The following is a 72089-nucleotide window of genomic DNA, read 5'->3' as shown; positions in this document are numbered from 1 at the left end:
ATATCTGGGACCAGGCTAGGTCAGACCAGTAACACACTAAATAAGATGTACAAATACGCTGAGGTCAGAGTATCATGTTCTGAATAACACATATAAACACATTGAGGGTGAAAGGTCCTAGTTTGGTCTCACAACTGCCCAGGCCATGACCTCAACCCCATTTAACTACAAACATCCCAGGGGGTTTCTGACGGGGAACGTGTTCATATGATCCGTGCATATAAATGGTAACCTTGGATGCATTGGGCAGCAAGGATACATTAATTGTGTGCATCTCAAATGGTACCCTATCCCCTATAAAGTGCACTACTTTTTACCAGGCCTATGGACCCTGGTCCAAAAGTAGTATACTACATAGGCAATGGGCTGCCATTTGGGACGTACACATTGGCTGGACTGTAACAACACAAAAAAAAACCCCACATATTTTCTTTCTCTGTTGCACTCCACAGTAAACAGCAATAAAAAACTTCTGCTGAAACTGAGGTTGTCCTAATATGGACACCATGCAGATGTCTGTTCTCCAAATGAGTGTGTGACACCACTATGTTAAATTATATACGATTGGCCAGTATTGTAGTACTCGAGACTGGTTTCGGTTTCGAGACCACATATTGAGTTTCTCTGTCTTTTCTCGGTGTCGGATACATTTGTACTAGGTCTTGAGTCGGTCTCGGACAGTGAGTACTCTTCATTTCTTCCCGAGACCTGTGGAGTAAAAAACGTATTCAGTCAGCACATAAAACCGCTTCGCCAGGCCAAATATATATACACTCCTTTCTTGAAACATTACTATCTTAACAGCCTTTATATCTACGTACTATAGACGTTTGCGCAGTGGCAAACCTATAGGCCTTCAGTGTTTGACAGGTTGGTGATTCTGAAAGAACAGCAACCGTAATACCAGCGCACTCATATAGGAGAGTGCACTTTTTGTAAAACACAAATGGCCAGCTTGTAGTGGAGGGTATAAGCAGGTATAAGCTGTATCCCTACTGATGCGTATCATAGTACTGTAGTGGAGGTATATAACTTATCAATTATGTAGTACAATTGAGAAATCATGCACAAAGTAGACTACACAATCGCAAAGCACGTGAAATATATTCACGTGCGCGCCGCACACAGCCTAGTTTCAGCGGAATAGCATCTGCAGGCAGTAATTTCATTTGATTTGAGTGTACAGCCAGTGTTGCCAACTCCTCAGTAAGGAAAGTAGCTATTGGCTGTCCTAAAAGTCGCTAAATGACGGCATCACCAAATTTGCATAATTGGCCATGTGCATGTAATTGTGATGGATGCTGTAGGAGAGAGGAATAACGTCGTGGGAGAGACAAAAAGTGAGTAAAAACACTCTAAATATGTTTAGAACTACAAATGAACTGTCTTCTGTCAATTCTTGTTTTAAAAATATTTTACATTTACATGCCAGCGGCGGCTTCCCGCATGCGCGATTCATTTGCAGTCTGGACACGGAGGGGTGAACATCTCCTGCTCTGACTGCAGCTGGGAGGGACTGCTGCGCGAGGACTGGGCCGCCTGTGAGTGCTTTGGGACGGGGGTGGGGCCCACGGCAGCGCTCGTTGAGAAGAGTAAGAACGAGACGTGCTTTCACGTCAGAGTCTCCAAAAGTCTCCAATAACACCAGAAAAAGTCGCTAGATTTGTCACTAGTCGCTTTTTTGAAAATGTGTCGCTAGAGGGGTCTGAATACTCGCTAAATATAGCGACAAAGTCGCTAAGTTGGCAACACTGTGTACAGCTCTCAACTGGTTTTGGCATGGAACAGCTCACAGAAGAATGACATGGGTAGGGTAGGAGAGACGTTTCTACTTATGATATCTACCAGTAACAGACATGGATGGGCCTGGGTGGACAGAGGCCCACACACTGGGGAGCAAGGCCCTGATAGGCCCACCCAATCAGATTGATAGGGTTTAAGCATTGTAGATGGATGCAGTTCAATGCATGATTAATATAATTCACCAATACATTTCTTGGTAGTCCAAAAAATATTTCTATCACGTTGTAAATCACAGCTGGCCTGGTACATTGTTTGCTGGCTCCATTCGATATGCACTGTTTCAATTTCAATGACTCAATATTCTGGACAAAAACGGATGAATATAACTAAGGCTGGGAATGTCAATACAATCAAACTGGCAAGGGCAATAATCACAAGTCAGTCATAACGTGGCTAATAGGCTAGCGTATCTATTTATGTAGCAAGCTAAAAACACGGAGCCTAACGTTAGCTAGATAGCTAGCTAGCTAGCTAGCTAGCTGTTAGGAGGATGTCATGTAATGCCATTGGAGGAGTGGGTGAGTGACTGACTTGTTCCCCTCATATCGTTTTTTCGGTGGCTATACACAGCTAAAGATGCAGGTGTCATTTGGTTAGCTAGCAAGAACTTGAACGACTGTTATACATTTAGCATATCTCTTGCATTCACCTGATTAATTTACGAATGCGCAACACCTGCTGAATATGACCGGTGTCATTAAACTTAGGCAAAAAAAGTAATAGTTAGTCAAGAACGCTCTTGATAACATGTAAACAGCCTAACGAGCTCTGCTACGGCGAGTTAAATGGTCAGAGTGAGGTGTTCTCTCATTTGTGTCTGGAAGTAGCTAGCTTGCAAGCTAGCCAACTTTACCTAGTGTCAAATTGCGTCAATTCAAATCTGGTATAGGAACAAAAAGAGGTCAAGACACGTCTTCTAAAATAGACTAGTATTTTAATTAATGCAAACACTTGAATGGTAAATATGATGTTCGTATATACAGGCCCACTGAAACACCACGCAGGGCAGTCAGAGTACTAACTTTTTCAACCCAAGGTTCTTCTTTAATACTCTGACAGAGATAGTTCCTGCTCCAGGCTGGGCCTGTCAGAGTAGAGGCTGGGTGTGGTTTAAACTTACCCAACCTATCGATGGCACACAGGCTGGTCCCAGTCCCTTGGCGCATCCCTGTTGCCAGGTGTTAGTTGTTTCTGTTGCAGTACACATGTCCTTGAGCGGTTTAACAAAGAGGCAGTGTGTGTGTGAATCACAAGTCTATCTCAGCCTACCCCCTAACGGTTCCTCACATTAATCACAGCTTGTTATGTTAAACAATCTATATCAGTACAGCACAAACCTATTATGTTTAATCATTAATGTATTCTTTCTAAGCTAGGCATCACATCTAGTTGTAAGAGAATAGATTCCCACACTAGTTAGCTTGGGTTTTTGGTTGGGACAAGCATGCATTGGCAGGTAAGCTTCAGAAGACGAGGAGGCTACAATTCCTCATCGTTTATCAGTGCAATTTTGAAGGCCAACTAGCTGAAAAAATTTGAGTGGGTTTATCTAATGTTTCTTCTTTAGAATTTAGCTCATCTTGCTCTGGCTAGCATTAACTGTTGATCTTGTTGCTGTTGATGTGCATAACTGAGGAATAGAGAACCTACCTTTTCATGGTTGTTTGATCAATAGGACTGTAAAGTTCCCAAATGTAAGAGGACTCCCGTGGTGTTTACATATTTGCAGAAATCCATTCAGGTTTATTTTGTGGCTTTTGGCGAATGCGTTCTAATGATCTAAAGTCACGCTGTTGCAACTGCCTGTAAATGCACAGTCCAGTTCAAAGTCAATGATGGCAGGCCCGTGTGCAAATGGTCTACTGTAGCTCTGATTTGGCTATAGCATACCGGTCTGTGTAGACTTCGGTCCTGGACTAGACAGATGTTTTTATTTGGTTTTATTTACTGCAGTGTCTATTAATTGTCCAAACGCACGGCCGATTTCCCACTCCATATTGCTATAGAATGTTCACAAATGCCTTAGTATACGTAATTCCCAAACATTCTAAGAATTTATGACAACGTGAAAATGACCATATCTAAGTGGTAGCTTTTCAGATTTTTTTTTTTACAGGGTCATTCTTCCTGGGGTTGTATATGTACAGATTTTAATGAGATTTAATGTTGATAAGATGCTGTCAGTTCCACTTTAAATGCAACAATGTTTCACACACAAGTTATTTTCAAAGAGATGGCTTGGTAAAATAGCCCTTACACAGCCTGGAGGTGTGTTGGGTCATTGTCCTGTTGAAAAACAAATTATAGTCCCACTAAGCCCAAACCAGATGGGATGGTGTATTGCTGCAGAATGCTGTGGTAGCCATGCTGGTTATGTGTGCCTTGAATTCTAAATAAATCACAGACAGTGTCACCAGCAAAGCACCCCCACACCATAACACCACCTCCATGCTTTACGGTGGGAACTACACATGCGGAGATCATCCGTTCACCCACACCGCGTCTCACAAAGACACGGCGGTTGGAACCAAGAATCTCCAATTTGGACTCCAGACCAAAGGACACATTTCCACCTGTCTAATGTCCATTGCTCGTGTTTCTTGGCCCAAGCAAGTCTCTTCTTATTATTGGTGTCCTTTAGTAGTGGTTTCTTTGCAGCAATTCAACCATGAAGGCCTGATTCACACAGCCCCCTCTGAACAGTTGATGTTGAGATGTGTCTGTGACTTGAACTCTGTGAAGCATTTATTTGGGCAGCAATTTCTGAGGCTGGTAACTCTATTGAACTTATCCTCTGCAGCAGAGGTAACTCTGGGTCTTCCATTCCTGTGGCGGTCCTCATGAGGGCCAGTTTCATCATAGCGCTTGATGGTTTGAAATGTTCCATATTGACTGACCTTAATGTTTTAAAGTAATGATGGACTGTCGTTTCCCTTTGCTTATTTGAGCTGTTCTTGCCATAATATGGACTTGGTCTTTTACCAAATAGGGCTATCTTCTGTATTCCCCCTTACCTTGTCACAACACAACTAATTGGCTCAAACGCATTAAGGAAATAAATTCCACAAATGAACTTTTAAGAAGGCACACCTGTTAATTGAAATGCATTCCAGTTGACTACCTCATGAAGCTGGTTGAGAGAATGCCAAGAGTGTGCAAAGCTGTCATCAAGGCAAAGGGTGGCTACTTTGAAGAATCTCAAATAGAAAATATATTTTGATTTGTTTAACACTTGTTTGGTTACTACATGATTCCATATGTGTTATTTCATAGTTTTGATGTCTTCACTATTATTCTACAATGTAAAAAATAGTAAAAATAAAGAAAAACCCTTGAATGAGTAGGTGTGTCCAAACTTGCCCTAAAGATGAATAGCTGATGCCTTTATCTAGCTTCTGATGGCCTAGCCAATAGCTGATTTAGCTAGCTAGATTTATTTCCCCAGAGACCAGCAGAGATTAAATCAGAACATAATTGAAAATAACAACATAATTATCATTATTATAATAATTATTTTATAAATCCTTAGCCCTTCTCTGAAGGTGTAGAAGGCCCATTGTCCCCCACTGTGTTTGGGTTAGTAATCATTTGTAGAGTGGCTCTATTTTCCCTCAGCATACATTTCTTCACTATTCTGAATGTCTAAAGAATCCATATGTTTGTTTGAAATATTAACACAGAAATACTGGACATTTTGAACTCTTATTATGGTAGTGATTTGACAAAATTACAATCATGGTCTTGAATTTGACATTTTTCTGGTCTCAGTTTTGACTTGGTCTCGGACCCCTTGTCCCCCTCCCGGTCTCGGTCTTGACTCGGTCGACCCCCTCCGGTCTTGACTTGGACTCGATTTGCTCCGGTCTTGGTCTTGAATCGGTCTCGCTTTAGGTGGTCTCAAACACAACACTGCAATTGGCTAATCATTTTGAAAGCTTTGCACTGTTGGTGTTCTATTATGAACTTACAGTGCTCATGTAATAAAATGCCAATTGCAGATGGCCTAATGGTCATATACTATACATTGTATTATGTGTCATTGCTTTGTCCACAGTCATTTGGAGTCTTTGTTTTTAATCTGATGGTGATGTATTGTGAAGTTGTGCACCTATCATGTTACCACAAGAGAATGATCTCACAATATCACTACGCACTGAAAATATGAGTTTACTTACAGTTGGTAAAAACTGTAGAGGAGCAGGCCTATCTAATGGATTCATATACACTGAAAAAAATATATAAACATGTGTTGGTCCCATGTTTCATGAGCGGAAATAAAATATTCCAGACATTTTCCATACGCACAAAAAGCTTATTTCTCTCAAATTTGGTGCAGAAATGTGTTTACATCCCTGTTAGTGAGCATTTCTCCTTTGCCAAAATAATCCATCCACCTGATAGGTGTGGCATATCAAGAAGCTGATTAAACAGCATGATCATTACACAGGTGCATCTTCTGCTGGGGACAATAAAAGGCCACTCTAAAATGTGCAGTTTTGTCACACGACACAATGCCACAGATGTTTTGAGGGAGCGTGCAATTGGCATGCTGACTGCAAGAAGGTTCACCAGAGATGTTGCCAGAGAATTTAATGTTTATTTCTCTACTATAAGCCGCCTCCAACGTCGTTTTAGAGAATTTGTCAGGACATCCAACTGGCCTCACAACCGCAGACCACGTGCAACCACGCCAGCCCAGGACCTCCACATCCGGCTTCTTCACCTGTGTGATCATCTGAGACCAGCCACCCGGACAGCTGATGAAACTGTGGGTTTGCACAACCAAATAATTTCTGCCCAAACTGTCATAAACCGTCTCGGGGAAGCTCATGTGCGTGCTCGTCGTCCTCACCAGGGTCTTGACCTGACTGCAGTTCGGAGTCGTAACCAACTTCAGTGGGCAAATGCTCACCTTCGATGGCCACTGGCATGCTGGAGAAGTGTGCTTTTCACAGATGAATCCTGCTTTCAACTGTACCGGGCAGATGGCATTGTGTTGGCCAGCAGTTTGCTGATATCAACGTTGTGAACAGAGTGCCCTATGGTGTCGGTGGGGTTATGGTATGGGCAGGCATAAGCTACGGACAACGAACACAATTGCATTTTATCGATGGCAATTTGAATGCACAGAGATACCGTGACGAGATCCTGAGGCCCATTGTCGTGCCATTCATCCGCCACCATCACCTATTGTTTCAGCATGATGATGCACGGCCCCATTTCGCAAGGATCTGTACACAATTCATGTAAACTGAAAATGTCCCAGTTCTTCCATGGCCTGCATACTCACCAGACATGCCACCCATTGAGCATGTTTGGGATGCTCTGGATCTACAGCGTGTTCCAGTTCTTGCCAATATCCAGCAACTTTGCACAGCCGTTGAAGAGGAGTGGGACAACATTCCACAGGCCTCAATCAACAGCCTGATCAACGCTATGCGAAGGAGATGTACTGAGCTGCATGATACAAATGGTGGTCACTTCAGATACTAACTGGTTTTCTGATCCACACCCCTATCTTTTTTTTAAGGTATCTGTGACCAACAGATGCATATCTGTATTCCTAGTCATGTGAAATCCATAGATGAGGGCCTAATTTATTTATTTCAAGAGACTGATTTCCTTATATGAACTCTAATCCAGTAAAATCTTTGGAATTGTTGCATGTTGTGTTTTATATTTTTGTTCAGTGTATAAACAAGCTACATTCCTAACTGCAATGTGGTAGACCTACCACACGCTTACGGGTGGTAATGACATGGGTTTAGAATTGGATTGGGAGTTCTCAGATTGTGACAGCAATGAGTAATAATCTCATTAACCAAGTCCAGTCTGAGGACTCCTTAGGGAGAGCAGATGCACACATGCAGGCACGCACACACACACAGCTTCGGACCCAGACCGAGACACACGGTACAACCACAGACCACACAGTGAGACACGGCTGTGTGTGTGTGTGCGTGTGTATGTGTCTGCACTCTGTCATCTGCTCATTCCCACCATGCAACAGCAGTTTATCATTAGGCCCATAATCACTGTTCTCCATCATTTAATAGCAGGACTCTAACTGCAGGGCAAGATCAGAGATTTAGTGAGGAAGGAGGGGGCATAAATTGGCTGGAGGAGGCTGTGGTGCAACGTGCAAAACAAATATAGCATATGCAGGTGTAATACAGATCTCATATGCTTCTTTTATTATTCTAGATCTTTTACAAATTCTCCAAACTCTTGAAAGTTTCCTAAACTACCGGTAAATTGTAAAAGGTACTGGGAAAATGCCCTCCCTTTCCAACACTACACATGCTATAATGAGATTATTATTTTTTTGATTCATCTGGAAAGGGGTACCATGCGAAAGCAGTACATCTTAATGTACTCTCACTTATCAAAAGTATCACTTGAAACACAGGCATGTGGCTGTGTGGTGACGTATAGATACAGTTCTTGGTGTGGTTGATGGCTGCTTTTTTGAGGAACGTTTTACTTTCAATGACTGTGATATACATTTACATTTTAGTCATTTAGCAGAGGCTCTTATCCAGAGCGACTTACAGTTAGGGAGTGCATACATTTTTCATACTTATGATATGTGGTTGTCTTACCTTGTTGAATGCACCGATTATAAGTCACTCTGGATAAGAACATCTGCCAAATTAGCAAAATTTTTATATAGTGTGTGGCTTACAGTGAGCAGACTGGCTGTCTGGGTATGTTTTCTACCACAGGGCACAGTTTTGTTCAATCTGTTCAGTTGTAGATCAGGGTTCAGACCTCACACTTGAATGAGGCTTTACTGCCACCTTGTGACAAAGTCATGTCAGCATCCGCATGCCACACACTCATACATTTCAAATCAAATCAAAATGTATTTGTCACATGCTTCGTAAACAACAGGTGTAGACTAACAGTGAAATGCTTACTTACGGGCCCTTTACCAACAATGCAGAGAGAACAAAAGAGAAATAATATAAAATAATAACATGAGGAATAAATACACAAGTAACGATAACTTGGATATATACACAGGGTACCAGTACTGAGTCTGTGCAGGGGTACATATAGGTAGGGATAAAGTGACTAGGCAACAGGATAGATAATAAACAGTAGCAGCAGCATATGTGATGAATCAAAAGAGTTAGTGCAAAAAGATTCAATGCAGATAGTCCGAGTAGCTATTGGTTAACTATTTAACTAACTATTTAGCAGTCTATGGCTTGGGGGTAGAAGCTGTTCAGGGTCCTGTTGGTTCCAGACTTGCTGCATCGGTACTGCTTGCCGTACGGTAGCAGAGAGAACTTGGGTGGCTGGAGTATTTTAGGTTCTTCCTCTGACACCGCCTGGTATAGAGGTCCTGGGTGGCAGGGAGTTCGGCCCAGTGATGTACTGGGCCGTACGCACAACTCTCTGTAGCGCCTTATGGTCAGATGCCAAGCAGTTGCCATACCAAGCAGTGAGGCAGCCAGTCAATATGTTCTCAATGGTGCAGCTGTATAACCTTTTGAGTATCTGAGGGCCCATACCAAATCTTTTAAGCCTCCTGAGGGGGAAGAGGCATTGTCGTACCTTCTTCACGACTGTGTTGGTGTGTGTGGACCATGTTAATTCCTTAGTGATGTGGACACTGAGGAACATGAAGCTCTCGACCCGTTCCACTACAGCCCCGTCGATGTGGATGGGGCGTGCTCTGCCCTCCGCTTCCTGTAGTCCACGATCAGCTCCTTTGTCTTGCTGACGTTGAGGGAGAGGTTGTTGTCCTGGCACCACACTGCCAGGTCTCTGACCTCCTCCCTATAGGCTGTCTCATCGTCATCTGTGATCAGGCCTACCACCGTTGTGTTGTCAGCAAACCTAATGATGGTGTTGGAGTCGTGCACGGCCACGCAGTCGTGGGTGAACAGGGAGTACAGGAGGAGACTAAGCATGCAACCCTGAGGGGCCCCCGTGTTGAGGGTCAGCGTGGCGGATGTGTTGTTGCCTACCCTCACCACCTGGGGGGCGGCCCGTCAGGACGTCCAGGATCCAGTTGCAGAGGGAGGTGTTCAGTCCCAGGGTCCTTAGCTTAGTGATGAGCTTGGAGGACACTATGGTGTTAAAAGCTGAGCTGAATCAAGCGCCCATGAAGCCCAAATGTTCCCGTTAGACTTTGAGGGTGTCCTGTGTGCGTGCTTGGATTCCCCTTCTTTCCGTAAGGAGCCCTCAGTGTACTCTGGGTATTGAGAATATGGCTCATTGCTGTCACAATCACAATCCGGGTACTCCCAGTCTCAGTCCAAATCTAAACCCATGTCATCACCACCCATAAGTGTACACAGTACAGTTAAGAGTGTACGCCTGTTTATACATGAATCTATTAGGTAGGTCTCCTCCTCTAGAGTTTTTACCAACTCTGAGTGTAAGCAATAATAATACAAGTATTTGAGATTTTCAATATCAGTCTGTTAGCGATATAGTGAGTTATTCAACTGTCTGTCTTTCTCTCTGTGTGTGTATGTATGTATGTGTGTGTGTGTATTGTATTGTATTGTTATACTTGACTTTTTCAATTGTGATAGAACGTCATTGCCGCCTTGTGGAAAAGAGAGGTGAAAGAAACGCCTTGGGATTTTGTATGATGGGCAATTGCAGTAGCAGACGAATGTGAATGTTTTTGGTAGTTGGTTTACACTCTTATGCACATAATGCTTTATCAGTTTTAAAGGGATTGTTCACCCAAATTACAAAATGAGACACTTGTTTCCTTACATTGGGCACAGATAAAGTGCAATCCATCACTTGGTTTAGTTTTCCATTCCATTTTTTAAATGCTAGTTTCAGGTACATTGACTTCCATTGGTTTTAGTTAGAAAATGCTAAAGTTAGCGGTTTGTGATAGTGATTAGATGAAGAAACCCAAAGCATGGATTGCAGTCTCTCTTTGTCAATAGACTACTATCAGGGTAAGGAAACAACTATATGCAGGTTGTGTGTGTGTGTGTGTGTGTGTGTGTGTGTGTGTGTGTGTGTGTGTGTGTTCAAGTGTGGATATGACAAGAGGAGTTTACAGAAACAATTCAAAATAATATAATTTAACATTTTTATTTGGTTATATTTTTATTGCCAATAAGCATTTGAAATAAATACATCCCTGAACACTTTTTTAATGTCTCACTTCTGGGAATGTCATTGTGCAGTGGTAACAAAAAAGCAATGAAATTATACAACTAATTTAACTAAACATTAAAATCATAAACCAGAAGTTGGATCACCTATTCCTATTCTTAAATCATGTCCTCTACAATCTTCCAATATGATTTTACATTTAACATTTAAGTCATTTAGCAGACGCTCTTATCCAGAGCGACTTACAAATTGGTGCATTCAATTTAGGATAGCCAGTGGGACAACCACTCCCTTTTTTTATGAGGGGGTGGGGGAGGGGGGTAGAAGGATTACTGTTATACTATTTCAGGTATTCCTTAAAGAGGTAGGGTTTCAAGTGTCTCCGGAAGGTGGTCAGTGAATCCGCTGTCCTGGCGTCGTGGGGGAGCTTGTTCCACCATTGGGGTGCCAGAGTAGCGAATAGCTTTAACTGGGCTGAGTGGGAACTGTGCTTCCGTAGAGGTAGGGGGGCTAGCAGGCCAGAGGTGGATGAATGTAGTGCCCTCGTTTGGGTGTAGGATCAGAGCCTGAAGGTAAGGAGGTGCCATTCCCCTCACAGCTCCGTAGGCAAGCACCATGGTTTTGTAGTAGATGCAAGCTTCAACTGGAAGCCAGTGGAGTGTGCGGAGGAGCGGGGTGACATGAGAGAACTTGGGAAGGTTGAACACCAGACGGGCTGCAGCGTTCTGGATAAGTTGTAGGGGTTTAATGGCACAGTCAGGGAGCCCAGCCAACAGCGAGTTGTAGTAATCCAGACGGGAGATGACAAGTGCCTGGATTAGGACCTATGCCGCTTTCTGTGTAAGGTAGGGTCGTACTCTGCGAATGTTGTAGAGCATGAACCTGCAGGATCGGGTCACTGCTTTGATGTTAGCGGAGAACGACAGGGTGTTGTCCAGGGTCACGCCAAGGTTCTTTGCACTCTGGGAGAAGGACACAATGGAGTTGTCAACTGTGATGGCGAGATCATGGAGCGGGAAGTCCTTCCCCGGGAGGAAGAGCAGCTCCGTCTTGCCGAGGTTCAGCTTGAGGTGGTGATTCGACATCCACACTGATATGTCTGCCAGACATGCAGAGATGCGATTCGCCACCTGGTTATCAGAAGGGGGAAAGGAGAAAATTAATTGTGTGTCGTCTGCGTAGCAATGATAGGAGAGACCATGTGAGGATATGACAGAGCCAAGTGACTTGGTGTATAGAGAGAATAGGAGGGCCTAGAACTGAGCCCTGGGGGACACCAGTGGTGAGAGCACGTGGTGCGGAGACAGATTCTCGCCACACCACCTGGTAGGAGCGACCTGTCAGGTAGGACGCAATCCATAACCTGCAATCATCATTTAACATCCTACCTGCTTGTCAAACCAACTACACATCTATATTCAGTGGTGCAACTTTCACTGGGAACGAGGACGGGGACATGACCCCCCACATGCTAAAATTGCATTTTTGTCCACCCCAGTTTTATCATTGCACTGTGGTACAAAATAAGCGGCATTGGTGTGCTTTAGGACCACGAGGATGCCTCAGGGTGGTCGGGTAGGCTGTTTGGCGGTCTCAGGCGGCTGGATTTAGGACTGTGCAGACGCCACAGAGTTGTAAAATCAAGCGGAGCAGAGACTGGCTACTCTTTATTTGACTGATGTAGCTGGCAAGTTAACTGCTGTTTGACTTAACAGAAAAAAGTATTTATTTCCAGTGCTGAGCTAGCAGTGTAACCAGTGTTGTAGTTCTCGAGGCCAGTCTAGGTCTCGAGTCCAGTCTCGAGACCACATATTGAGTGTCTCGGTCTTGTCTCGGTATTGGATACATTTGTACTCGGTCTTGACTAGGTCTCGGACAGTGAGGACGCGTAATTTTTCCCGGGACCAGCGCAGTAAAAAAATAATAATTATCGTCTTCCATTCAGTCGCCGCATAGAACCGCTTCGCCAGGCCAAATATATACACTATTTTCTTGAAACATTAATATCTTAACAGCCTTTATATCTATTATAGACATGTTTGCGCAGTGGCGAACCTACAGGCCTTCAGTGTGTGACAGGTTCGTGATTCTAAAAGGACAGCAATCGTAATACCAGCGTACTCATGTAGGAGAGTGCACTTTTTGTAAAACACAAAGGGCCAGTGGTGGAGGGTATATACGCAGGCATAAGCTGTATAAAACGGCGCCGGAGAAGATGGCTGCCGTTTTACAGCCCTCTAACCAATTGTACTATTATGTGTGTTTTTCCGCGTTATTTGTAGTTTATTTTGTACATAATGTTTCTGCCATCGTCTCTTATAACCAAAAAGAGCTTCTGGATATCAGGACAGCGATTACTCACCTCGTATTGGACGAAGATTTTTTCTTCAACGAGGCGGCCGCGAAGGATATCCTACAGACACCCGACAAGGCCCAAATCTCCGTCATTCGCATGAGGAAGAGACAGAGATATCGTGGACATAGGTCGGGGTGCCTTGTAAGGATCCGACGGCGAGCGAGTAAACTGCCGCTCCCATCAATCCTATTAGCCAATCTTCAATCATTGGAGAACAAATTGGATGACCTAAGATTACGGTTATCCTACCAATGGGACATTAAAAACTGTAATATCTTATGTTTCACCGAGTCGTGGCTGAACGACGACATGGATAACATACAGCTAGCGGGCTATACGCTACATCGGTAGGATAGAACGGCTGACTCCGGTAAGACAAGGGGTGGCGGTCTGTGTATATTTGTAAACAACAGCTGGTGCACAAAATCAAATACTAAGGAAGTCTCGAGGTTTTGCTCGCCTGAGGTAGAGTATCTTATGATAAGCTGTAGACCACACTATTTACCAAGAGAGTTTTCATCTATATTTTTCATAGCTGTCTATTTACCACCACAAACCAATGCTGGCATTAAGATTGCACTGAATGAGCTGTATAAGGCCATAAATCAACAGGAAAACGCTCATCCAGATGCAGCGCTCCAAGTGGCCGGGGACTTTAATGCAGGGAAACTTAAATCCGTTCTACCTAATTTCTACCAGCATGTTAAATGTGCAACCAGAGGGAAAAAAACTCTAGACCACCTTTAATCCACACACAGAGACGCATACAAAGCTCTCCCTCGCCCTCCATTTGGCAAATCTGACCATAACTCTATCCTCCTGATTCCTGCTTATAAGCAAAAACTAAAGCAGGAAGCACCAGTGACTCGGTTAATAAAAAAGTGGTCAGATGACGCAGATGCTAAGCTACAGGACTGTTTTGCTAGCACAGACTGGAACATGTTCCGGGATTCTTCAGATAGCATTTAGGGGTACACCACATCAGTCACTGGCTTCATCAATAAGTGCATCGATGATGTCGTCCCCACAGTGACCGTACGTACATACCCCAACCAGAAGCCGTGGATTACAGGAAACATCCGCACTGAGCTAAAGGGTAGAGCTGCCGCTTTCAAGGAGCGGGACTCTAACACGGACGCTTATAAGAAATCCCGCTATGCCCTCCGACGAACCATCAAACAGGCAAAGAGTCAATACAGGACTAAGATTGAATCGTACTACACTGGCTCTGACGCTCGTCGGATGTGGCAGGGCTTGAAAACTATTACAGACTACAAAGGGAAGCACAGCCGCGAGCTGCCCAGTGACACAAGACTTCCAGACGAAGCTAAACCACTTCTATGCTCAGCCCGAGGCAAGCAACACTGAAGCATGCATGAGAGCACCAGCTGTTCCGGAGGACTATGTGATCACGCTCTCGTAGCCGATGTGAGTAAGACTTTTAAGCAGGTCAACATTCACAAGGCCGCAGGGCCAGACGGATTACCAGGACGTGTACTCCGAGCATGTGCTGACCAACTGGCAAGTGTCTTCACTGACATTTTCAACATGTCCCTGACTGAGTCTGTAATACCAACATGTTTCAAGCAGACCACCATAGTCCCCGTGCCCAAGGACTCTAAGATAACCTGCCTAAATGACTACCGACCCGTAGCACTGACGTCTGTAGCCATGAAGTGCTTTGAAAGTCATGGCTCACATCAACAGCATTATCCCAGAAACCCTAGACCCACTCCAATTTGCATACCGCCCCAACAGATCCACAGATGATGCAATCTCTATTGCACTCCACACTGCCCTTTCCCACCTGGACAAGAGGAACACCTACGTGAGAATGCTATTCATTGACTACAGCTGAGCATTCAACACCATAGTGCCCTCAAAGCTCATCACTAAGCTAAGGATCCTGGGACTAAACACCTCCCTCTGCAACTGGATCCTGGACTTCCTGACGGGCCGCCCCCAGGTGGTAAGGGTAGGTAACAACACATCTGCCACACTGAACCTCAACACGGGGGCCCCTCAGGGGTGCGTGCTCAGTCCCCTCCTGTACTCCCTGTTCACCCATGACTGCATGGCCAGGCACGACTCCAACACCATCATTAAGTTTGCCGACGACACAACAGTGGTAGGCCTGATCACCGACAACGATGAGACAGCCTATAGGGAGGAGGTCAGAGACCTGGCCGTGTGGTGCCAGGATAACAACCTCTCCCTCAACGTGACCAAGACAAAGGAGATGATTGTGGACTACAGGAAAAAAAAAGAGGACTGAGCACGCCCCCATTCTCATCGACGGGGCTGTAGTGGAACAGGTTGAGAGCTTCAAGTTCATTGGTGTCCACATCACCAACGAACTATCATGGTCCAAACACACCAAGACAGTCGTGAAGAGGGCACGACAAAGCCTATTCCCCCTCAGGAGACTGAAAAGATTTGGCATGGGTCCTCAGATCCTCAAAAAATTCTACAGCTGCACCATCGAGAGCATCCTGACTGGTTGCATCACCGCCTGGTATGGCAACTGCTTGGCCTCCGACCGCAAGGCACTACAGAGAGTAGTGCGTACGGCCCAGTACATCACTGGGGCCAAGCTTCCTGCCATCCAGGACCTCTATACCAGGCAGTGTCAGAGGAAGGCCCTCAAAATTGTCAAAGACTCCAGCCACCCTAGTCATAGACTGTTCTCTCTGCTACCGCACGGCAAGTCTAGGTCCAAAAGACTTCTCAACAGCTTCTACCCCCAAGCCATAAGACTCCTGAACAGCTAATCATGGCTACCCGGACTATTTGCACTGCCCCACCACCCCATCCTTTTACGCTGCTGCTACTCTATTAATTATTTATGCATAGTCACTTTAACTTTACCCACATGTACATATTACTTCAACTACCTCAACTAGCCGGTGCCCCTGCACATTGACTCTGCACCGGTACCCCCCTGTATATATAGCCTCCCTACTGTTATTTTATTTTACTTCTGCTCTTTTTTTCTCAACACTTTTTTTGTTGTTGTTTTATTTTTACTTTTTTGTTAAAAATAAATGCACTGTTGGTTAAGGGCTGTAAGTAAGCATTTCACTGTAATGTCTGCACCTGTTGTATTCGGCGCATGTGGCCAATAAAATTTGATTTGATTTGATTTTATACCCACTTTTTTTCAGTGGGCATTGCTTATACTCACTTCTTAATCCCTACTGATGCGTATCAAAGCAGTGTTGTGGAGGTATACAACTTATCAATTATGTAGTACAATTGAGAAATCATGCACAAAGTAGACTACACAATCGCAAAGCACGTGAAATATATTATAATATATAATAATAATATAAATAATATAATATGCCATTTAGCAGACGCTTTTATCCAAAGCGACTTACAGTCATGCCTGCATAATTTTTTTTTGTGTATGGGTGGTCCCGGGGATCGAACCCACTACCTTGGCGTTACAAGCGCCGTGCTCTACCAGCAGAGCTACAGAGGACCACATGTGCGCTGCACATACAGTGAGGGAAAAAAGTATTTGATCCCCTGCTGATTTTGTACGTTTGCCCACTGACAAAGACATGATCAGTCTATAATTTTAATGGTAGGTTTATTTGAACAGTGAGAGACAGAATAACAACAAAAAAATCCAGAAAAATGCATGTAAAAAGTTGTATAAATTGATTTGCATTTTAATGAGGGAAATAAGTATTTGACCCCTCTGCAAAACATGACTTAGTACTTGGTGGCAAAACCCTTGTTGGCAATCACAGAGGTCAGACGTTTCTTGTAGTTGGCCACCAGGTTTGCACACATCTCAGGAGGGATTTTGTTCCACTCCTCTTTGCAGATCTTCTCCAAGTCATTAAGGTTTCGAGGCTGACGTTTGGCAACTCGAACCTTCAGCTCCCTCCACAGATTTTCTATGGGATTAAGGTCTGGAGACTGGCTAGGCCACTCCAGGACCTTAATGTGCTTCTTCTTGAGCCACTCCTTTGTTGCCTTGGCCATGTGTTTTGGGTCATTGTCATGCTGGAATACCCATCCACGACCCATTTTCAATGCCCTGGCTGAGGAAAGGAGGTTCTCATCCAAGATTTGACGGTACATGGCCCCGTCCATCGTCCCTTTGATGCGGTGAAGTTGTCCTGTCCCCTTAGCAGAAAAACACCCCCAAAGCATAATGTTTCCACCTCCATGTCTGAAGGTGGGAATGGTGTTCTTGGGGTCATAGGCAGCATTCCTCCTCCTCCAAACACGGCGAGTTGAGTTGATGCCAAAGAGCTTGATTTTGGTCTCATCTGACCACAACACTTTCACCCAGTTCTCCTCTGAATCATTCAGATGTTCATTGGCAAACTTTAGACGGCCCTGTATATGTGCTTTCTTGAGCAGGGGGACCTTGCGGGCACTGCAGGATTTCAGTCCTTCACGGCGTAATGTGTTACCAATTGTTTTCTTGGTGACTATGGTCCCATTTGCCTTGAGATCATTGACAAGATCCTCCCGTGTAGTTCTGGGCTGATTCCTCACCGTTCTCATGATCATTGCAACTCCACGAGGTGAGATCTTACATGGAGCCCCAGGCCGAGGGAGATTGACAGTTCTTTTGTGTTTCTTCCATTTGCGAATAATCGCACCAACTGTTGTCACCTTCTCACCAAGCTGCTTGGCGATGGTCTTGTAGCCCATTCCAGCCTTGTGTAGGTCTACAATCTTGTCCCTGACATCATTGGAGAGCTCTTTGGTCTTAGCCATGGTGGAGAGTTTGGAATCTGATTGATTGATTGCTTCTGTGGACAGGTGTCTTTTATACAGGTAACAAGCTGAGATTAGGAGCACTCCCTTTAAGAGTGTGCTCCTAATCTCAGCTCGTTACCTGTATAAAAGACACCTGGGAGCCAGAAATCTTTCTGATTGAGAGGGGGTCAAAAACGTATTTCCCTCATTAAAATGCTAAATCAATTTATAACATTTCTGACATGCGTTTTTCTGGATTTTTTTGTTGTTATTCTGTCTCTCACTGTTCAAATAAACCTACCATTAAAATGTTAGACTGATCATTTCTTTGTCAGTGGGCAAACGTACAAAATCAGCAGGGGATCAAATACTTTTTTCCCTCACTGTATAGCCTAGTTTCAGTGCAATATCATCTGCAGCCAGCAAGTGTGCAGCTCTTCACTGGTTTTGGCATGGAGCAGCTCACAGAAGAATGACATCGGTAGATGGTAGGGTAGGAAAGACGTTTCAACTTATGATATCTACCAGTAAATGCTAACTAAGGCAACAATGGGCATGCAAACCAGGTATTGAAAAAGTTTAGTCCGAAGTGTTGGTTAGTAGGCTATTTGTGATACGCAATATTGTCGTCATGTGATGTTTGCATCAGGGGCGTAGACATGGATGGTCCTGGGTGGACAGAGGCCCACCCACTGGGGAACCTGGCCCTGACAAGCCCACCCAATCAGATTGATGTGGTTTAAGCATTGTTGTGGACTTAGACCATCACATTTCTGCATTGTTTATATTTTAAAAAATTGTGATTTTGAGTGAGATTCTGAAGAATGTACAGGAAAACTCATAAGAAACCATAGGAAAACATAGGGTTTTTCACACAGGGTGCCTTTCCTTCGCTGGGCAGGCCGTTTGGGATATTTTGGCCAAAATTACAGTATATATATATATTATATATTATATTATATATTATATATTCTCCAGGCACCACTACACCACCGCATAGGGCTGATGGAAAGACATCAGTCACGCACAGCATGATTTTAAAGGATAAGCAGTCCAAAAACACCCAGTAGATTCCAATCACAAGAATACAAAACCATTAAGCATTTCCCAATCTATATGTACAACTATTAATTGCAATTGCAAAAAACATTTCACGTTTAGCACACAAAGTAACTGGTGACCTAAAGTTTAAAGTGGAACTGACAGCGTTTTAACTAATTTGCAGATATGAAACAGACAATGATAATATCAGTCAGAAATATCAAATTCCCAGTTAATGCTACAAAACCAACTTTACAAGAGGTTTTTTAAAATAGGTTCTATTTGACTCAACATTCCATGACATACACTAAGGCAAATACAATCAATACAATCAAACTGGCAAGGGCAATAATCACAAGTCAGTTATAACGTGGCTAATAGGCTAGGGTATCTATTTATGTAGCAAGCTAAAAACACGGAGCCTAACGTTAGCTAGATAGCTATTAAAGGATTGGGGTGAGTGACTGACTTTTCCCCCTCATTGTTTTTCATTGGCTATACACAGCTAGAGATGCAGGTGTCATTTGGTTAGCTAGCAAGAACTTGAACGACTGTTATACAGTTAGCGTACAGTGCATTTTGTTACGTTACAGCCTTACTCTAAAATGTATTTAAAAAAATGTTTGCTCATCAATCTACACACAATATCCCATAATGACAAAGCAAAAACAGGTTTTTAGATTTTTTTGCAACAAAAAATAAAGTATTCAGACCCTTTACTTAGTACTTTGTTGAAGCACATTTGGCAGTGATTACAGCCTCGAGTCTTCTTGGGTATGACACTACAAGCTTGGCACACCTGTATTTGGGGAGTTTCTCCCATTCTTCTCTGCAGATCCTCTCAAGCTCTGTCAGGTTGGATGGGAAGCGTCGCTGCACAGCTATTTTCAGGTCTCTCCAGAGATGTTAGATCAGATTGAAGTCCGGGCTCTGGCTGGGCCATTCAAGGACATTCAGAGACTTGTCTTGGCTGTGTGCTTAGGGTCGTTGTCCTGTTGGAAGGTGAACCTTCGCCCCAGTCTGAGGCCCTGAGCACTCTGGAGCAGGTTTTCATCAAGGATCTCTCATTAATCTTTCCCTCGATCTTGGCTAGTTTCCCAGTCCCTGCCGCTAAAAAACTTCCCCACAACATGATGCTGCCACCACAATGCTTCACTGACACTTGGCATTCAGGCTAAAGAGTTCAATCTTGATTTCATCAGACCAGAGAATCTTGTTTCTCATGGTCTGAGAGTCCTTTTGGTGCCTTTTGGCAAACTCCAAGCGGGCTGTAATGATCTTTTTACTGAGGAGTGGCTTCCCTCTGGCCACTCTATCATAAATGCCTGATTGGTGGAGTGCTGTAGAGATGGTTGTCCTTCTGGAAGGTTCTCCCATCTCCACAGAGGAACTCTGGAGCTCTGTCAGTGTGACCATCGGGTTCTTGGTCACCTCCCTGACCAAGGCCCTTCTCCCCGATTGCTCAGTTTGGCCGGGTGGCTAGCTCTAGGAAGAGTCTTGGTGGTTTCAAACTTCTTCCATTTAAGAATGATGGAGGCCACTGTGTTCGTACCCTTCCCCAGATCTGTGCCTCGACACAATCCTGTTTTGGAGCTCTACGGATAATTCCTTCGACCTCATGGCTTGGTTTTTGCTCTGACATGCACTGTCAAGTGTGGGACCTTATATAGACAGGTGTGTGCCTTTCCAAATCATGTCCAATCAATTGCATTTACCAAAGGTGGACTCCAATCAAGTTGTAGAAACATCTCAAGGATGATCAATGTATACAAGATGCACCTGAGCTCAATTTCGAGTCTCATAGCAAAGGGTCTGAATACATATGCAAATAAGGTGTTTCTGTTTTTTATTTTTAATACATTTGCAAAATGTTCTACAAACCTGTATTCACTTTGTCATTATGGGGTCCCGTGTAGCTCAGTTGGTAGAGCATGGCGCTTGCAACGGCAGGGTTGTAGGTTCATTTCCCATGGAGGGCCAGTATGAAAAAAATGTATGCACTCACTAACTGTAAGTCGCTCTGGATAAGAGCGTCTGCTAAATGACTAAACTGTAAAATGTAATGGGGTATTGTGTGTAGATTGATGAGGAAAACATTTATTGAATCAATTTGAAAATGATGCTGTAATGTAACAAAATGTGGAAAAAGTCAAGGGGTCTGAATACTTTCCAAATGCACTGTATCTCTTGCGTTCGCAAATTCACTCTGGCTATGCACTCTGATTTCAGAGCACTCTCGTCTGAGTGTGCCAAAATGCAGAACAACTGATGAATTTATGAACGCGTAACACCTGCTGAATATGACCGGTGTCAGTAAATGTAGGCAAAAAAAGTAATAGTTTGTCAAGAACGCTCTAGTTAACATGTAAACAGCCTAACCAGCTCTGCTATGGCAAGTAAACTGGTCAGAGTGATGTGTTCTCTCATTTGTGTCTGGAAGTAGCAATCTAGCCAACTTTAGCCAGTTAGCTTGGGTGATTGGTTGGGACAAGCATGCATTGGCAGGCAAGCTTTAGAAGGATGATGAGAATACAATTTCCCATCGTTTATCAGTGCAATTTTGACGGCCAACTAGCTGAAAAAGTTTGAGGGTTTATCTAATGTTCCTTCATTAGATTTTAGCTCATCTTGCCCTGGCTAGCATTAGTTGTTGATCTTGTTGTTGTTGATGTGTATAACTGAGGGAGAGAGAGCCTATATTTTCGTGGTTGTTTGATCAATAGGACTGTAAAGTTCTGAAATGTAAGAGGACTCCCCTGGTATTTACATATTTGCAGAAATCCATTCAGGTGTATTTTGTGGCTTTTGGCGAATGCGCTCAAATGACTTAAAGTCGCGCTGTTGCAAATGCCTGTAAACACACAGTCCAGTTCAAAGTGAATGATGGCAGTCCCGTGTGGCAAATGGCTTGTTTGTATTAAGGTCTACTGTAGCTCTGATTGGCTATAGCGCACCGGTCTGTGTTTTCTCCGGTCCTGGACAAGACATATGCTTTTATTCAGTTTTATTTACTGCAGTGTCTATCAATTGACCAAATGCACGGCCGCTTTCCCACTCTATATTGCTATAGAATTTTCACAAATGCCTTAATATTAATAATTTCCAAACATTCTAAGAATTTATGAAAACATGAAAATGACCATATCTAAGTAGTCACTTGTCAGATTTCTTTTTTTTAAAGGGCCATTCTTCCTGGGATTGTACAGTGGCTTGTGAAAGTATTCACCCCTCTTGGCATTTTTCTTATTTTGTTGCCTTACAACCTGGAATTTAAATGGATTTTTGTGGGGTTTGTATCATTTTATTTACACAACATGCCTACCACTTTGAAGATGCCAAATATTTATTTATTTTTCATATGAAAATGTATGCACTCACTAACTGTAAGTCGCTCTGGATAAGAGCGTCTGCTAAATGACTAAAATGTAAAATGATGAAAAACAGCATGATGCTGCCACCACCATGCTTCACTGTGGGGATGGTGTTCTCGGGGTGATGAGAGGTGTTGGGTTTGCGCCAGACATAGCATTTTCCTTGATGGCCAAAAAGCTCAATTTTAGTGTTTGCTTATTTTTTTCTTTAAGCAATGGCTTTTTTCTGGCCATTCTTCCGTAAAGCCCATCTCTGTGGAGTGTACGGCTTAATGTGGTCCTATGGACAGATACTCCAATCTCCGCTGTGGAGCTTTGCAGCTCCTTCAGGGTTATCTTTGGTCTCTTTGTTGCCTCTCTGATTAACGGCCTCCTTGCCTGGTCTGTGAGTTTTGGTGGGCGGTCCTCTCTTGGCAGGTTTGGTGTGGTGCCATATTCTTTCAATTTTTTTATAATGGATTTAATGGTGCTCCGTGGGATGTTCAAAGTTTCTGATATTTATTTATAACCCAACGCTGATCTGTACTCCACAACTTTGTCCCTGACCTGTTTGGAAAGCTCCTTGGTCTTCATAGTGCCGCTTGCTTGGTGGTGCCCCTTGCTTAGTGGTGTTGCAGACTCTGGGGCCTTTCAGAACAGGTGTATATATACTGAGATCATGTGACACTTAGATTACACACAGGTGGACTTTATTTAACTAATTATGTGACTTCTGAAGGTAATTGGTTGCACCAGATCTTATTTAGGGGCTTCATAGCAAAGGGGGTGAATACATATGCCCTTTTCCATTATTTATTTTTTTGAATTTTTTGAAACAAGTTATTTTTTAAATTTCACTTCACCAATTTGGACTATTTTGTGTATGTCCATTGCATGAAATCCAAATAAAAATCCATTTAAATTACAGGTTGTAATGCAACAAAATAGGAAAAACGCTAAGGGGGATGAATACTTTTGCAAGGCACTGTACTAGACGCTGTCAGAGGAAGGCCCAAATAATTGTCAAAGACTCCAGTCACCCAAGTCATAGACTGTTCTTTCTGCTACCGCACGGCAAGCTGTACCGGAGTGCCAAGTCTAGGTCCAAAAATCTCCTGAAGAGCTTCTACCCCCAAGCCATAAGACTGCTGAACAATGTGGGGGAAATTCTACCTTGAATCAATAATGAGGAGAGGCAAAGTCAATAATCAATCAAGGTATTACTTTTATTAAAAATATATTGCAAATAGGGAGCTGGTCACACAACACACAAGTGAATGGAGTGAGAGCCCAAATAATATAGAAACACAAAACTGCTTAGTCATGGTTGGTTCCACCCCTCCCTGGCAGATAATGGCATCATAAGCCATCATGTAGGTCCCGTGTAGCTCAGTTGGTAGAACATGGAGCTTGCAACGCCAGGGTTGTGTGTTCGATTCCCACAGGGGGCCAGTATGAAAATGTATGCACTCACTAACTGTAAGTCGCTCTGGATAGGAGAGTCTGCTAAATGACAAAAATGTAAAATAAGCTGTCTTGTTTTCTTCTTGTGGGCAGGTGTATTAGGTGTGTGAGGTTATAGCACACAAACAAGTGATAACGGCAGTTCCATTCACTCCTTTCTCTACCAAGCTGCCCCTGGAAGATAGTAAAAGAACAGGATGGGCTGAAGAACTGTGGCCACTTCTCAGAGGCTCTTTGTCTTATGCCGTGTGACCAGGTTACTCAGAAGCAATGAGAAATTGAAACAATACAGGTCTATCTGTTCCTCAAGTTTATCTCTATCCCATGTCCTTGACTACACGCCCAGACCAACTGCGGGGAGTGAACGTGGAAGAGATTAACCATCCTTTCTCAGAAGCACAGCATTGGCACTAAAGAAATGTCTCTACTATTGTTAAGATTATTAATTGTTAACTATTAATATTAAACAAATCGGGTAAATACATGATTTTTCTCTCACAACAATTAATGAAATGGCCACCCGGACTATTTACATTGACCCCCCCCCCCACCTTTATTTTTACACTGCTGCTATTCACTGTTTATTATCTATGCCTAGTCACTTTACCCCTACCTACATGTACAAATTACCTCAACTAACCTGTACCCCCGCATATTGACTCGGTACCGGTACCCACTGTATATACCCTCGTTATTGTTATTTTATTGTGTTACTTTATATTTTATTTTTAACTTTAGTTATTTAGTAAATATTTTCTTAACTCTATTTCTTGAACTGCATTGTTGGTTAAGGGCTTGTAAGTAAGCATTTCAGGGTAAGGTCTACACCTGCTGTATTCGGCGCATGTGACAAATAAAATTTGATTTGATTTACCATTAATTCCCATAATTTCTAATCTGCAATGTTTGTTTGGTTATGGTAATTTCGGTTAATGCATTCAGTATATTATTACAGTCATTTACTGTTCTCATTGTAGGAGTGGACATGTGTTTTGCAGAACTCACAACCTATGCTACACTTGTGAGAAACAAGTTTGTTTATTTCATTCCATTTATGAGTTGTCAATTTATTCATTGTCTTTTGTTTGAAACGCCGCTGTCAACTTCAAGTAAGGATGCACACCTGATTACGCATATAGAATTAGGACTAGGCTACCTGGCCTACGCGCAAATGTAGGCCTATAAATGTGACCATTTGGGGATGTCTTATAGTATTTCTGATTGTCTTAACTCACCACCAGTAATGAGCTGTGGAGCTTCTCAAAGTAATTTTTCTTCACCTCAAACAGCAAGTAAACGAAGTCTGTTTTTAGAATCAATTGAGAATGACAATAGTTCCTCAAAGTATTTGAACAATATTTCCAGCTCTCTCCCTTTCGATAACCACTCGGCATGAAATAGAAAAATGTAATGCTCTGGATGACTTCTTATCCGTTGCACAAATAGCCTACAGCAGTGTCTGTCCCGAGATCACTGGCTCTGGAAACTCTTAGGGCCCAGAATATTTTATACAATGTTTGCTAGCGAGTTTCGTCCCAACCAAGTTGATAGTTGATACAATGTTTCAAGATTGTTGCAGACAGGCCATGCATAGCCAATGTGATTTATAGGATATTTATTTTTATCAGGATAATTTTGTACTTGCAGGCTGCAATGTTTTTATGTGTTGACTTTATGTAGGTTATTGTTAGATGGCAAATGCAATAAAAGGTACTTTTAGATTTGTATAATTTTCATTTAGATTTATATAGAATGTAGATTAGCCACAGAAAATGATTTTGAGATACAAAGACTATTATAAATTAAATGAAACTGTTCCATGAAAATGTGCATATGAAAATCATAACTGGCAAACAGATTGGTAGAAAGGGTAAGATAAATTGGCACTACAAACGTGACTAGTTTCAGGAAACTAGGCGTATGTCACGCGTCACTACTTCACAGGAGAGCCATTTCAACTTAAACTTTTTTTTTAAATCAAAATGCGTTTTAGACAGAAATGCCTTCTGGAACATGTGAACTTCCATGTGCCTTCATAACAAATTTGTATGCCACCTGTAAATACGATTACAATTTTTAAATTATGAGCCTAGTTGGATTAGCTACGGAAAAAGACAACAACCTTCCCGCTAGCCATTATTGGCTGAGATAATGAGTGGGCTGGACATGCCGAGAGACGCTTCTGTCTATAACATGAACTGGTCAGTATGTGTAGGTGTCAGGGCGTGTTGTAGGTGTAATGTAGGAATCAAACGCAGGACTCAGACTGAATGTTCCAAAGGCTGTATTACTGGCCAAACTAAGGCAACAGGACAACTAAGCCCGAAAGCGAAAAAACACGCACGAAGGCGAAAGGTAATTGCGCACAAACAGGTGCGACAAAATGTAACTGTGCACACACAGGTGCGAAAATGCTCCAGCACAGTGGAGAATAAGCTCAACCGAGCAAAACACAATACTGACGGAAATAATTACACACAACACTAGACAAACACAACGAGAAACTTATAGGACACAAATTACGCCAAAACAGAAACAGGTGTGGAAACAAACAGACAAAAGCAAACGAACATGAAACATATAGCGGTGGCAGCTAGAATTCCGGAGACGACGAACGCCGAAACCTGCCCGAACAAGGGAGAGAGGCAGCCTCGGCCGAAACCGTGACAGTACCCCCCCCTTGACGCGCGGCTCCAGACGTGCGCCGACTCCGGCCTCGGGGACGACCAGGAGGACGCGGAGCAGGGCGCGTCGGATGCCCCCGATGGAATTCCGTCAGGAGCGACGGGTCCAAAACGTCTCTCCTCGGCACCCAGCACCGCTCCTCCGGACCGTACCCCTCCCACTCCACTAGATACTGGAGACCCCCCATCCGACGTCTCGAATCCAAGATGGATCTCACGGAGTACGCCGGTGCCCCTCGATGTCCAACGGGGCGGAGGAGTCTCAAGATCTCATTTTCTTGGAGTGGGCCCTTCCACCGGCCTGAGAAGGGACACATGGAACGAGGGGTTAATACACTTATACTCCACAGGTAGCTGTAATCTATAACATACCTCGTTCAACCTTCTCAGGACTTTAAATGGCCCTACAAACCGCCGACCCAGTTTCCGACAGGGCAGGCGGAGGGGCAGGTTTCTGGTAGAGAGCCAGACTCGATCACCAGGTGCGTACACCGGTGCCTCACTGCGGTGGAGATCAGCGCTCGCCTTCTGACGTCGGAGGGCCCGCTGCAGGTGGACGTGTGCAGCGTTCCAAGTCTCCTCCGAGCGCCGCGCCCACTCATCCACCGCAGGAGCCTCGATCTGGCTCTGCTGCCAGGGTGCCAGAACCGGCTGGTAACCTAACACACATTGAAATGGAGTTAGGTTAGTGGAGGAATGGCGTAGGGAATTCTGGGCCATCTCGGCCCAGGGAACGTACCTTGACCACTCCTCCGGCCGGTCCTGGCAGTATGTTCTGAGAAACCTACCCACATCCTGGTTTACGCGTTCCACCTGCCCATTACTCTCCGGGTGGTAACCCGAGGTGAGGCTCACCGAGACCCCCAACCGCTCCATAAACGCTCTCCAGACTCTGGAGGTGAATTGGGGACCCCGATCAGCCACAATGTCCTCGGGTACCCGTAGTGCCGGAACACATGGGTAAACAGTGCCTCGGCAGTTTGCAGGGCAGTAGGAAGACCCGGCATGGGGAGCAAACGACAGGCCTTAGAGAACCGGTCCACAACGACCAGGATGGTAGTATTCCCTTGGGAGAGGGGAAGGTCTGTTATAAAGTCCACTGAGAGGTGGGACCATGGTCGTTGTGGAACGGGCAGGGGGTAGCAACTTACCCCTAGGTAGATGTCTAGGCGCCTTACACTGGGCGCACACCGAGCAGGAGGAAACATAAACCCTCACATCCCTTGCCAACGTGGGCCACCAGTACTTGGCACTAAGACAGTGCACTGTCCGGCCGATACCGGATGTCCAGAGGAGGGTGACGTGTGAGCCCAATAGATCAATCGATCCCGAACCTCGAGCGGAACGTACTTCCGACCCTCCGGGCACTGTGGTGGACTAGGGTCGGTGCGTAACGCTCGCTCGAAGTTCAGCATCGACCTCCCACACTACCGGTGCTACCAGACACGACTCAGGCAGTATGGGAGTGGGCTCCACGGACCTCTCCTCCGTGTCATACCGCCGAGACAGCGCATCTGCCTTGCCATTCTGTGACCCAGGGATGTACGTGATCTTAAAAGTAAACCTGGTCAAGAACATACTCCATCTTGCCTGGCGAGGGTTCAGCCTCCTCGCCGCCCGGATGTACTCCAGGTTACGGTGGTCCGTCAAAATGAGGAAAGGGTGTTGAGCCCCCTCAAGCCAGTGCCTCCACACCTTTAGAGCCTGTACCACGGCTAACAGCTCCCTGTCCCCTACGTCATAGTTCCGCTCCGCCGGACTGAGCTTCTTAGAATAAAAAGCACAGGGCGGAGTTTAGGTGGCGCGCCAGACCGTTGTGAAAGCACGGCTCCTAAACCGGCCTCCGACGCGTCCACCTCTACCTGGAACGGCAAAGAGGGATCCGGATGCGCCAGCACCGGGGCCGAGGTAAACAGGTCCTTCAGCCTCCCAAACGCCCTGTCCGCCTCGGCCGACCACTGCAGACGACCGGACCCCCCTTCAACAGAGACGTGATGGGAGCTGCCACCTGTCCAAAACCCGGATAAACCTCCTGTAGTAATTTGCAAACCCCAAAAACTGCTGCACCTCCTTCACAGTGGTTGGTGTTTGCCAATTACGCACGCCCGACACCGGTCTACCTCCATCTTCACCCCTGACGCAGACAACTGATAACCCAAAAAAGGAGACCGACTCCTGGAAAAACAGACACTTCTCTGCCTTCACATACAGGTCGTGCTCCACCAGCCTCCGCAACACTCTGCGCACCAGGGCCACATGCTCGACACGGGTAGGTGAGTACACGAGAATGTCATCAATGTACACCACCACCCCCTGCCCCTGCATGTCCCTGAAGATCTCATCCACAAATGATTGGAAAACTGACGGAGCGTTCATCAACCCGTATGGCATGACCAGATACTCGTAATGGCCCGAGGTGGTACTAAAGGCTGTTTTCCATTCATCACCCTCCCTGATGCGCACCAAGTTGTACGCGCTCCTGAGATCTAATTTCGTGAAGAAACGCGCCCCATGCAACGACTCAGTCATGGTCGCAATCAGCGGGAGTGGATAACTATACTTCACCGTAATCTGATTGAGACCACGGTCATCGATGCACGGGCGCAAACCACCATCCTTTTTCTTCACGAAAAAGAAACTCGAGGACGCGGGGGAAGTGGAAGGCCGTATGTATCCTTGTCTCAGCGATTCGTCTATGTAAATCTCCATAGCTTTCTTCTCCTCCTGAGACAGAGGATACACATGGCTCCGTGGGAGCGCAGCTCCTGCCTGGAGGTCTATCGCACAATCCCCCTGCCTATGGGGTGGCAACCGCGTCGCCCTCGCCTTACTAAACGCAATAGCCAAATCCCCATACTCAGGTGGAACGTGCAATGCGGGCACCTGGTTTGGACTCTCCACCGAGGTAGCCCCTACGGAAACGCCCAAACATCTACCCACACACTGAGCAGACCACTCCATCAGAGCCCTCTCCTGCCACGAAATCGCTGGGTTATGGGTACTCAACCAGGGCATGCCCAGCACCACCGGATACGCAGGAGAGTCAATCAGGAACAGCTGAATCATCTCCTGATGATCCCCCTGCGCACACATCCTAAGTGGCGCCGTGACCTCCTGATTAAGCCCGTACCCAACGGACCGACTATCTAGGGCGTGAGCGGGAAAAGGAACATCAACAGGAATGAGGGGAATCCCTAACGCTAAACAAAACTTTTTATCAATAAAATTCCCAGCCGCGCCTGAATCTACCAGCGCCTTATGCTGGGAATGAGGTGCTACCTGTGGAAAACGTACAGGCATACAAAAATGGGCAACAGTGAGCTCTGGGTGAGTGGGGCGCCTACTCACCTGGAGGGAATCCCCAGTGCGGGACCTGTCGTCATCTCCCCTAGGAGGCCATCCCCAGCACCTAGCCGCGGTGTGTCCTCCCCGACCACAGTTGGTGCAGTGGATGGACCCCCTAGCCTGCCGACTCCTCCTCTCTCTAGCGCCAGCGCCCCCGAGCTCCATAGGACATGGCTCGGAGGCGCTGGAGGGTGAAATGGACGGACCCTCCGCAGGAACGTCCGCGGGTAGCCAGTAGGTTATCCAGCCTGATGGACATGTCAACCAGCTGGTCGAAAGAGAGGCTGGTGTCCCTACAAGCCAGCTCCCGACGGACGTCCTCTCGTAGGCTACATCTGTATAGATCGATGAGGGCCCGATCATTCCACCCTGCATCTGCCGCTAGAGTACGGAATTCGAGCGCGAATTCCTGGGCACTTCTCCTCCCCTGCCGGAGGAAGACCAGACGCTCCCCGCCGCTTTCCCCTCCGGGGATGGTCAAACACCGCCCTGAAGCGGCGGGAGAACTCGTTGTAAGTAATCGTCGTGGCGTCGATCTTCCTCTACTCCGCGTTGGCCCACTCCAACGCTTTTCCGGCCAGGCAGGAGATCAGGGCGGACACGCTCTCATGCCCTGAAGGTGCCGGGTGCACTGTGGCCAGGTATAGCTCCACCTGGAGTAGGAATCCCTGACACCCAGCCGCGGTTCCGTCGTAGGCCCTCGGGAGAGATAGTCGGACTCCTCGAGGTTCCGGCGCTGGAATGGGCGGGCTGGCCGATGGTGCTGGCAGGGCGGGAGGCGGTGGAGGCGTACCCCAGCCTCGGAGGGTGGAAATCACCTCCTGCAGGGCGGTCCCCATCTGCAGGAGCTGCTCTTGTTGGTCCCGAACCTGGGCCTCCAGTCTCGTCTGGGCTGCTTCGGCTCCTGCTGATTCCATTGAGGGTGTGTAATTCTGTCAGGGCGTGTTGTAGGTGTAATGTAGGAATCAAACGCAGGACTCAGACTGAATGTTCCAAAGGCTGTATTACTGGCCAAACTAAGGCAACAGGACAACTAAGCCCGAAAGCGAAAAAACACGCACGAAGGCGAAAGGTAATTGCGCACAAACAGGTGCGACAAAATGTAACTGTGCACACACAGGTGCGAAAATGCTCCAGCACAGTGGAGAATAAGCTCAACCGAGCAAAACACAATACTGACGGAAATAATTACACACAACACTAGACAAACACAACGAGAAACTTATAGGACACTAATTACGCCAAAACAGAAACAGGTGTGGAAACAAACAGACAAAAGCAAACGAACATGAAACATATAGCGGTGGCAGCTAGAATTCCGGAGACGACGAACGCCGAAACCTGCCCGAACAAGGGAGAGAGGCAGCCTCGGCCGAAACCGTGACAGTAGGTAATACTTTCTAACGGTGCTTTAAAAAATATATATATCACATAGTAGAACTGCATAAGTGTTGCTCTCCACTTAGAGTATGATAGCTAAGGAGATGGAGAAAATTCTGCTGTTTGATTGCAAATATGCAGACAGAGTCAAAAAGAGAACACACAGAAGGCTGTTGTATAAAACACCTGTCTCCTGATTACATCTTCAAACTAAGGGCAACCATGGCATCCGTGACAGAGGGTGAAGTGTCCATCCATGTATACGGGTAAGATAGTCTAGCTAGCTACATTTTCAGATATTACACGTTTCTAATTTTTTCAGAAATTCGTTTTCATATATCAAGTTAAAGTGTACTGTTAGCTAGCTAGCTAACGATATATGTATGATCTGTGTAGTAATATTATTTGTATCTCAGAGCGATTTTCATTGCTAGTTATAGCCTAATGTTAGCTAGCTAACATTGAACTTGGTTGGTTAGCTACCTGCAGATTCATGCAGGGTAGTAATGTTATGAGTTGAGGTTATGGTTCATTGTTTAGCTAGCTATATGTAAAAACAAGAGACTCCACTATGCAAGTAACCATTTCAATAGAATGTTCATGATGTCACTGCGACAACTGTTGATAGATGTAGCTGGTAAATTCACTCTGGCTATCTACTCCAATTTCAGAGCACTCTCGTCTGAGTGTGCCAGAGCGCAGAATAACTGACAAATTTACCAACACTCCCTTGAATATGGCTGGTGTCAGTAAACGTTGGCAAAAAAGCGTAATTAAATTGTTGCCAGCAGCACATTTGCAGTCACCAACGCTCTGGATAACATAAAAACAGCCTAACCAGCTCTGCTAGGTTGAGTAAAATGGTCAGAGTGAGCTGTTCTCTCATTTGTGTCTGGAAGTAGCTAGCCAATGTTAGCCAGTTAGCTTGGGTGCTTGACTGCTGTTGTTAGGTCAGAACGCTCAAATCAACCCTAATCCTCGGCCAGAGCGTCCAGTGTGCGCTCTGAATGCTCCGAGAGCGAAACACTCTAAATTTACAAACTGACAATCTGAGTTCACAAATGCCCAGAAAACCCGCTTGCACTCCAGATAAAATTTACGAACACACCCGTAGTATAAACCAGCCTTTAGTCTTTGGTTGTTTAGTACATGGCCTCACATGTGAATCCTTAAAGAGATGGGTGGGGCTAAAGCTTAAGAGGGTGTGAACGATGCTGAATGGGTGTAGACAAAGAGCTCTCCAGTATGTGTACCAAAACATTCAAGGGCCATTTTCTCAAAAGTGCTTTTACAAGCTTATCAACTTTCAAAGCAGAATTACTTTCCCATTGTTCCTCAACTGTAGGGTATGATATACCAGGATAGGGACAATAAAAAACAAATCTGGTTAGGCTATCTTGATCTCTGGCTCCCTCTTGAGTAATTTGTGTCTTTATTTAATCAAACAGCATTAGACAGGTTCAGTACATATAGTTGATTTTATTATAACACATAGGGTGTGTCTATATATGGAAAAATACACTTTCTTAAAATGTAGACCAATCGATTGGTCCAAAGAAAAGACTTAGATTTTTTTGAGTTGGGGACAGCCCTAGTAGAAATGCCCAAAATTGTGCCCCTGTCTATATGATTCTATTCTAACATGAGGAGGATTGCGACGAGTCATACCTCCCCCTTTGTACAAAGATGTCAGTCTGCTGTTCTTATTTTTGCTGTTCTAATCTCTTCTCTCTTGCCTTCTTAAAAAGCCAGCTCGAGCTCCCGTAATTGAGACGACATGGCAATAATTGAGTCAGAGGAATAACAATTTTTAAATGTATTTCTCGCAGGTGACAGGCCACAGATGAAACAACCTCCTCTTTAGCAGAGCTTTCTATTTAAACCCACAGTATAGGAGCCCAGCTCTTCAAATTTCAGTTTAAGAAGTTTGGAAAAGAGTTTGATTTAAATAGTAAGGAGAACTTCACCAACTAGGTGCAATTAAAATACTTAAACATAGAGACATGTTCTTCTGCAGCTCCTATGCTGAATGCTATGTTAACATATATTGTATAAGCACATGCTAGAAGTGCTAAAAGTAAAACTTTGAAATAGACATGTATTCACATAACATTTCATTTTACGCCTACCTAGCTATATAGCTACATTACAGGTATTCAAGCAAGCTTGATAGGGCAGCAAGAACGTACATGGCACATTTAACTTTAGAATGTCGACGGGCACTACAGAAAGCAGCTGAAGTTGTTGGAGGAAGAGTGGAATAATGCCTGTGTTCATTTCAGGTAGTCGGTTGAACGGACAGGTTATATCTACTGGAGGCTCTGGGGAGAAGTTCCCCCTAGGTACAGATCTAGGATCCCCTCCCCCGAATTTGAACCTTAACCATTAGTGGGGAAATTCAAAATTGACCTGAGGTCAGCGTCTAGGGGCAACTTCACCCTACTCCATACTGGAGGGACTCTGCTATAAAATAGAGCAGCCCAGGCCACCTTTCCGCTGGCACTTGAGCAGCTTGAGAAAGGTCTCCATCTTGTGGGTGTCTTTTTTGAAGCAGGTCAGTAAGGTATAGTCCCTGAGCACCGACTCTAACATGTCAAAATGCACAGGGTAGTCTGCCAGGCTCTCGTTCTGCTCCAGCATCACAGCACCCTCACCCAGCATCTGCAAGAAAAGATACAGCACGTTCATTAGCTTTAAAACAAACCAAAACAGCTATGTTTGGGGAGAGAGAAAATACTGTACTGTACTGATTTTTGTATGTATTTTGTCAAAAATACTTCCAAAAGTGCTTGAGACACTATGTGTTAGGATATCTCATGAAAGCAATGTGTTGTATGCACATCTGTTTGCAACAGTGATATGACCTATGACTCGCCTTTTGGATGAGGATGGTCACTCCTTGCTCCAGGTTCATCAGCTTGCCTGATATCCACTTGGTTTTGCTGATCAGTGCCATGGGGGCGTTGTCATAGCGATCTAACGAAGTCTGCAGGTTGACCAGGGGATCAATCCAGAACTTGATTAGGAACAGAATGGAGTGCAAAAGCCACTTGTCCTGCAAGAGAGGCCCAAATAGAGAAACAATGGCAACAAGCTCTTACAGTCAACACAAAAACCCATCATATGCAGAGGATATTATGAGCAAGATGCATTGAAAGATTTTCTTTTAAATTAAAAACAGCTGGCAATGTAAATACAGCCTTTGCCTCTCTGTCACCATGCCCACTTACAGAGTTTTCTTGGACCTCACTTCTGGAGGTGGGGATGGATAAGGTGCTGGTGGTGCACGCGTTCTCTGTTCGACTCAACGGAATTCGAACATGGAAGGGAATAAACATCTCCTCCTACACGGAGTCAGAGAGAGAAATAGAACAAAGAAAGAAGAAAACACTAACAAAGACTGGCGCGTAGCAAGACCCTTCCAGCATAAGCCATCTGTTGACGAGAAATGTATTTGTGTTCTGATCTGTTTTCATCCAGGGAGTTCACAAACCTCACTTCCCTACCACACAAACCATACTGAGCTTTCCAAACGGGACGTTATAAAGGATATTTTAACAGCGACAACATATGTTAGTTTTTTTTAATAAGTGTACACGCTTCATATCATTCTATACCGGATAAAACAATTTTTCAAGTTCTCACTGGGATCTTCAAAGACGTGCAGTTTGATTCAGGCATTAGCAATAGTAATAGGTTTATACATCTAACACTTCTCAGAAAATACTACAGTTATGATTATTCAAGTTTGAATAAAGTTATGAAGACATTTGGCATGAGCTCCATCTACATCTCTGCATGACAGATCCATATACAAAGGAGTGATCCAATCGATCAAAATCAAGAGAAAGTTTGAATGAAAGAAGACAGACCAAGACAGACGTGAAATGTTATGATAACCTGTTTCCAATACATCTCAAATGTATTTAGAAACTAAACATGCACTCCAAACTAGCTATTCATGTGTTTGTGAAAGCAAAGATGAGGTAGAATGCATTTTTAATGTGTTACAATTCAATTTGTGCTACAATTTTTTTTTTTTATTGTTGTATTTCCAAAACATTTTTTTTTACATACATTTCCGGTAGGGTGTACTCACAAACAAGGTGAGAGACTCCTCTGAGACCAGGTAGATGAGCTCAGCGTGTTGGATGGCCCGGTCCAGGAGTTTCTCCAGGGAGATGGTGCAGTGAGCGCTGCCAGGATCCTGACACTTCGCCGTAGACCCCGTAGTGCCCTGGAAGGGCCAGAGTAGTAGCAACACACAGCCATGCAGAGCTGGGGAGCACACGGCAGACAAAAGGTACACAAACACAGGTCATGGTTAGCATACAGGATGTTCTCTTTTTGTACTAATTGTCTCTCATTCTCAAGGACTACAAGGTGACACATCTATAAACCCTCCTGCGGTGTCTGCGTTTTGATGTTGTGCTAGGGTTAATAGACAACAACACTTTAAGTGCAGGTGAGTAATATTTTTGGGCTAGTTTAGAAGAGTCATTCAAAGTACTTCAGGAGAATGTGCAGTCCGTTCCAATTAACATGTGTGATTCGGAGGTCACTTTGGGTTTGTTGTGATTTCTGTAGCATTTAAGAGGATAGACTACCTTTGTTGTTCATTTTGCTGGTTTTGAGGCGAAAACTACACTCTGGATAACCTACCTTGTTTTGACTGAAGGTTTCAATGGTCTTCTTATACTATTCAGGTGTTATGAATGGCCATGAGGGGTCGTGTGGCTCCAACGTAAGAGGGGCCGAGTTGATCTTTAAAGACCATTTCCCTTTCTTGTTTTTATGCATCATCTTCTCCTGGAAGGAAAGAGAGAACCATGAATACCAATTTTACTGAGCAGGAATAAATAAATGAGGACGAAAGATTCTTGCTTTAATGTATAGTGTGTGGGTGGGAAAAACACTTTGAATGCAATAAACATGAACCAGTTCTCCACCATAAGATAAAATAAGATACTTTATTAGTCCACGCGAGATAGAAATGTGTCTTCTGATTTTATCCAACCCCCCCACCCCAATATATACACACACACACAGGCCATCAGATGTCCCCAGCTAGCACATTTGGTTCCTTGGAAGTTGTGGAAAAGTACATTTTTGGTTTCCCATTGGTTCTGGGAACAAAGCCATGACCGGTAAAACATAATGTTTTTTAAACATTCTGAGAAGAGAAATGAACATTTTGCTTGTTCTGGGAATGTTTATTTTTAGGTTGCAGGGAGGTTCTGAGAATGTTTTACTTTGGTTTTTAATAACTTCCTTAACTTTCACTGAATGTTTCAATAGGAGTTTAACATTGCTAGCTTATTTTGGCTTAACTCCAAGCACAGATAGGACACATGGAAATCAATGTCCTTAGGCATTACTCATGCAAACACATCAGTGAGATTCAAACCTATAATCTTCTGTGCTCTATGCATGGAATTAGTCCACTGCGCCACCAGCATGGAGCTGGCATGCCATGTTTTTTTTACACATACAAAGCTGCTCATTTTAGCCTATTCAAACAGACCCAATTTCAAAGGAAACAAGCACTCATTAAGATCAGGTGTGGCAAATGTCACACCCTGGCTCTGGGGACTCTATATGTTGAGCCAGGGTGTGTAGATTCTATGTGTTTGGTTTCTGTGTTTTAGTTCTATGTGTGCTATTTCTATGTTGGCCAGTGTGGTTCTCAATCAGAGGCAACGAGTGTCAGCTGTGGCTGGTTGTCTCTGATTGGGAACCACATTTAAACTGCCTGTTTTCCCATAGTGTTTGTGGGATCTTGTTCCGTTTGGTTTGTTCCGTGTTGGTTGTGTTTAACCGTAGGACTGCACGTATCGTTTGTTGTTTTGTTTGTATTATCTCTGACGATAATAAAATATGTTCGTTCATCACGCTGCGCCTTGGTCTACTCCGTCGAACGAACGTGACAGAAGATCCCACCACACCAGGACCAAGCAGCGTGTCCAGGAGCAGGCAGCCTGGACGTGGGAGCAGATAATGGACGGGCAGGGGTCCTGGACCTGGGAGGAAATCCAGGCCGGGATGGATCGCCGTCCATGGAAGGAGACGGTAGAGGCGCGACGGAGAGAGGAGCAACGGCGTCAACAGTGTCGTCGTCGGACGGACGAAAGGCAACCCCAAAAATTTTTTAGGGGGGGGCACACGGCATGGGCGACGGGGCAGCAGGAGGCAGCTACAGGGCGTATTAGGAGGTTAGGTGAGGAGGCCACCAGGTTAAGGGGGCTATTGGTGCAGAGGGAGCAGGAGTTAGTGGTGCAGAGGGTGGAGCTACTGGAGGCGATAAGGGAGAAGGTGAGAATAGAGGCACGGCGAGAGGAACTGGGTAGGCAGCTGAGGGAGCGGAGGGTTATGACGAAACCCAGTCCCGCTCCTCACACCAAGCAAGTGGTGTGCATCACCAGTCCGGTCCGGCCCGTTCCTGCTCCCCGCACTAAGTTAATGGTGCCCGTCGCCAGCCCGGCCCGGCCTGTTCCTGCCCCTCGCACCAAGCCTACGGTGCGCATCGCCAGCCCGACCCGGCCTGTTCCTGCTCCCCGCACCAAGCTAATGGTGCGCGTCGCCAGCCCGGCCCGGCCTTTTCCTGCCCCTCGCACCAAGCCTACGGTGCGCGTCGCCAGCCCGGCCCGGCCTGTTCCTGCTCCCCGCACCAAGCCAATGGTGCGCGTCGCCAGCCCGGCCCGGCCTGTTCCTGCTCCCCGCACCAAGCTAATGGTGCGCGTCGCCAGCCCGGCCCGGCCTGTTCCTGCTCCCCGCACCAAGCTAACGGTGCGCGTCGCCAGCCCGGCCCGGCCTGTTCCTGCCACTCGCACCAAGCCTACGGTGCGCGTCGCCAGCCCGGCCCGGCCTGTTCCTGCCACTCGCACCAAGCCTCGGTGCGCGTCGCCAGCCCGGCCCGGCCTGTTCCTGCCACTCGCACCAAGCCTGGTGCGCGTCGCCAGCCCGGCCCGGCCTGTTCCTGCCACTCGCACCAAGCCTACGGTGCGCGTCGCCAGCCCGGCCCGGCCTGTTCCTGCCACTCGCACCAAGCCTAGGGTGCGCGTCGCGGCCCGGCCCGGCCTGTTCCTGCAACTCGCACCAAGCCTACGGTGCGCGTCGCCAGCCCGGCCCGGCCTGTTCCTGCCACTCGCACCAAGCCTACGGTGCGGCGTCGCCAGCCCAGCCCGACCTGTTCCTGCCACTCGCACCAAGCCTACGGTGTGCGTCGCCAGCCCGGCCCGGCCTGTTCCTGCTCCCCGCACCAAGGTAATGGTGCGCGTCGCCAGCCCGGCCCGGCCTGTTCCTGCTCCCCGCACCAAGCCTACGGTGCGCGTCGCCAGCCCGGCCCGGCCTGTTCCTGCCACTCGCACCAAGCCTAGGGTGCGCGTCGCCGGCCCGGCCCGGCCTGTTCCTGCAACTCGCACCAAGCCTACGGTGCGCGTCGCCAGCCCGGCCCGGCCTGTTCCTGCCACTCGCACCAAGCCTACGGTGCGCGTCGCCAGCCCGGCCCGACCTGTTCCTGCCACTCGCACCAAGCCTACGGTGTGCGTCGCCAGCCCGGCCCGGCCTGTTCCTGCTCCCCGCACCAAGGTAATGGTGCGCGTCGCCAGCCCGGCCCGGCCTGTTCCTGCTCCCCGCACCAAGCCTACGGTGCGCGTCGCCAGCCCAGCCCGGCCTGTTCCTGCTCCCCGCACCAAGGTAATGGTGCGCGTCGCCAACCCGGCCCGGCCTGTTCCTGCCACTCGCACCAAGCCTACGGTGCGCGTCGCCAGCCCGGCCCGGCCTGTTCCTGCCACTCGCACCAAGCCTACGGTGCGCGTCGCCAGCCCGGCCCGGCCTGTTCCTGCCACTCGCACCAAGCCTACGGTGCGCGTCGCCAGCCCAGCCCGGCCTGTTCCTGCTCCCCGCACCAAGTTAATGGTGCGCGTCGCCAGCCCGGCCCGGCCTGTTCCTGCCACTCGCACCAAGCCTACGGTGCGCGTCGCCAGCCCGGCCCGGCCTGTTCCTGCCACTCGCACCAAGCCTACGGTGTGCGTCGCCAGCCCGGCCCGGCCTGTTCCTGCCACTCGCACCAAGCCTACGGTGCGCGTCGCCAGCCCAGCCCGGCCTGTTCCTGCTCCCCGCACCAAGTTAATGGTGCGCGTCGCCAACCGGCCCGGCCTGTTCCTGCCACTCGCACCAAGCCTACGGTGCGCGTCGCCAGCCCGGCCCGGCCTGTTCCTGCCACTCGCACCAAGCCTACGGTGCGCGTCGCCAGCCCGGCCCGGCCTGTTCCTGCCACTCGCACCAAGCCTACGGTGCGCGTCGCCAGCCCGGCCCGGCCTGTTCCTGCCACTCGCACCCAAGCCTACGGTGCGCGTCGCCAGCCCAGCCCGGCCTGTTCCTGCTCCCGCACCAAGTTAATGGTGCGCGTCGCCAGCCCGGCCCGTTCCTGCCACTCGCACCAAGCCTACGGTGCGCGTCGCCAGCCCGGCCCGGCCTGTTCCTGCCACTGCGCACCAAGCCAGGGGTGCGAGTCGTCAGCCGGTAAGGCCCGTTGCTGCTCCACGCACCAAGCCAGGGTGCGAGTCGTCAGCTCCGGTCCGGCCCGTTCCTGCTCCACGCGCCAAGCCGGGGGTGCGAGTCGTCAGCCGGTCCGGCCCGTTCCTGCTCCACGCACCAAGCCGGGAGTGCGCATCGTCAGCCGGTTCGGCCCGTTGCTGCTCACGCGCAAGCCAGGGGTGCGCATTCGTCAGCCCGGTCCGGCCCGTTCCTGCTCCACGCACCAAGCCAGGGGTGTGCGTCGTCAGTCCGGCACAACCCGTGCCTGGGTCACCGGTGCCTGGTCAGGTACCGGTCAGCTGCTCCACACTGGAGCTTAAGCAATCCGCTCCTACGATGTCCAGTCCAGCTCCAGCCAGTGGGGCCAGACCGGACCAGGGGCGCTACGGGGGGATTATTGGAGGGTGGTGGGCAAGCCCGGGCGGAACCGCCTCCGAGGAGGAATGCCCACCCAGCCCTCCCCTGTTTGGTTTATGTTGAGGGCGCGGTCGCAGTCCGCGCCTTTGAGGTACTGTCACACCCTGGCTCTGGGGACTCTATATGTTGAGCCAGGGTGTGTAGATTCTATGTGTTTGGTTTCTGTGTTTTAGTTCTATGTGTACTATTTCTATGTTGGCCAGTGTGGTTCTCAATCAGAGGCAACGAGTGTCAGCTGTGGCTGGTTGTCTCTGATTGGGAACCACATTTAAACTGCCTGTTTTCCCATAGTGTTTGTGGGATCTTGTTCCGTTTGGTTTGTTCCGTGTTGGTTGTGTTTAACCGTAGGACTGCACGTATCGTTTGTTGTTTTGTTTGTATTATCTCTGACGATAATAAAATATGTTCGTTCATCACGCTGCGCCTTGGTCTACTCCGTCGAACGATCGTGACAGCAAATTAGTGGGCCCGGCCAACACACCTGAACTCAATTAACAAAATAGAGGAGAGAGAGTTTTGTTGATGCTGAGAACGAAATGTATACTGTATGTTTTTAAATGACATTCTTAGAATGTTCTCTGAACGTTACTAAAGTTGTGTTTTTTATGGAAAACCTGACTTTAAATAGAACCATGAGGAAACGTTATGCTGAAGTACAAAAATTCCCACAGAAGAACGTTGTTTCTTAATGTTCTTGGAACAATTAGAGATCATGACTTAAATAGAACCATGAGGAAACGTTATGCTGAAGTACAAAAATTCCTACAGAAGAACGTTGTTTCTTAACGTTCTTGGAACAATTTGAGATCATGACTTTAAATAGAACAATGAGGAAACGTTACTAAAGATGTGGTTTTTATGGAGTACTTGACTTTAAATAGAACCATGATGAAACGTTATGCTGGCGTACTGAAATTCCCACAGAAGAACATTGTTTCTTAACGTTCTCTGAACTATTTGAGAAGATTCCCAATGTCAAACCAGTTGGAGAACGTTCCTAGAACATTACCAAAATTGAAATGAAATGCAAGCATGTTTGAACTTTTGGAAACGTTCTGTTAAAGTAATGAAATACCAAGAAAATAACATTTATTTTGTCAAGTTCTTTAAATGTGCTGAGAATGTTCCAAAGCCAAGCAACTATCCTGCACCATTCCCAAAAAGATGTGGGAACGTTGTATGCAAAATAACCATAGGACAACCACACTCTCACCAAGCTCTAAGAAACATATGGTTCTCAGAACGTTATGTGCTAGCTGGGTCGTTACTTATTAATTGCCTATTCACAGAGTGCCATCAAGACACCTGCCAAGGTGGAAGGACAAAGTGTCCTAGCTTAAGGGGGGATTGGGTTTCCCTCTCCTCCATTTGAAGCTAGTTTGACCCCGTCATTGTAACATAATGAAGGCGGCGACCTAGATATGATCTTGTAAGCCGACCTCGTGACTTGGTCAGAAACTAATCCCGAGTTTCGCAACACTCATTTTGTGTTTTGCATTGCAACTAAAATGTGACTCGTCCCTATTTCACAGGAGTGCCATTTCAACGTATTTGTATTTATTTTTAAATCAAAATGCATTTTTTGGCAGATATGCCTTCTGGAACGTGAACTTTCATGTGCCTTAATAACAAACTTGTATGCCATCTGTAAATACTAATACAATTGTTAAATTACGAGCCTAGTTGGTTTAGCCACAGAAAAAGACAGCAACCTTCCCGTTAGCATGATTGGCTGAGATAATGAGTGGGCTGGACATGCTGAGAGATGAGTTCGGATTGGTCTGCCATGTAGCTCGCTTCTGTCTATAATATGAGCTGGTCAGTATGTGTAGGTAATCCTTTATAACGCTGTTTTTTAAAAAGATATCACGTAGTAGAACTGCGTAAGTGTTGCTCTCCACTTTCAGGAGGACCGAGTTTTGAATGAAAAAGTTGAACGAAATTAACATACCATAATTGTTTTGATGCTAAATGTACGCTACAGACTAATTCCGTACCCACATAAAAATTATTGATTCAAACAATCTTAACTTGAGATACTGTAGATGTACAACACTTGTACTGTAGATGTGTGGTCCTCTGTAGCTCAGCTGGTAGAGCACGGCGCTTGTAACGCCAAGGTAGTGGGTTCGATCCCCGGGACCACCCATACACAAAAAATGTATGCACGCATGACTGTAAGTCGCTTTGGATAAAAGCGTCTGCTAAATGGCATATTATTATTATATTATAGATGTACAACACATGTGCATATCAACGTGTAACTGCACTGTTAATCACTCTGTGATTGACATGTCCAGTACTTTACTCAAAATAGAACACACTGGAATCAAAATACGTACCTATACTGTAATTGATTTACCATATGACTCAGCTAACTTTCAAATAATCAAACCGCTGCTGTACTGTACACGTGGTAGAACTGTAGAAATAAGAGCATGGAAGTAGATGTAAAATACAACATTAACCCTCTAGTGACCTCTCAGTTTCAGAGAGTAAAATCAAATGATTTAATGTATATAATATGTGTGGCAAGACAATTATAGGGTGTACTTAGTTTTTGCTAGCTAGACTCTCTTACCCGTACACATGGATGGACGCTTCTCCCTCTGTCACGGATGCCATGGTTGCCCTTAGTTTGAAGATGTAATCCGGAGCCTTCTGTGTGCTCTTTTCGACTACGTCTGCATATTTGCAATCAAAATGTCAGAATTTTCTCCATCTACTTAGCTATCATACTTCTGATTCCACTGATTTCAAAACTCGGTCCTCCAGAAAGTGGAGAGCAACACTTATGCAGTTCTACTACGTGATATCTTTCAAAAAAGCAGCGTTAGAACGGACTATATACAGTGGGGAGAACAAGTACTGTATTTGATACACTGCCGATTTTGCAGGTTTTCCTACTTACAAAGCATGTAGAGGTCTGTAATTTTTATCATAGGTACTCTTCAACTGTGAGAGACGGAATCTAAAACAAAAATCCAGAAAATCACACTGTATGATTTTTAAGTAATTAATTTGCATTTTATTGCATGACATAAGTATTTGATCACCTACCAACCAGTAAAAATTCTGGCTCTCACAGACCTGTATTAACTGCACCTGTTTGAACTCGTTACCTGTATAAAATACACCTGTCCACACACTCAATCAAACAGACTCCAACCTCTCTACAATGGCCAAGACCAGAGAGCTGTGTAAGGACATCAGGGATAAAATTGTAGACCTGCACAAGGCTGGGATGGGCTACAGGACAATAGGCAAGCAGCTTGGTGAGAAGGCAACAACTGCTGGCGCAATTATTAGAAAATGGAAGAAGTTCAAGATGACGGTCAATCACCCTCGGTCTGGGGCTCCATGCAAGATCTCACCTCGTGGGGCATCAATGATCATGAGGAAGGTGAGGGACATGCTTTGTAAGTAGGAAAACCTGCAAAATCGGCAGTGTATCAAATACTTGTTCTCCCCACTGTATATAGTCCGTTCTAAAGCTGCTTTTTTGAAAGATATCACGTAGTAGAACTGCATAAGTATTGCTCTCCACTTTCTGGAGGACCGAGTTTTGAAATCAGTGGAATCAGAGTATGATAGCTAAGTATATTAGCTAACAAATACTTGTTCTCCCCACTGTATATATAGTAGAACAAAATTAAGAGTTCTATGTGTCGTTGTGTTCATGTGACTAGTCCTACGCTCAACAAAAGTGGTACATACAACCACTGTCACCACTGCAGATCCCTCTGGAGTTAAGGTTCGAATTAACCCGTTAGTTCCAAATAGAACCTCAAGGGTTCTATATCTGACTGAATTGGTTCTATCTGGAACGTTTTTCAGAGGTTTCTGCTTTTGTGACAAAATGGTTCTATTCAGAGCCATCTAAATAAATTACTGGGCACACACTGAATGGATCAACATTGTTTCCATGTCATTTCAATGAAATTACGTTGAACCAATGTGAAATAGACATTGAATTGACATCTGTGCCCAGTGGGATGGCTCTGTTTCTATTTATCTGTGCATTATTAGTATGTGTTGATGAAATAGGGCCCTGTTTGAATATCTCTACAATGTATATTTCTTCCTCCATTACTTTACATTAGAGAATTGGTGAAGGCATTGTTGGTTTCCAGGTTCCCACCTCATTGCTTTCACCAATCTAACCATGTCAGAATCAGATCGGTGATGCAAATAAGGAAGGCACAGTAGCACTATCATTCCATCTCATCATTGATGCTGCTTTCAAAGGTTGATCATTATTCAATGCCAGTGAGTTACTAAGTTAACATGTATCTAACTTGAATATTTTCCCTGTGTTCATTTTATAATAGATTAGGGACAGATACAAAATAAGTTGAAACAGTTTTCCAATACAATGCATCGTAGTTTAAGCCAATTTTCAACACTATTTGGGATACCATTTGCTGATTTCCCATGGCCACCCCTGACTGGTGCTTGGTCCCCCCTCTACCCCCACATAGAAACTGCGTTTGAGCCAATCAGTTGTGTTGTGACGGGGGGACGGGGGGGGGGACACCAATAAGAAGAAAAGACCTGCTTGGGCCAAGAAACACAAGCAATGGACATTAGACCGGTGGAAATATTTACTTTGGTCTGTGGTCCAAATTTGAGATTTTTGGTTCAAACCGCCGTGTCTTTGTGAGACGCGGTGTGGGTGAACAGATGATCTCTGCATGTGTAGTTCCCACCGTAAAGCATTGAGGAGGTGTTATGGTGTGGGGGTGCTTTGCTGGTGACACTGTCTGTGATTTATTTAGAATTCAAGGCACACTTAACCAGCATGGCTACCACAGCATTCTGCAGCGATACGCCATCCCATCTGGTTTGGGCTTAGTGGGACTATAATTTGTTTTTCAACAGGACAATGACCCAGCACACCTCCAGGCTGTGTAAGGGCTATTTTACCAAGAAGGAGAGTGATGGAGTGCTGCATGACTCAGTAAGCCTGTGGTCATGCAGTAAACTGACCCTAAGCCACGTACACTGGCAAATTAATGACATTATGTTGCCTGGAAGTTCACTTTCATATTCTGAATATGCATGTTTCAGAAATAAAAAACAATCCTCTCTCTCTCACTCTTAATCTTGTCAATAATGTGTTATATTTTAGAGCGGTTATGAAACGAGTTGGGGGAGAATCAACAAACATTATGGCTTGAGGTTTATTATTCCGTTAGAGCCTTTAATTAATATAATGTATGAAAACCGAAATGGTACAGTATGTTTTTTTAAGGAGAAGTTTAATAATAATCAGAGAGACAAATGTGTCGAGCATTTTTATATTTCAACAGGCTTCAGGCTGCCTATGAAACGTTCACATATAATCCTGCTTGAATTTATGACCTTTTCAATTAAGCCCCTTTTAAGAGACGCAGCTAACATTTTAGTAACGAGAAGTGTATTCCCTTGTTTTCTTTATTTATACAAAATAGTCATTCATTATGGATAAGGACAGTCTTCAAGTATTCCAGCTAAAGTATTCATGAGTTGAAATGGTTTCATTTCCTGAAAGGGAGACATGCATCAAATAAGTGATTTTACCCAGGCACTGTGCCCGAGCACCTGCCCCTTTGCCCTCCCACTCGCCAAGTGCCCTTTTTATATACACTGCCTTCAGAAAGTATTCATAGCGCTTGATTTATTCCACATTTTGTTGTGTTACAGCCTGAATTCAAAATGAATTAAATACACTGCTCAAAAAAATAAAGGGAACACTAAAATAACACATCCTAGATCTGAATGAATGAAATAATCTTATTAAATACTTTTTTCTTTACATAGTTGAATGTGCTGACAACAAAATCACACAAAAATTATCAATGGAAATCAAATGTATCAACCCATGGAGGTCTGGATTTGGAGTCACCCTCAAAATTAAAGTGGAAAACCACACTACAGGCTGATCCAACTTTGATGTAATGTCCTTAAAACAAGTCAAAATGAGGCTCAGTAGTGTGTGTGGCCTCCACGTGCCTGTATGACCTCCCTACAATGCCTGGGCATGCTCCTGATGAGGTGGCGGATGGTCTCCTGAGGGATCTCCTCCCAGACCTGGACTAAAGCATCCGCCAACTCCTGGACAGTCTGTGGTGCAACGTGGCGTTGGTGGATGGAGCGAGACATGATTGAGCGAGCCACTCACTCCCGAGTGGCGCAGTGGTCTAAGGCACTGCATCGCAGTGCTAGCTGTGCCACTAGAGATCCTGGTTCGAATCCAGGCTCTGTCGTAGCCGGCCGTGACCGGGAGACCAATGGGAAGCAGAACGTTCACCACGGCGTCTCCAGACTCTGTCACGTCTGTCACATGTGCACAGTGTGAACCTGCTTTCATCTGTGAAGAGCACAGGGCGCCAGTGGCGAATTTGACAATCTTGGTGTTCTCTGGCAAATGCCAAACGTCCTGCACGGTGTTGGGCTGTAAGCACAACCCCCACCTGTGGACGTCGGGCCCTCATACCACCCTCATGGAGTCTGTTTCTGACCGTTTGAGCAGACACATGCACATTTGTGGCCTGCTGGAGGTCATTTTGCAGGGCTCTGGCAGTGCTCCTCCTGCTCCTCCTTGCACAAAGGTGGAGGTAGCAGTCCTGCTGCTGGGTTGTTGCCCTCCTACGGCCTCCTCCACGTCTCCTGATGTACTGGCCTGTCTCCTGGTAGCGCCTCCATGCTCTGGACACTACGCTGACAGACACAGCAAACCTTCTTGCCACAGCTTGCATTGATGTGCCATCCTGGATGAGCTGCACTACCTGAGCCACTTGTGTGGGTTGTAGACTCCGTCTCATGCTACCACTAGAGTGAAAGCACCGCCAGCATTCAAAAGTGACCAAAACATCAGCCAGGAAGCATAGGAACTGAGAAGTGGTCTGTGGTCACCACCTGCAAAACCAGTCCTTTATTGGGGGTGTCTTGCTAATTGCCTATAATTTCCACCTGTTGTCTATTCCATTTGCACAACAGCATGTGAAATGTATTGTCAATCAGTGTTGCTTCCTAAGTGGACAGTTTGATTTCACAGAAGTGTGATTGACTTGGAGTTACATTGTGTTCCCTTTATTTTTTTTGAGCAGTGTATATTGTTTCTCACCTATCTACACACAATACCCCATAATGACAAAGTGAAAACATGTTTTTAGACATTTTTGCAAATGTATTGAAAATGAAATACAAAACTCTCATTTACATAAGTATTCACACTCCTGAGTCAATACATGTTAGAGTCACCTTTGGCAGAGATTAGAGCTGTGAGTCTTTCGGGGTAAGGATCTAAGAGCTTTGCACACTTGGATTGTACAATATTTGCATATTATTCTTTTTAATTCTTCAAGCTCTGTCAAGTTGGTTGTTGATCTTTGCTAGACAGCCATTCAAGTCTACCCTGATGAAGACAGCTTGTCTGTCATAGATATTCAAGCCAATTTAAGTCAAAACTGTAACTAGGCCACTCAGGAACATTCAATGTCGTCTTGATAAGCAACTCCAGTGTATATTTGGCCTTGTGTTTTAGGTTATTGTCCTGTTGAAAGGTGAATGTCTCCCATTGTCTGTTGGAAAGAAGACTGAACCAGATTTTCCTCTAGGATTTTGCCTGTGCTTAGCTCTATTCCGTTTCTTTTCATAAAAAAAAAGAATCACTAGTCCTTGCCGATGACAAGCATACCCATAACATGATGCAGCCACCACCATGCTTGAAAATATGAAGAGTGGTACTCAGTGATGTGTTGTGTTGGATTTGCCCCAAACATAACGCATACAATTCATTTCATTGCCAATTTTTTTTGCAGTTTTACTTTAGTGCCTTATTGCAAACAGCATGCATGTTTTGAAATGTTTGTTTCCTGTACAAGCTTCCTTCTTTTCATTCTGTCATTTAGGTTAGTATTGTGGAGTAACTACAATGTTGTTGATCCATCCTCAGTTTTCTCCTATCACAGCCATTAAACTCTGTAACTGTTTTAAAGTCACCACTGGCCTCATGGTGAAATCCCTGAACGGTTTCCTTCCTCTCCGGTAACTGAATTAGGAAGGATGCCTGTATCTTTGTAGTGACTGGGTGTATTGATACACCATCCAAAGAGTAATTAATAACTTCACCATGCTCAAAGGGATATTCAATGTCTGTTTTTTTTATTTTTTTTTACCCATCTACCAATAGGTGCCCTTCTTTGCAAGGAATTGGAAAACCTCCCTGGTCATTGTGGTTGAATCTGTGTTTGAAATTCACTGCTCGACTGAGGGACCTTACAGATAACTGTATGTGTGGGGTACAGAGATGAAATAGTCATTCAAAACTTATTGTGTGACTTGTTAAGCAAATTTGTACTCCTGAAGGTATTTAGGCTTGCCACAACAAAGGGGTTGAATACTTAGACTCAAGACATTTTAGCTTTTCATTTTTATCTCCCGAGTGGCGCAGTGGTCTAAGGCACTGCATCGCAGTGCTAGCTGTGCCACTAGATCCTGGTTCGAATCCAGGCTCTGTCGTAGCCGGCCGTGACCGTGATTCCCACGGGGGGCCAGTATGAAAAACAAAGTTAAAAAAATTATGTATGCACTCACTAACTGTAAGTCGCTCTGGATAAGAGCGTCTGCTAAATGACGTAAATGTAATGTAATTTCAAAAAAAATCTAAAAACATAATTCAACTTTGACATTATGGGGTATTGTGTGTAGGCCAGTGATCCAAAATATCACTTTTATTCAGGCTGTAACACCACAAAATGTGGGAAAAGTCAAGGGGTTTGAATACTTTCTAAATGCACTGTATACCGTTTTCGTCGTTGTTGTTCTGAACCTACTGCCCCCAGTATGAAAAATTTATGCACTCACTAACTGTAAGTTGCTCTGGATAAGAGCGTCTGCTAAATGACTAAAATGTAAAAAATGTAAATATCGTCGTGATGACATCAAGTTAGTCACCCCACTCCTACCCTGTCTGTTGGTCTGCCCTGTAAGGAACTCGCGCATGGCCGGTTGTGCCTTTTTCCCCCAGTCTGCCCTTTACGGAGATTGCGTGCACCCGGTATCCAAACATGCATGCCTTGAGATGTGGTCACCGGTTGAGTGTGTCACCGGTCGAGTGTGTGTAGCAAGCTACCTAGTTTAAATATCAACAGTACTACCACAGCAACATAACATTTGATTTACATTATCAATGTTCGGTCTGGTAGGCAAATACGCGCAGCAGAGAGAGGCAGAAAGACAGAGAGGAGCGTCTGAATCAACGACTCTTGCTCCGACCCAACTCCATCCTTTCCTCAGTTGGCAGCAGCAACACAGGTAGTCTAGACTCTAACCACCATTTACAAAAATATCCACACAAGCCACTAGCCAGCGAGCCATATATACAGTGGGGAAAAAAAGTATTTAGTCAGCCACCAATTGTGCAAGTTCTCCCACTTAAAAAGATGAGAGAGGCCTGTAATTTTCATCATAGGTACACGTTAACTATGACAGACAAATCAAGATTTTTTTTCTCCAGAAAATCACGTTGTAGGATTTTTTATGAATTTATTTGCAAATTATGGTGGAAAATAAGTATTTGGTCACCTACAAACAAGCAAGATTTCTGGCTCTCACAGACCTGTAACCTGTTCTTTAAGAGGCTCCTCTGTCCTCCACTCGTTACCTGTATTAATGGCACCTGTTTGAACTTGTTATCAGTATAAAAGACACCTGTCCACAACCTCAAACAGTCACACTCCAAACTCCACTATGGCCAAGACCAAAGAGCTGTCAAAGGACACCAGAAACAAAATTGTAGACCTGCACCAGGCTGGGAAGACTGAATCTGCAATAGCTAAGCAGCTTGGTTTGAAGAAATCAACTGTGGGAGCAATTATTAGGAAATGGAAGACATACAAGACCACTGATAATCTCCCTCGATCTGGGGCTCCACGCAAGATCTCACCCCGTGGGGTCAAAATGATCACAAGAACGGTGAGCAAAAATCCCAGAACCACACGGGGGGACCTAGTGAATGACCTGCAGAGAGCTGGGACCAAAGTAACAAAGCCTACCATCAGTAACACACTACGCCGCCAGGGACTCAAATCCTGCAGTGCCAGACGTGTCCCCCTGCTTAAGCCAGTACATGTCCAGGCCCGTCTGAAGTTTGCTAGAGTGCATTTTGATGATCCAGAAGAGGATTGGGAGAATGTCATATGGTCAGATGAAACCAAAATATAACTTTTTGGTAAAAACTCAACTCGTCGTGTTTGGAGGACAAAGAATGCTGAGTTGCATCCAAAGAACACCATACCTACTGTGAAGCATGGGGGTGGAAACATCATGCTTTGGGGCTGTTTTTCTGCAAAGGGACCAGGACGACTGATCCGTGTAAAGGAAAGAATGAATGAAGCCATGTATCGTGAGATTTTGAGTGAAAACCTCCTTCCATCAGCAAGGGCATTGAAGATGAAACGTGGCTGGGTCTTTCAGCATGACAATGAGTGGCTTCGTAAGAAGCATTTCAAGGTCCTGGAGTGGCCTAGCCAGTCTCCAGATCTCAACCCCATAGAAAATCTTTGGAGGGAGTTGAAAGTCTGTGTTGCCCAGCGACAGCCCCAAAACATCACTGCTCTTGAGGAGATCTGCATGGAGGAATGGGCCAAAATACCAGCAACAGTGTGTGAAAACCTTGTGAAGACTTACAGAAAACGTTTGACCTGTGTCATTGCCAACAAAGGGTATATAACAAAGTATTGAAAAACGTTTGTTATTGACCAAATACTTATTTTCCACCATAATTTGCAAATAAATTCATTAAAAATCCTACAATGTGATTTTCTGGATTTTTTTCCTCATTTTGTCTGTCATAGTTGACGTGTACCTATGATTACAGGCCTCTCTCATCTTTTTAAGTGGGAGAACGATTAGTTACCGGAGTGTAACTCCAGTTCTATGAGTGGAGCGGAGCCCCATAGGGGAGCTCTGCTCCTATTGGTTTACCCACTGCCCTAAGGCAGCATCAGCCTGAGACAAAATTATGCACACACCTGCAGCCAATAGGAGTACAGGTGTCCCTATAAGAGGGGATGCCTCCCCTCAATCAGCCTCCCGAGATATTTATCTTCAGCGAGACTAGAGAGGGTCGGCAGGGCCTTAAGTCCTATGGGGCTCCGCTCCACTCATAGAACTGGAGTTACACTCCGGTAACTAATCGTTCTATATCGTGGAGCTTCGCCCCATAGGGGAGCTCTGCTACTATTGGTTTAAGGCGGAGCGTAGCGCTCCAAAATGTACTCCCTGCCGAGCCCAACACTTCCCATCAAAATGAAAAGGTCAGGCCTAGCAATGGCTGCAACCAATTTCCGCAGTACTGTAACCACTGTCACCCTACAAGTGTCACAATATACTGCGTCATCGGTTAAAAACCTGCCCCACCTAGTCCAATGGCAACACCAATGACTAGTGGGCAGATCCCCAGAATACAGGCCATAATATTCTGTACTAGCAGATAGATGGTACCTCAATATCCTGTTACAATACTACCGACCACTAATGGAATGACACAAAGTGTCACTCTACATTGTGTACACGGTAGGCCGCCTCACTCAATCAATGGAACCCCAGAGATTAGTGGGCAGATCCCAGAACATGATTCATACTAATCTGAACAAACAGATAGATGACGTCACATTCCGTCAAATTGTCATGACCGATCTAATAGCATCGTAACCAAGTTACTACTATTATCCTGCCATCATTCCGCCTCACTCCAGTGACTCACTGGTGGGCAGATGAATACATGTCCTCTACTGTACTGAACCTGTCAGTCAGGAGTCATGCCAAAAATATGTCCTTCTATCAGAAGCGGACCTGATAGAGACCTTGTCTCCACAGTCCTGCATTCCTCTCCTCCTAGCTCAAAGTCTCCCTTCAGCCACGCTGAGTACAGACTGAGCCAAAGAGTTAGAAGACATATCCAAGAGATAGAAACTGATAAATGGAGACGGTGTTGACCATGACGCCGCTCTACATATATCCTCTACCCCTGTTCCTCTGAAAAGGGCAGTAGAAGCTGCTACTCCACGAGTGGAGTGAGCTCTGATACCCTGAGGCAGTTGTCGCCCCGCTGCCTCATAAGCTGTCTCAATGCCCTCACAAAGCCAATGAGACAGACGCTGTTTCGAAAGTGGTCTACCTAGTGCAGCAGCACCATGACACACAAACAGCTGAGGCGATGACCTAATCGCTGCTGTGCGCTCGACGTAACACGCCAAGGCGCGTACTGGGCACAGGCGATGGAGCCTTTCCTCACTCCTCTCCCAATGAGGAGGGGGAGAAAAAGCCCACAGCTCCATGGTCTGTGATCTATATGAACTCCTAATAACCTTCGGCACAAATGCCGGGTTAGGACGTAACACCGCTCTGCTCAGATCGCCATTAATGGCCAGGCAGTCGGGTCTCGTCGAAAGAGCACACAAATCACTAACACGCTTAGCCGTAGTCAAAGCGAGCAACAATGCTGTCTTCATAGACAGCATCTTGAGGGGTATTTGATTCAATGGCTCGAACGGCGACTTACATAGTGCTTCGATTACCAAAGCCAAATCCCACTGAGGAAGCGTGGCTCTAGGTGTTGGCCTAAGCCGCCGCGTTCCTAATAGGAAACGTTTCACTAGAGGGTGGCTAAAGACATTGTCTCTGCCAAACCCCTCGTGACAAGCTGAAATCGCCGCTGCAAACACCTTAATGGTGGCGGGCGATTGCTGCTTATCAAACATAAGCTGTAGGAAAGAGAGAATACTCTCAACCTGACAGCTCATGGGGTCTACACCTTGTGTGACACACCATCGTGAAAACACGTTCCATCTACTGGCATACATCCTGGAAGTGGAACTGGCACGTGAACCCTGTATGGTCCTGATCACTGCATCAGATAACCCACGGCACTCTAGCCTGTCCCTCTCAGCAGCCAGGCCTTCAGTGGTTGGCCGATTATGGGCAACTGCCCTATCGTGCCCCCTGCCTGAGACAACGTGTCCCGTTGATGTGGAATTGGCCAAGGTGGCGCAATCAACATCTGACTCATCTCCGCAAACCAAGGAGCCCCTGGGCGATCGGGGGCTACCAGTATCACTCACAGCCCTCCTGACCTCACCCTGGCTAACAGTGGGAGAATGCAGGACAGCGGAGGGAATGCATACAGAAGAACTCTCGGCCACGGGTGGTGCGCAAAAGCGTCTCTTCCCAGTGGCGGTTCTTCCTGTTCCCTCAGAGAGAACCATAGGGGACATTGCGCGTTCACGCGTGACGCGAATAGATCCATCTCGGCTCTCCCGAACTGTTCCCAAATTTGGAGAACAATGTCCGGATGCAGACACAACTCGTCGTCTCGAGGACCCCCTCTTGACATGAGGTCTGCTCCTACGTTCAAGTAGCCCGGAATGTGTGCTGCTCTCAATGAGCGAAGGTGCTCGTGAGCCCACAGCCACAATTCCTCTGCCGCCCGATGGAGAGCAGGAGACCTGACTCCTCCTTGGCGATTTATGTGAGCTACTGTGGTCTGGTTGTCTGACCAGACCAGCACATCGCGACCCCGAAGGGTAGACGTGAAGTGGGTCAAAACCAGTCGAACCGTTTCCAACTCCAAGAGGTTGATGTGGCGACTCGAAAGAGGCCACACACCTCCTATCGCTTGGGTCTGACATGTCCCTCCCCATCCCGTCAGAGACGCATCTATGAACACTGGGATGTAAGAGGACACTTTGCCTATCGGGACTCCGTGCGTGAGAACGCGCGGGTTTCTCCAATAGTTCAGATCTGCACTGAGCGAGAGGGGAACCACCACCAACCGATGACGTTGACGCAATGGGTCTAGTCTTAGTTGGGCGAACCATCGCTGCATCCTGCGCATGTGCAGGAGTCCCAGCGGAACCACAGAGTGGGCTGACGACATGAGACCCAAAAGTGACATGATCGACAGCGCCGTCACCGTGTGATTCGGACGACACTTCCTCAGGGCTAGCAATTCGAGCCCTCATCATTACAGTGTCTAGCTGTATCCCCAGGTAGACAATCTGATGACTGGGCCAGGGCGTGCTCTTTTTCCAATTCACAGCGAACCCCAGACGTGTGAGATGAATCACTGTCTGTGTTGTGTGAGTGATCGCCAGCTCTGCTGAAGGGGCGAGAACCAGTAGGTCGTCTAGGTAGGCTAGTAGCCGTATTCCCTGACGACGCAACGGTTCCAATGCCGCCTCCACACACTTGGAAAACGTGCGAGGTGCCAGGGCGTACCCAAATGGCATCCTCGTGTATTCGTACGCCACCCCTTGAAAGGCGAATCGCAGAAACTTCCTGTGACGCGGCTGTACCGGCACATGAAAGTACGCGTCCTTTAGGTCTATGCTCGTACAAAAGTCTCCTTTCTGGACACATTCCAGCAGACGTTTTGTCGTTAGCATTCGAAAGGGCCGTTTGGTTACGCTCTCGTTGAGAATGCGTAAATCCAATATTGGCCTCATTCCCCCCGTCTTTTTGGGCACCAGGAAGTAGGGCGAATATAGCCCTTTGTTCCTTTGCTCCTGGGGAACCACTGTGACCGCCTCCTTCGCCAAAAGTTCCATAATCTCTGAAACCAGAGCGGCCACTTTTTCGGGCGTTTTCATCACCGTCTCGACCACTCCCCTGAATGGGGGTGGGGTCCGATGGAATTGGAGAGCATAACCCTTCTGCAACGTCTGTTCTAGCCAGCGTGAGAGGGTGCAGCTTCGCTGCCACTGCCAGCAATGCAGAGAAAGCGGCCGAGCGCGAAGCTGTGGTATATTCAGTAGGAAGGACCTGTATTCCTCTATGGCCCTTGCCGCCGCTGTTCCCCAACACTGAGGTGGTGGAACAGCCCAAGGCGGGCCTCCCATGAAAGGGAGAGGAAACATTAGTGCGTTCTGAACAAGAAGGAGGGGCAGAGACGTCAGTTAAACCCGTAACCGTCGTATTCCTGCCCTCCGTGAACGCAGCGCTGGTCTGAATTGCACTGACCGAGGCCACAGCCTGCGACAGGGCACCATCCCCAGCAAGCGATTGCATCATCATCCCAGATGACTGCAATTCGCTATTAGAGCCCCTCACTACAATACTCCTAGGAGTCTGTAATATGAGGTCTCTATGAGGTAACACAAGGCGGCGCCTTGATACCTTCGTAACCTTCACCTTCTGTGTGTGTTCAACTCTGCACCTCTGGTGGGTTGAACCACACTCAGCGTGGTGAGCATCAGCACGTTCTGTGAGAAGCGGGGGCGCCGATACATTGGTTATACCTGTAACCGTAGTAATCAGACCCTCCGTGAACGCAGCATGGGTCTGAATCGCATTAACAGAGACCTTAGTCTGCGATAATGCGCCATCCCCAAATAGCGGTTGCGTCATTCTGTCTCCTGACTGAGACTGCAACCTGCTATGTGAGACACTCACTACAGCACTCCTAGGAGTCTGTAATGTGAGGTTTCTATGAGGTAACACAAGGCGGCGCCTTGATACCTTATTAACATTCACCTCCTGTGTGTGCTCAGCTCTGCACCCCTGGTGGGCTGAGCTACACTCAGTGTGGTGAGCATCAGCGCATTCTGAGAGAAACGGGGCCGCCGATATGTTGGTTAAACCCGTAACCGTAGTATTCCGGCCCTCATTGAATGCATCACAGGTCTGAACTGCACTGACAGAGGCCTTAGCCTGAGACAGTGCGCCATCCCCGAATAGCGGTTGCATCATCCTGTCACTATCTGACTGAGACTGCAGCCTGCTATGTGAGACACTCACTACAGCACTCCTAGGAGTCTGTAATGTGAGGTCTCTATGAGGTAACACAAGGCGGCGCCTTGATACCCTTTTTTAACATTCACCTCCTGTGTGTGCTCAGCTCTGCACCCCTGGTGGGCTGAGCTACACTCAGTGTGGTGAGCATCAGCGCGTTCTGAGAGAAACGGGGGCGCCGATACGTTGGTTAAACTCGTAACCACAGTATTCCGGCCCTCCGTGAACGCAGCACGGGTCTGAACTGCACTGACAGAGGCCTTAGCCTGAGACAGTGCGCCATCCCCGAATAGCGGTTGCATCATCCTGTCACTATCTGACTGAGACTGCAGCCTGCTATGTGAGACACTCACTACAGCACTCCTAGGAGTCTGTAATGTGAGGTCTCTATGAGGTAACACAAGGCGGCGCCTTGATACCCTTTTTTAACATTCACCTCCTGTGTGTGCTCAGCTCTGCACCCCTAGTGGGCTGAGCTACACTCAGTGTGGTGAGCATCAGCGCGTTCTGAGAGAAACGGGGGCGCCGATACGTTGGTTAAACTCGTAACCACAGTATTCCGGCCCTCTGTGAACGCAGCACGGGTCTGAACCGCACTGACTGAGACCTTAGCCTGAGACAGAGCGCCGTCCCGAATAGCGGTCGCGTCATCATGCCATTATCCGGCTGAGACTGCAGCCTGCTATGTGAGACACTCACTACAGCACTCCTAGGAGTCTGTAAAGTGAGGTCTTCATAAGGTAACATCTTAAAATTAATATCCTTTTTATACCTACCTTATGTGTGCGGTCAGCAACGCACCGTGGTGGGCTGAGCTGCACTCGAGTGGTAAGAGAGAGAGCGAGAGTGAGGAAGGTCGAACGCTCTCGGATGTATTATGGAAAAGGGGCTCTTTCTTTGACAAAGTCAGGTAGAGCCAACTCTTTATTACACACATCAACAAAAAACATTCTCCTCCATACCCTCAACGGTAGGGTGGGGGGGAACAGTGGGCTAGTGTAACTAGCTTGCTTACAATTTGTGATCAGTGAAGTGCAGAGGCGACCCCTCATTCATGGCAGGTGGGAAAAAATAAACATTACAAAAAATACCTGTTTTGCATGTTATTTTGGCATTAATACGTGTTACATATCAGTTTGCAAACAATGTAAAATAAAATAAAAAATAAGAGTTAATAAAGCCACATACAACCATGGTCTCTTTTTGGCTTTCTTGAGTAAGGCAGCTCCAAAATGCAGGTGTTTCAGCCTAGCTCAGAGCTTTCTGTGGTGGTGGGGCAGCCAGTTGAAAATACAGAGCGTAGGGGTTGGTAATGTTCTCTAGTTGCGCTGTGATTGGCTCAGTGTTCTGTCACTCATGGGCACACTACGTCACCACAAAATCTACAGCGAGAGCGAGAAAATTCAAGCCCCTTGGGTGCTGCCATAGATTTACATTAGAAGTACCCATCCAAGAAGGCTCAAGGTCATTGGCCACAGATAAAATGACGTCAAATCATGTTATATCTACCGTAGCTTTGATTAGAATGATCATGTCAACATCATACTTTCAAAATCTTAGCTAGCAAGCTAAAAAAGAATTCATCATCATGAATCAAGTCGACAATCTACTGGCAAATACTTTTCAAACCATGTCATTTGAAGAGAAATTATAGATTAAACGTATCGGTGCTCATTGGCCATAAACATTACACAACAATTTGGAAATCGCAAATTCAACAATGAGTGGTTTTCAAGGAATCAGTGGCTAACTGCAAGCGTTGCAAAGCAAACACTATTTTGCTTCCCCTGCCTGCTATTCGGGGGAGAGGGTGTTTGGTCCAAGTCTGGGTTTAAGGGTCTCTTTTCCAAGCTTAAAAGGATAAACATTCACACGCAACACCATGGACCAGAAAAGGTTGAATATATTGGCCATGTTGTCAATCCAGCATGACTTCTGCCGCGTTCAAAACAACTGGTAACTCGTAACTAGGAAATCTCAGACTTCAGTGAGTTCAAGACAACTGGGAACTCTGAAAAAAACAAGCTCCGGCTGGGAAAATATGTTTTGAGTGGTCATCCAACTCGGAATTCCATGTCGGGAACTCTGGCCTCTTTCTAGAGCTCCGACCGGAAGATCACTGACATCATGATTCAACTTTGTTTTGTTTCAGAGTTTCCAGTTGTCTTGAAAGCACCATAAATCCAGAGAAAGACAGACTTTGATGACAAAGTTTGATGACAAACTTTGCCCACAAGAAGGACCACTGCACAACCTTTCTGTTCAAGTCAGCACAGCACAAGGTGAGTCCAAAAATGTATTGTATGCTGCTGCATAAATTATGTAATATGCCAGGGAGATATGTATAATGTAGCTAAGAAAGTAATACTAAGTGTATGTTGTGTTGCAAGCTGTTAATAGCCCATGTGCCTCACCCTAATAATTTGGTCCCTTTCCCCCTCATAACTTAGCCTACTGTTCTGACTTGGTGGTGCACATGTAGCCTATAGCCTGTTTTAGAGAAATGTCATTGAATATTTTAAGAGCTTTCATTGTCTGCTTATATGCCCTCTTTATTTATCCTACAATTCTGACTTGGTGTACAGGAAGAATACTGTAAGAACGGCCCCCTGAAAGGTCTGTGCACTGCCCTGTTTCTACCAGATGTTTTACTAACACATATTTGGATTCACCAAAGTGACGGTGTTGTCGACCTTTGAAATAAATTGTTCGTTTTGGGTAGAATTTTGACTTGCAATCTGTGCGCATAACTATTTTTTTGCGCGCAAATCTCCCATTGATATCATTCCATGATTTACATGAAATTTAAGTAATTGAGTTAAGTGTGCAACAATTGAAATAGGAAAGCTTATTTGGAGAAAAGAACAAAGACCTATGAGGGATATAGAAATCCAGCCTCATTTGCTGTGAGCTTTGCCGAAAACTCTCGAAAGAATGGAAAGATGGGTAAGATTAGGAATTTGTCTCTAAATTTACATTAAACCTCTGAGCAGTTTCTTTCTCAAATGGATACAACTGGCTATTTCATATTTGCATAGATTACTGTGTATCCTGCAGCATTTTAAAATACTTAGATGAAAATAGTGTCTATGAATACTATACATTTTTTATTTCATGGATATATCCCCAAAGCCCCCTTTTCCTTATGTATGAATTAATTTACTCAAATATACTAAACTCACATTATCTTAGGAAAAACCTAGTCAGTTGCACAACTGAATGCATTCAACCGAAATGTGTCTTCCGCATTTTACCCAACCCCTCTGAATCAAAGAAGTGTGGGGGGATGCCTTAATTGACGTCATCTGCGCCCGGGGAGCAGTTGTTCTGGGGGTTAACTGCCTTGCTCAAGGGCAGAACGGCTGATTTTTCCACCTTGCCGGATCGGGGACTCAAACAGGTAACCTGTTGGCAGTGGTGTAAAGTACTTAAGTAAAAATACTTTAAAGTACTACTTAAGTAGTTTTTTGGGTATCTGTACTTTACTATTTATATTTTTGACAACATTCACTTCACTACATTCCTAAAGAAAATAATGTACTTTTTACTCCATACATTTTCCCTGACACCCAAAAGTACTCGTTACATTTTGAATGCTTAGGAGGACAGGAACATGGTCCAATTGACGCACTTATCAAGAGAACATCCCTGGTCATCCCTACTGCCTCTGATCTGGCGGACTCACTAAACACAAATGCTTTGTTTCTGAATGATGTCTGAGTGTTGGAGTGTGCCCCTGGCTAGCCGTAAATTTGAAGAAGAAAAAACTAGAAAATTGTGCCATCTGCTTTGCTTAATATAAGCAATTTGAAATTATTTATACTTTTACTTTTGATACTGAAGTATATTTTTGAAATTACATTTACTTTTGATACTTAAGTACATTTAAAACCAAATACTTTTAGACTTTCACTCAAGTAGTATTTTACTGGGTGACTTTCACATTTACTTGAGTCATTTTCTATTAAGGTATCGTTACATTCACTCAAGTATGGCAAATGGGTACTGTTTCCACCACTGCCTTTTGGTTACTGTCCCAATACTCGAACCACTAGGCTATGAAGTGTCTCAGTCTCAATTTGTCCATAGCACGTATAACCATGCCTTGTAACATTCAGGGCCACAAGCAGAATGTTTTCAAAATGATCAAATCTCCTTTGCTGAATGTCATTCATGTTGGCACACACACACACACGTGTAAGTCGATGTTGAACAGATTCCAGCTGCTTTTCCCTGAGTGTGAGATGGCTGATAAGCGGCGTCTTTGGGGCTACCTGCCTGCTCTCCTCGGCACAGAGATAACTCCAAACAGATGAATATGGTTGAGATTAGTCCACTCAGAGGGAACTAGCCCTCCAGTGCTGGACTAGAAGGCTGCATCTCTCTCTTTATCTCTCTGTCTACTCTCACTCACCCCTCTGTTTCTTCATCCTCACTCTACCCCCCTCTCCCATCCTCCCCCACCACTCCCATCATCCACCACTGCCTACCTGTCTGTCATTCCCAGGGGGAGCCAGTCAGTTAAATAAGAGCATATCTAAGCCAACAGCTCTGTCAGGAGGCGTAGGAGCCAGATATCCACCAGGGAGAAATTATAGTGTACTATAATTAGGACTAATTGGCTTCTTGCAAAGGCCACCGCTGCAGCTCACTAATCTTCATTACACCGAGCACAGGTGCTGAGTGATCAACACCTAAGACACGAGGTGTCTATATGAAGCAGACCACCATAGTCCCCAAGGACACTAAGATAACCTGCCTAAATGACTACCGACCCGTAGCACTGATGTCTGTAGCCATGAAGTGCTTTGAAAGGCTGGTCATGGCTCACATAAACACCATTATCCTAGAAACCCTAGACCCACTCCAATTTGCATACCGCCCCAACAGATCCACAGATGATGCAATCTCTATTGCACTTCACACTGCCATTTCCCACCTGGACAAGAGGAACACCTACGTGAGAATGCTATTCATTGACTACAGCTCAGCGTTCAACACCATAGTGCCCTCAAAGCTCATCACTAAGCTAAGGATCCTGGGACTAAACATCTCCCTCTGCAATTGGATCCTGGACTTCCTGACGGGCCGCCCCCAGGTGGTAAGGGTAGGTAAGCTGGTAGAGCACGGCGCTTGTAACGCCAAGGTAGTGGGTTCGATCCCCGGGACCACCCATACACAAAAAAAAAAAAAAATTCTGTAAGTCGCTTTGGACAAAAGCGTCTGCTAAATGGCATATTATTATTATTATTATTATATTATTATTATTATAACAACACATCTGCCACACTGATCCTCAACACGGGGGCCTCTCAGGGGTGCGTGCTCAGTCCCCTCCTGTACTCCCTGTTCAACCATGACTGCATGGCCAGGTACGACTCCAACACCATCATTAAGTTTGCAGACGACACAACAGTGGTAGGCCTGATCACCGACAACGATGAGACAGCCTATAGGGAGGAGGTCAGAGACCTGGCCGTGTGGTGCCAGGATAACAACCTCTCCCTCAACGTGACCAAGACAAAGGCGATGATTGTGGACTACAGGAAAAAAAAGAGGACTGAGCACGCCCCCATTCTCATCGACGGGGCTGTAGTGGAACAGGTTGAGAGCTTCAAGTTCCTTGGTGTCCACATTACCAACGAACTATCATGGTCCAAACACACCAAGACAGTCGTGAAGAGGGCACGACAAAGCTTATTCCCCCTCAGGAGACTGAAAAGATTTGGCATGGGTCCTCAGATCCTCAAAAAGTTCTACAGCTGCACCATCGAGAGCATCCTGACTGGTTGCATCACTGCCTGGTATGGCAACTGCTCGGCCTCCGACCGCAAGGCACTACAGAGGGTAGTGCGTACGGCCCAGTACATCACTGGGGCCAAGCTTCCTGCCATCCAGGACCTCTATACCAGGCGGTGTCAGAGGAAGGCCCACAAAATTGTCAAAGACTCCAGCCACCCTAGTCATAGACTGTTCTCTCTGCTACCGCAAGTCTAGGTCCAAAAGGCTTCTCAACAGCTTCTATCCCCAAGCCATTAGACTCCTGAACAGCTAATCATGGCTACCCAGACTATTTGCACTGCTTCCCCCCCACCCCATCTTCTTACGCTGCTGCTACTCTGTTAATTATTTATGCATTGTCACTTTAACTCTACCCACATGTACATATTACCTCAACTAGCCGGTGCCCCCACACATTGACTCTGCACCAGTACCCCCCTATATATAGCCTCCCTACTGTTATTTTATTTTACTTCTGCTCTTTTTTTCTCATCACTTTTTTGTTGTTGTTGTGGTGTTATTTTACTTTTTATTAAGAAATAAATGCATTGTTGGTTAAGGGCTGTAAGTAAGCATTTCACGGTAATCTACTCCTGTTGTATTCGGCGTATGTGGCAAATCAAATTTGATTTGATTTGAAGTGAGCGATGTTATGTATGGTGTCCATATTAGGACAGCCTGAGACTGATGTTGTCCTAATATGTTCACCATAGTTAAGAATTGGGTTTAGGCCTGCCTAAATGGTTTTCACACACTGTTAAGACTTGCAGGTTCCGATTTGAACGCGGCGAAACAGAAAGGTCCCAGTGCGTCCGACAACGTGAAGTGAAACCAACCGAAATGGCTCTTGTCGACTGCAATTGTACCGAGAGGAAGTAGCCCGGACAGTCTTTTTAGGGGGCTTTTTGGTATTGGAACAGTGCATGCCAGGTAACATTTAAGAAAGGTTTCTTATGCCATTCACCGCATGTCATCTTTGACCTAATGCTTTTGTTGTGAAAGAGCACTTTGAAGCCCAACACAATGCCGTGGATCACACTGAACCCAATTAGATTTTCTCTGTGAAAAGAACTACCTCCGGGAGCTTAGAGGAAATCTAATTCAAATATTAAAAGACATTAACAGTAGCCGGGTGGACTATTGTATCCCGCCTTCATTCGCAAACGACAAAATGGAAAGGAAACTTTATAATGCACATATTGAAAATGATTAAGCTGAATAAACCCCCCATTGTTAGATCTTCATTGACTGACAATTTACCGTCCCCACAGCTAACACTATTCCTAACATTATCCCGCTTTGTCTACCGGCTAAAACACATAGCGTTTCTGCAGGTCATGGTCAAATGTGGAGGAACAATAAAAACACATCGCCAACTGGTGAATGCTGTTGCTATGCCAGCTCCTCTCTCCACCCTATCAGAATAACTCCATTGATGGAGTTAGAGAGTGAGATTGGGATAGAAAAAAGAAAGCGATAGATGTAAAGTGAGAGGGGTAGAGAGGAGAGGGGAAGAGAGGGAGGGAGAGGAGAGGGGAAGAGAGAGAGAGGAGAGGGGAAGAGAAGAGAGGGGAAAAGGGGAAGAGAGAGGGAGAGGAGAGGGGAAGCGAGAGAGGGAGAGGAGAGGGGGAGAGGGAGAGGAGAGGGGGAGAGGGAGAGGAGAGGGGGAGAGGGAGAGGAGAAGGGAAGAGGGAGAGGGGAAGAGGGAGAGGGGAAGAGGGAGAGGAGAGGGGAGGAGAGATGGGGAGAGGGGAAGAGAGAGGGAGAGGGAGAGGGGGAGAGGAGAGGAGAGGAGAGGAGAGGAGAGAGAGAGGAGAGGAGAGGAGAGGAGAGGAGAGGAGAGGAGAGGAGAGGAGAGGAGAGGAGAGGAGAGGAGAGGAGAGGAGAGGAGAGGAGAGGAGAGGAGAGGAGAGGAGAGGAGAGGAGAGGAGAGGAGAGGGGAGGGGAGGGGAGGGGAGGGGAAGAGAGAGATAAGAGAGGGAAGAGAGAGAGAAGAGAGGGGGAAGAGAGAGGAAGAGAGGAGAGGGGAAGAGAGAGAGAAGAGGGGAAGCAAGGGAGAAGGGGGGAGAGGAGAGGGGAAGAGAGGGGAAGAGAGGGAGAGGAGAGGGGAAGAGAGAGAAGAGGGGAAGAGAGTGAAGAGGGGGGAGAGAGAAGAGGGGGGAGAGAAGAGGGGAAGAGAGAGAAGAGGGGAAGAGAGGGAAGAGAGAGAGAAGAGGGGAAGAGAGGGAGAAGAGGGGAAGAGAGGGAGAAGAGGGGAAGAGAGGGAGAAGAGGGGAAGAGAGGGGAAGAGGGGAAGAGAGGGGAAGAGAGAGAGAGGAAAGGGGAAGAGAGAGAGGAGAGAGGGGAAGAGAGAGAGAAGAGAGGGGAAGAGAGAGAGAAGAGAGGGGAAGAGAGAGAGAAGAGAGGGAGAGGAGAGGGGAAGAGAGAGAAGGGGGGAGAGAAGAGGGGAAGAGAGAGAAGAGGGGGAGAGAGAAGAGGGGAAGAGAGAGAAGAGGGGAAGAGAGAGAAGAGGGGAAGAGAGGGAGAAGAGGAGAAGAGAGGGAGTAGAGGGGAAGAGAGGGAGAAGAGGGTAAGAGAGGGAGAAGAGGGGAAGAGAGAGAGATGAGAGGGGAAGAGGGAGAGGAGAGGGGAAGAGAGGGAGAGGGGAGGGGAAGAGAGAGAGAAGAGAGGGGAAGAGAGGGAGATGACAGGGGACGAGAGGGAGAGGAGAGGGGAAAAGAGGGGAGGAGAGGAGAGGAGAGGGAGAGGAGAGGGGAAGAGAGAGATAAGAGAGGGGAAGAGAGAGATAAGAGAGGGGAAGAGAGAGAAGAGAGGGGGAAGAGAGAGGAAGAGAGGAGAGGGGAAGAGAGGAGAGGGAAGAGCGAGAGATGAGAGGGGAAGAGAGAGAGAAGAGGGGAAGCAAGGGAGAAGGGGGGAGAGGAGAGGGGAAGAGAGGGAGAGGAGAGGGGAAGAGAGAGAAGGGGGAGTGAAGAGGGGAAGATAGTGAAGAGGGGGGAGAGAGAAGAGGGGGAGAGAAGAGGGGAAGAGAGAGAGAAGAGGGGAAGAGAGAGAGAAGAGGGGAAGAGAGGGAGAAGAGGGGAAGAGAGGGAGAAGAGGGGAAGAGAGGGAGAAGAGGGGAAGAGAGGGGAAGAGAGGGGAAGAGAGAGAGAGGAGAGGGAAGAGGGAGAGGAGAGAGGGGAAGAGAGAGAGATGAGAGAGGAAAAGAGAGAGAAGAGAGGGGAAGAGAGAGAGAAGAGAGGGGAAGAGAGAGAGAAGAGAGGGGAAGAGAGAGAAGGGGGAGAGAAGAGGGGAAGAGAGAGAAGAGGGGGGAGAGAGAAGAGGGGGGAGAGAAGAGGGGAAGAGAGAGAAGAGGGGAAGAGAGAGAAGAGGGGAAGAGAGGGAGAAGAGAGGGAGTAGAGGGGAAGAGAGGGAGAAGAGGGGAAGAGAGGGGAAGAGAGGGGAAGAGAGAGAGAGGAGAGGGAAGACGGAGAGGAGAGAGGGGAAGAGAGAGAGATGAGAGGGGAAGAGAGAGAGAAGAGAGGGGAAGAGAGAGAGAAGAGAGGGGAAGAGAGAGAGAAGAGAGGGGAAGAGAGAGAAGGGGGAGAGAAGAGGGGAAGAGAGAGAAGAGGGGGGAGAGAGAAGAGGGGGGAGAGAAGAGGGGAAGAGAGAGAAGAGGGGAAGAGAGAGAAGAGGGGAAGAGAGGGAGAAGAGGAGAAGAGAGGGAGTAGAGGGGAAGAGAGGGAGAAGAGGGTAAGAGAGGGAGAAGAGGGGAAGAGAGAGAGATGAGAGGGGAAGAGGGAGAGGAGAGGGGAAGAGAGGGAGAGGGGAGGGGAAGAGAGAGAAAGCTGAGACATGAGGTTGAGATGCCTTGCAGGAATGCCAGGGCAGAGGAGGTCCATCGTCAGGACTACCAGGTTCCACTTCACCAGACTGGCTCTCATTACCCAGATAGCCCACGCAGAGAGACGGTTTCAATTAGCATGGCAGTCAGGCAGAGAGGCCTGAGCCTGGGCCACCGCGGGGACCTGGAACTCCCAACACCACAGGCAAACAAACTCCCAGCATTAATAAAAGGGAGAAAACACAGACAGTGGAAAGGTCGAGCCTCTGTGAGGGAAATTGGAAAGTGGCTGCGTTACCTCTGCTGCAACGATCCGGCCTGCGCTTGAGTGATGGGCAAAATGCTTTATAGCTGCTCCGCTAGAGAAGTTGATTGATAAATATTATGAACGCAGTCAAGGCCAAAACATGTCAGAGAGGAACCAGGGAAAGCATGGAGGACCAAACTCCAAAAGAAAACTACGAAATTCTGACAGACACTGATGATTTATGCTTTTCACCAACCGGAAGGTAAAGAGTGGAAACCAACCTGTTAAAATCAATAAATGACAAATTGGGCGTATTTGAACTTGTCAGTAAAGATATAGATATTAGATGAAGGCGAGCCTCCAAATGAGTGATGAGAAAGCTGCGACATTGGAGAAAGAAACTAAAAAGCTAAAAGATATTGGCAATATTAACGAAACTGTACTTAAAAAAAGATAACAAGTATCTGTTGCTATGGGTAATGATGTTAGGGACAGTATAGGATGGAATCACAAGCTGTAATGTAAAATGAATAATATTGTTTGCCAAATATATAGCTTTTGTACTGCCAGTCCTTGTTATATGTAACAATCCTTTGTAGGAAGTGCCTATTATTCAATTGTGGGAATTAATTAAGATATGTGAGAATTTTATAAAGAAAAATCCATATCTCAGACTGGCCAATAAAAATAAAAGATGAAGATGGGCAGTCTGAGATATGGCTTTTTCTTTGCAACTCTGCCTAGAAGGTCAGCATCCCGGAGTCGCCTCTTCACTGTTGACATTGAGACTGGTGTTTTGCGGGTACTATTTAATGAAGCTGCCAGTTGAGGACCTGTGAGGCGCCTGTTTCTCAAACTAGACACTCATGTATTTGTCCTCTTGCTCAGTTGTGCACCGGGGCCTCCCACTCCTCTTTCTATTCTGGTTAGAGATAGTTTGCGCTGTTCTGTGACGGGAGTAGTACACAGCGTTGTACTAGATCTTCAGTTTCTTGGCAATTTCTCGCATGGAATAGCCTTCATTTCCTTATAACTATACACACACACACACACACCAGTTGTCAGAGCAGCTTACCGATCACTGCACCTGTACACAGCCCATCTGTAATTAGCCCACCCAACTACCTCATCCTCATATTATTATTTATTTTGCTCATTTGCACCCCAGTATCTCTATTTTCACATCATCTTCTGCACATCTATCACTCCAGTGTTAATACTAAATTGTAATTATTTTGCACTATGGTCTATTTATTGCCTTACCTCCATAACTTACTACATTTGCACACACTGTATATAGATTTTCTATTGTGTTTTTGACTGTACGTTTTGTTTATTCCATATGTAACTCTGTGCTGTTGTTGTTTTTAATCGCACTGCTTTGCTTTATCTTGGCCAGGTCGCAGTTGTAAATGAGAACTTGTTCTCAACTGGCTTACCTGGTTAAATAAAGGTGAAATAAAATACATAAATAAAACACACACACAATACAACCGATGAGAAATAGTTAAAAATGATGTTGCTTACTAATCTGGTTCTGTTCTGTAGGTGTCACTAAGTGCTCTTTTTAAATACCTCAATGGACCATAAAGGAAATCAGACTTGTGTACTCAAGGAAATCACAAATATTATGGATAAATTGGAACTAGTGGATATATGGAGGCTTAAATACCCTGACCTAGTGAGATATACTGTACATGGCGGAGGCTCAATCAAGCTAGTCTTGACTACTTTCTTATGTCATTCTCGTTGGCACCAAAAGTTTAAAAAGTGTTGATAGGGGACAGAATGCATTATGACTATCAAATAATTGGCATACACATTACTCTTACAGAATTTCCACATGGGATAGGATATTGGAAATTTTATCAAAGCCTACTGGATGACAACTTGTTTTTAACCAAGAATCATTTATAACTGACTTTGTCCTTCATAACATAGGTACAGCAGATCCCCTTATTGTATGGGACACTTTCAAATGTGCATTTAGAGGCCATGCAATTCATTACTTATCTTTAAAACAAAAACTATTTAGGATAAAATATTTCATATTAACAAAGGAAATAGAGGAACTAACAGTACAGGTAGATAGCAACAAAAAAAGCACAGAATAAGTTAGAGGAAAAACAAAAAGAACTGGATGAATTTATTCAAGAAAGTGTAATATATAATAAAAATAAAGTGAACTGGATGGAATATGGGAAGAAATGCACCGATTCTTTTTTAATCTTCAACATAGAAATGCTACCAAAAATAATTTACAGAAACTTGTTACAAATGACGGAGTCATCCATGATTCACCAAACAATATTTTCTAAACAGGAAGCAAAGTACTTTAAGCATATTTTTTGGTTTCAGTCTCCTCCATCTCCACTAACTGAAGTTAATTGTAAGGATTTGTTTTACTATTAATAGTGTAAAATTAACAGCTGTACAGAAAGACTCATGTGAAAGCCAAATTACAGAGGAGGAACTTCTTGATGCAATTAAAGCCTTGAAAACTCCAGGGCTGGAGGGCATACCAGTTGTGGGATAATCAAATCTTTTTCCATGTACTCAGAGGTCTGTTATTAGCATGTTTTAACCACTCCTATAACAATGTTAGACTATTAGATACTCAGCAAGAAGGTCTGATTTCACTATTACTGAAACAGGACCCAGGTGGTAAATATAAAGTTCCAGTAAACCTAAAAAACTGGAGGCCCCTAACACTTTAGTGTTGTGATGCAAAAATCCTAGTAAAATGTATAGCGCATACAATTTAAAAATTATTATTCATCCTAATCAGACAGGTTTTTTACATGGACGATACATTGGAGATAATATAAGACAAGTATTCGGGCGGAGTCCACACCGCTAACACCCAGGACAAAGGTGAGGAGGAGAGCTATTTTTGAACTTGCCTTGAATATCTGCTTCTGCCAGGCAGTCTAGTTAAACCTCACACAAAGATGACTGGAAGATTATCGATGGGGCACTCGACACTTCAATGTTGAAAAGTAGAGCTAGAGGGAGAAGTATAGGTAGAATCGAGCCAAAACAACCAATCTATGGATTATAAAAACTGGGCTTTATCAATTACCCTCTGTGAGTCTCCTCATCCTCAACTCCTACGTTATATCCCAAATGGCACGCTATTCCATATACAGATGTAGGATCTTAATTTGAGCCAGTTTGCTACAGCAGGAAAATAATCCTGCAGCAACAGAAAATGTGAATTATGATGAATGGACATTTTTGTAAGGGAAAATCAAGTCTGAAATTTCTAAGTGGAAATTACAAGCTTCAGAAGCCTTTTTAAATCTCAAATACCCTAAACGTTTTACATTTCCTGCAACACGGTGATCAAATTAAAATCCTAAATCTGTTTAATGCACTACTTTTGACCAGAGCCCCATATAGTGCTCGGGTCCAAAGTAGTGCATAATAGGGAATAGGGTGTCATTTGTGATGAAGCCCTAGTCATTTGGCAAAAGAAGCAGGCATGAAGAGCAGTCTTTTCAAATGGAGGTTGAACACTAGATGGCACTCAAATGCTGAAGCCGACCCTGGTATGGTTATATGGGATGGTTTTGAGCATATTAATGAAAGAGCTTTAATTGTGATTTTAAGAGTGTCTTATCATAATAACAAACAAACATGCAATGTGAACTCATGTAGCAAAAGCAAAAGAGAATAAAATAAAGAGAAACTACAAACACTTGCTATTCATTCAGATTTATGAATACACACTAGATTTTCATAAACTCTCTATTGGCAACACTGTATACATATAGTAATAAAAAGCAGTAATTTTCCCAAGGAATATGAATGTGAGCTCTTCCCAGAATCATTCTATATGACGTGTAATAAATAGACCATGAGTGATTGTACGTCTGATCATCCTCCCAATATAACGCTCAACGGATGTACCCCCCACAACCCAATTTTTAGAGAAATATAGCCAAATGAGATTCTACATCCGGCAAAGCTAATTGCCTGATGGGAAGGGGGGTGAATATGGATGATAACATAAGACCCCTTACCTTCTCAGACATCTAACAAGTCTGACACAGACGGGAGCAAAATATTACAAGATACTCGAACAGCCCTAATCCCATTTACTTAAGCAAGGCTAATTTCCCCAGTGATCACATTTATGCTGCATTCAAGACGCCTTCCAAATTGTTTGCAGGTGCATACATTTCTGTGACTGATTGCGATTTCAAGTTGCCCCCTGGCATTTCGATATAACAACATTTTTCAAACCAGGTGGAGAATATCATACATTAAGAGCACCTCCTCATTTCCTTTCAAGCCGTCTTGATGTGCTAAGTGAAACCAAGTAAAATGATCCTGTCGTATTGGTCATCAAGAGCAGATTGTAGTGAAGACTTTGTTTCATTAGCAGTTATGCCATGATTGTGATAGCAGACATCCTTTGAAACCATATGCGATTGAGACCTGAGACAGGCAGACCATATGCAGGACAATATTTATTGGCTTTGTTAGCACAAAGTAGAAATTCAAAGGAACAAAATGGTTGTGAGTGTTCAGTTCTTGCTTTGGTTGAGAAGATCTATAACAGATACATTATCAAGGCCAAACAAGACTGTAGTATCCCAGACTTATTCTTGTGTAACTGAACAACATAATTATAATTATATACATATATACACTGAGTGGACAAAACATTAGGAACACCTGCTCTTTCCATGACATACTGTAGACTGACCAGGTGAATCAAGGTGAAAGCTATGATCCCTTATTGATGTCACCTGTTAAATCCACTTCAATCAGTGTAGATGAAGGGGAGGAGACAGGTTAAAGAAGGATTTTTAAGCCTTGAGACATGGATTGTGTATATGTGCCAATGAGAGAGTGAATGGACAAGGCAAAAATATTTAAGTGCCTTTGAGCAGGGTATGGTAGTAGATGCCAGGCACACCCGTTTGAGTGTGTCAAGAACTGCAACACTGCTGACTTTTTCACGCTCAACAGTTTCCTGTGTGTATCAAGAATGGTCCACCACCCAAAGGACATCCAGCCAACTTTACACAACTGTGGGAAGCATTGGAGTCAACATCCCTGTGGAATGCTTTCGACACAGAAACCCTGATCTAACCCACAGCATAGAGTTGACTGGAGGCACCGGGGAAGAGTACCATCCTAGGCTTTACCAGCTTACTTTACCACAGCATGCAACTGAGTCCCAAGTCTCCACATCTCCATCCATAGATTTATCAGCATATATACCAGGCAGCAGAGGCAGATTTAGTGCCAACCTCTGCACTCTTAGAATTGTTTTTGTTGTTGTCATTTAGCAGACACTCTTATCCAGCGTGACTTACAGTTAGTGAGTGCATACATTTTCCATACTGGCCTCCCATGGGAATCGAACCCACAACCCTGGCCTTGCAAGCGCCATGCTCTACCAACTGAGCTACAGGAGGCCCAGCTGTTATTCAGCTGTCCCCATAGGATAACCCTTTTTGGTTCCAGGTAGATCCCTTTTGAGTACAATGTAAAACCCTCTGTGGAAAGGGTTCTACCTGGAACCAAAAAAGGTTCTTAAAAGGTTTCTGCTATGGGGACAGCCGAAGAACCCTTTTAGGTTCCAAATAGCACCTAGTGTGTGGTGAAAGAGCGCAACGGGCTGATATTACAATACCATTTTATTATTCAGTCCCATTCGAAACACAACAATCTCCTATCAGCCTCTCACAAAGGCCCAAACGACGGGGCTGGCATTGTGTTTGCATTAACCGCGGACTGAACCACCACAGAGATAACTCCCCGGCGAGTGGAAGCCGCCTCTATCAAATAGGCCTATGGGGTAGCGATTGCGCATGCCAAGGCTTCCAGCGGGACTTAATTCCCTTTCAAAATCACAGCGGATCTCGTACACAACTCCCCGCTGATCCTCCGCCAATCGGCTAATAGTCACTTTATTCATTGAGATGGGTGAGTCATAATGAAATCAGAAAGGAGAGAACCAGTTGCTGCGACGGAAACCCCTGCTCGCAAAGACGACAACCGCGGGACCACTGCTCCAAGTCTCTTCCTCATAAACACATAGGGAGAGTTTATTTTCTGGAATTATTTGGAGCGCGCTTGAAGGGAACTAAATACGCTGAAAAGTCGCCATCAGAATTTTCCTGGCACACCTGAGTATAAACGCCACATAATAGATATCCATTAATTAACTGCAATTCATCAATTTAATTGGCTGTGTTTTAATAATTGGATGGAAATAAAGCAGAGCACTAATACCAGATCATTA

General features: G+C 45.7%; 1 protein-coding gene across 1 annotated transcript; it reads right to left on the bottom strand.

The window, feature by feature from the left end:
* Positions 1 to 33710: 33710 nt before the first annotated feature.
* Positions 33711 to 55477, bottom strand: LOC121580136 (somatolactin). The gene is made up of 5 exons (XM_041895190.2): positions 55405 to 55477; positions 35347 to 35525; positions 34478 to 34591; positions 34123 to 34302; positions 33711 to 33908 (listed from the first exon to the last, which is right to left on the bottom strand). The coding sequence occupies exons 1-5, from the start codon at positions 55475 to 55477 to the stop codon at positions 33711 to 33713; spliced, it is 744 nt and encodes a 247-aa protein (XP_041751124.2).
* Positions 55478 to 72089: the final 16612 nt, after the last annotated feature.

Source organism: Coregonus clupeaformis, chromosome 13, assembly GCF_020615455.1.
Source record: "Coregonus clupeaformis isolate EN_2021a chromosome 13, ASM2061545v1, whole genome shotgun sequence".
Classification (NCBI taxonomy): Eukaryota; Metazoa; Chordata; class Actinopteri; order Salmoniformes; family Salmonidae; genus Coregonus; species Coregonus clupeaformis.
Note: the sequence above shows the minus strand (reverse complement) of the source record. Positions and strands in the feature narration are given on the sequence as shown.

What these genes read in the sequence shown, in the direction of transcription:
- LOC121580136 (XM_041895190.2), bottom strand. Translation starts at nt 55,477, where the DNA reads ATGTATCGGCGCCCCCGCTTCTCACAGAACGTGCTGATGCTCACCACG. An exon ending in TGTGGTTCAACCCACCAGAG is followed by an intron (nt 35,526 to 55,404) that starts GTGCAGAGTTGA and finishes TGTGCTCCCCAG; the next exon opens with CTCTGCATGGCTGTGTGTTG. An exon ending in TGACCATCCTCATCCAAAAG is followed by an intron (nt 33,909 to 34,122) that starts GCGAGTCATAGG and finishes CTTTTCTTGCAG; the next exon opens with ATGCTGGGTGAGGGTGCTGT.